Source organism: Apteryx mantelli, chromosome 6 (genome assembly GCF_036417845.1).
Source record: "Apteryx mantelli isolate bAptMan1 chromosome 6, bAptMan1.hap1, whole genome shotgun sequence".
In the NCBI taxonomy this organism is placed as follows: domain Eukaryota; kingdom Metazoa; phylum Chordata; class Aves; order Apterygiformes; family Apterygidae; genus Apteryx; species Apteryx mantelli.
In genome coordinates, this window is record NC_089983.1 from 9,571,903 (window position 1) to 9,635,768 (window position 63,866).

At 41.8% G+C, this 63,866-nt stretch overlaps 1 protein-coding gene and 1 long non-coding RNA gene across 5 annotated transcripts; both read left to right on the forward strand.

Annotated features, from left to right (window-relative positions):
- Positions 1-822: 822 nt before the first annotated feature.
- BARD1 (BRCA1 associated RING domain 1) lies at positions 823-47,193 on the forward strand. 4 transcript variants are annotated; one of them, XR_010884525.1, is made up of 12 exons: positions 823-974; positions 1,130-1,186; positions 4,641-4,786; positions 13,411-14,435; positions 22,165-22,245; positions 22,947-23,119; positions 30,897-31,005; positions 32,995-33,130; positions 34,363-34,455; positions 44,869-44,966; positions 45,645-46,423; positions 46,537-47,193. XR_010884525.1 is itself a non-coding variant. In XM_067298733.1 (11 exons), exons 1-11 carry the CDS (start codon positions 823-825, stop codon positions 45,972-45,974), a joined length of 2,400 nt encoding a protein of 799 aa, XP_067154834.1. In that variant the 3' UTR covers positions 45,975-47,193. The 4 variants fall into 4 exon arrangements, 1 of the variants encoding a protein (XP_067154834.1); XR_010884526.1 differs by having other exon boundaries at positions 45,645-46,225; positions 46,332-47,193; XR_010884527.1 differs by having other exon boundaries at positions 45,645-46,184; positions 46,332-47,193.
- A 3,210-nt stretch (positions 47,194-50,403) lies between these two features.
- Positions 50,404-56,451, forward strand: LOC106492394 (uncharacterized). The gene is made up of 4 exons (XR_001293974.2): positions 50,404-50,488; positions 50,916-51,054; positions 54,359-54,491; positions 56,104-56,451. It is a non-coding gene; the product is annotated as an uncharacterized lncRNA (long non-coding RNA).
- Positions 56,452-63,866: the final 7,415 nt, after the last annotated feature.

Genomic DNA, 63,866 nt, shown 5'->3' on the forward strand with positions numbered 1-63,866 from the left:
TCTGATGAAGTTCGCGTGAAGAATAACTCGCCGCCCTTAATCACGTTTGCGCTGAGATTTATGGCTTGGCGCTTGCTCGCCGGCGGGACTCCTCCACGCGAAATGTCAGCGAGCCCGTTATAAATTGCTGCTGGCATCCCTGCTCTAGCTGTTATTTGCCTGGGAGTATTTCCACCTGAAAGTGATAAATTCCGGCTATAACTGCTTTATGCGCTTCAGTAATTACAGCGCGCAGAGAAGGCGGCGGTGGCTCCTGCAGAGGTATCTTCCTTTCTAAGGGCAGCAGCGAGGGGCGGCTGCCGGGCCAGAGTGGCGCTAAGCCGCCACGGCGTGCCGGGGCCCTCGCGCTTCCCAGATTAAGATCTGGCCTGCTGAGAGCATCGGTTATCCCGCGGGAGAGAGTTACAGGGGCTCCGAAATGGCCCCGAACCGAGCGCTGTGTGGGCCCGTACTGAGCGACAAGGCCCCCTTGCTCGGGGAGGGATCAGCTTTCTCGGCTGCGGCCCAGGTTGTGGACTCCCCCCGCGCCGCCGAAATTGCCCTAAAATTGCCCTAAAATTGGCCTAAAATTCAGAGCGCAGCGCGGGCTGCAGCGGGTGGCTCCCAGGGAATGGCCCCGCCCCTCCGGGGTAGCCCCGCCCCCACTATGCCCCGCCCCTCCGGTGTAGCCCCGCCCCGACACGCCCCGCCCCCTCTGGTACAGCCCCACCCCCGCGCGGCGGGAAGCTCTCCGGGCCCGGCCGCGCATGCGCACGGGCGGGCGCGCCGTCCTCGGCGCTTGCGCAGTGGCGGCGAGCGGCGAATTTGGAGCGGCGGCGGGAGATGCGGGAAGCGCTGCGCGGCCGCTCGGGCAACCGGCCGCCCCGGGACGGCGGGGCCGACCCCGCGCCCGCCATGGCGCTGCCGGGCTGCGGCTGGGCCCGCACCCGCGCCGCCTTGGCGCGGCTGGAGGCGGCGCTGCGCTGCTCCCGCTGGTAATGCCCCCCCTTCCCCTCCCCTCCCCTCCCCTCCCCCCCCCCGGTGGCCGTTTGGCGCGAGCGGCCGTTAGGGCCGTTGGGGCGCTCGAGGCGGCGCGCGTTAACGCTGTGGTGTTTTCTTTCCCCCTCCTCCCCCCCCCCCCCGCCGACAGCGCCAGCGGCCTGCGGGAGCCGGTGTCTCTGGGGCGGTGCGAGCACGTCTTCTGCCTGTGAGTAGCGCGGGGGCCTGGCTTGCTCGGCCGAGGCCGCTTTGGGCGGCGGGTGCGGAGGGAGCTGTGGGTGGGGTGGAGGGGGTCTCCCCCTCCTAGTGGCGCGGGAACACAACTCCCTGGCCTTCCCGTCGCCTCCAACTCCTCCCTCTCCCTCCCTTCACAACAAAAAAGCCGCCTGGGAGGGTGCTGGCTGGTGCCAAGGGTTTTTCTTCTGCTTGAGAGGGTTGGGGTGCTGCTTGGTACTTGCCCTCGCCTCTGCCGGCGTAATCGTTCCCTTATCACACCTGTCAGAACACACTGGGGTGGCAAAGCTACATCTGTGTGTTGTTTGTCAAGTGATCCGAGTGTTTAAAAACCAGGGTTAGGATGGCAACGTCTGGCCAAGCCAGCAGGCCTGAGGAGGTGGTAGCCTCTCGGCCTAGCTTTGGGCGCTTCCCTGCCCTCCCGGTACAGGCAGAGGGGTGAGTGGTTCCTCGCCCCAGAGCCCCCTTTGGGGAGCGCAAGGGAGCGTTCTGGCTGTCCTGCGTGTCGGTGCTTTTCATGGCGTACGACAGCAAACGCAGAGCTATTAAAAAAAACAAAAACAAAAACAAAAAAAACAGTTATATACCTTAAACAGTCATCTGTTGGAATTCTTCAGAAGCTTCAGTGAAACACAGATGTGAGCTGTCCAGTAAAACAGTGTGCTTTTTATAAAGATGAGGGCGAACGTGTCCTTGTCTCCACTTTTAATCCAGTCTGGGCATTTGGTGTTGCCTCTTGTATATATGGTAGTCACTATGCCAGTGAAAGTGGAGAAGGGCCTGTCTTCTCTCCCTGTCTTCAGCTACGCGTTTCTAATGAGAGCTTAAGGTGCTAAAGGCCTGAAGAATAAAGTAGTCATGAAAGGTATTTTCTTACTTTTTAAGGAGTAACAGATTAAACGATATTAATGATGCTGCTGGCATCCTTGGCCCCAGGATGAATCTATTAAAAGACATGCAAGTGATTTATTTCTATCCAGATATTTAGGTTCTTTCCTAGGTTTGGTCATTAATTGCTGTGGAAGCTTCTGCCTTCTGAAGCAATTTTTTTGTTCCTTGTTCCTTTTGTACTTCCTGCACACAGAGTACTCTGTGAAATAACCCCCAGAAGCTTGTATAGGTTTTTATAAATGTGTTGATATCTATCTTATAAAATGCTTTTTGACAGGTGTGATGTGGATGGCTGAAGGTTAGTGTAAGGGTAGTTTAATAAATGTAACTTTGTAGTTGTCAGGCACCTAAAGCCTTGTGGTTTTATTTTGAATAACCCCTGTATAGTTTGGAAGATAGGTCTTCAAGAACACCCACTGTTGTTTGAAGTATTTTTAGAAAAGTTTTCAAGACATCAGAAGATGCGGTTTGTATGGATAAAGCTGGAAAGAATAGTGAAGAGGAGTCTTAAGCATTCACTGGCAGCTATTTCTTACTCCAGAAAAAGTTTATTTGCTGTTATCCAAGTTTTTTGGTATGCAGTGATCCTTTCCTCTTTGTGTGTCTGACCTTTTAGTCATCAATTTTAATGTCTCCTTTGATGGCAGGGTCTTGCATGATGGCTATTAATTTTTTTTTTAATTAAACCTAAGGAAATTTAGATTAATCTTTTCCCAAACAAGTTTGCTAGGGGGTGGGTTGAATCATCAGTGTTCTGACGTGAATTTATTCTGATCCATTGCTAAAGACAGACACTTATTAATATGCTTGGGAAAGAGTGGATGAATGGCCAGAGAAGGCTTCTGATGTATGAGCTGACATATGTGAAAGTAATGAACTGCAGTAATCAGGTCACACAATGTAAATGGTTCTCCCTCAGCATGGGTTTTATATGGACAAGGATGTTTATTAAGATCGGTTCCTGCAGCTTTGTCTGAGTAGTTCTACTTAGTTAGTTATAGTTAATGGATACTGACTGTAAAAACGCAACAGCTAGAAGTAATTAGGAAATGTGGTGGTATAAAAGTCATTCCTTATTTCCCTTACACTACCTTTTACAGACTTGGGAGATCTGAGGTGGATTTTTCTAGAGAACGAGAGCTGCTTGGTTCTCATCTTTGCTCTAAGTGATTTGTCCCTGTCATCCAGAATATGTCAAAGCCAAGTACTCTGCTTCAGTCCCTGTCATCACAGCCGTGCCTTAACCGCTACATCCTTTGCCCTCTCAGTGCAGGCTTCTTAAAGCACAAAACACAAACGTTTAGCAGCAGTTTTTATCTCGCGGGTTTCCCATCTTGAAATTAATTGAAGATGGGAGATTGTGTGGTGTTAGAGGCAGAGATTTTCTGAAGGGCTCTCTGCACTGGCATAACTCTCCTCTTAAGGAAGTCAGTAGAAGTCAGTCATAATATTTCTGATATTGTTAACTGATATGCTGTTAGTTGTTTTTTTGGGATGGATGACTGTCCATTAGCTTCCAAGCTGGTTATATGTTTGCAGTCTAGATGCACAGACTTTGATCTTCCTGTCCAGATAACAGGGCCATGATATCACCTACATGCTGCTGGTTCGCATGTTCAGCATGGTCTGCTAACGTTTAACTTCATAGCTTTGGCTGTTGTTGTGAGTGTTAGCTGGTGGTAAGGTAGCAAACAGGGAGTCTTTTGAAATTCAACCAGTCTTGGGTAAGTGAAGTCATAGCTTATATTTAATAGGATAGATGGGAGCTAAGAAATACCAGTGGGGTCTGCCTATGCAATTCAGACAGCAAATCTTAAGGTCCTCTTGTTGGGCTAATCAAATGAATAAAGATTTTAGGCTCATATGGGGAGGGTAGTATTACTAAGAAGCTGCAAGTATTAAATGACCTTTACTAAGTAAAGCTATGTTTTTCCCCTGGATCTTCTCCCGAGATAAATACTGTAAAAGAGAAAAGTCATGCAATACTCTGAATGCCTGCGGCTTCCTGTGGGACTTCTTATAGCAAAATGTTCAGACAGATGAAACTTCACAATATCAAGAAAGTTTTAAGTAGGAACAAGTGGAAGTGATAGTTCAGTATGGATTGGTTTTCTGTCACTCATTTAAAAACAGAAGGCAGTTGAAGAATAGCCCTAGCTTTAGCTGAGGTGTAAAAGAACATGGAGCTTTAACTGTTGGAGCATAACTGTCAACCACAGACAATGAACAGAAATGGATGTTTAGCGTATCTTGAAAATTTTGATCAGCTTGTGAGTGTATGAGAGTTGAAAGATGCAAAGTTTTTGGCGACAGTCTCCTAACAAGGTTCTGGACTTGGCTTGCTTTATCATGGCAAATCACAAGAAGAATTAATATATCCTCTCCTGCATTTATGACTAAGTTTTGTGTGCTTTGCAGTGCTAGTTTGTCAATGTTAAAATCGGAGGTTCTTGCTGAGCATTTGGCTGTGAAATGGTTGATAGCAAGTATAGCAGATAATTCATACTGGATGATGAATGCCTGTGTTTGACTTTCAGCTCTTGTGTGGGCGACTGCATTGGCAGAGAATGCCCGGTGTGCCACACGCCAGCCTGGGTGCAAGATGTGCAGATAAACCGGCAGCTAGATAACATGATCCAGCTTTGCAGCAACCTGCGGCATCTACTGGGTGAGGACACGTCAGGTAAGAGCAAATTTGGGTCTCTGACATCCACTGAATCCAGACTGCTCTGTTTCATTTCACATGCTTTTAGAGAACAAGCAGTGCAGCCCTGTTTAAGATTCTGAAAGGTTGTTCTGAGTCGTGTTTGGAAGATTTGATTTGAAGAGAACTGTCGGTATGGATTGCTCATTCTTCAAATCTGTTTTTACTAAGAAATCTGCATGAGCAGGTTCGTCCATAATTCATTAGAATCTGTCTTCCAAAATTAGATGAAATTAGGGTACGTTCCTAAGTCATGTGGCAGTTAGTTGCACAAACCAGACGGACACGAGTTATCTTATGTGCTCCTAGGGGGGTGCAAATGTGTAATGTTTTGCAGTGTAACCTTCTTTAAGGGGGGCTCCTGTTAAAGCGTTAATCCATTAATGCACCAAGATGCACACACAGTGTCCCAGTAATCTTTGGGTTAGGTTTTGCACGTGGTAACCTATCCATGCTCCCTGCCTAAAAGGGGAAGGAAGCAGGTCTTGGTTCACTTATGTCATTCTGATCCCAAACATCAGCTAGTTTCCTATGACAGAAGTTTGTCTCTGCTGACTGCTAGAATCCCACTCTAGGAAGATCATACTCTAGGAATTCAGCTCCTTACCAAATTTTAGGCTGATTGTCAAAGTAGAAAAAACACATTCACCTGCATTCATTTCACTTCATGCCTTTTCTGCGAGCACAGAGAGAAGCATTTTTTTGTAATACCAAGTTTGAGAAAACATTAATTTAGCTGTCAGATACAGAAATGGTAATTCTTCCTTTATTGTTATTTGCTAATATATTTGTCTGAATAAGAGGGTTTTTCTTGTCTAATCCCATCAGCGCCTTCACATTTATTTAAGCAATAGCTCTTCGTTGACATCGAAATGTGTAGATATTACTGAAGTGTTGAGGCTAGAAGCCTATGTCCAACTGCAAAGGAATAAATTATATATAGATATAAAATCCTATGGTGATTAAATGTTCTGGAGCATAGAAAATGTAGATGGTGGCTTAAATGGGATTTCAGGGAAACATTTTAAGAGGTGAAGGCTTTTCAGAGTACAGCTATAAGAGAATCTCTGAGAGGAGTTACTTGTAATGCTATAAATACAGTATTTCAAATACAATCTGTTACAATTACTGTTATTGTTTAGACATTTTGGAGAACTGTTATAAATGGAAAAACTTGCGTAAGTTACTTTTGGTCTGAGTTTTCGTTGTATAGAACTTTAAATAATGCATTTAACCCCATAGTGCTTCTGAAAAGGTTTGCACCGTGTGGTTAAACCAAAGACCAAAATAAGGCTGTCTTGTGTCCTTCCTTGTGTTTTAACTTAAACTTCAATTTCTGTGTCTGCCTCTGTGGAGATGGTTTTATTTAGAGCTAAAATTATGAGCTGATGTAGGAGATTACTTTATCACTTTTAGGTTTCATCCTGTATTAAGGATTAATGGTCTTTTGGATGCTTCGTACTTTAGTTATGGTAAAAAAATCTGAGAGGTGATAATAGTTCACTGTCATAAACGCTTTGGATGCAGTAAGTAAATGTCCGCACCTCTAATGACAATCAATCATGTGTCCCACTGTGACAAATCACAGCATGCTGTACCTCCAGAGACTTTTCAAGCTAATCCTTTAGGGTTTCTTGCCACTCTGAACTGCTCTGTTGCTCTCCGTGGAGAGCATAAATGTCCTGAAGTTAATATTTACGAAACGAAATAAATGTGTGTGTGAGTTTGGACAATCGGGGCCTTTCTTATTAAGGGGTGACTTTCATGTTTTTAAGAGCACTGTATTTTTACCAGATTCCTGCAGAATTTTTTTCTTCTTCCCTGAAAGGTCAGAAATTGTAATTTATGTTCCAGTAAAGGAAACAGACTGAAAATCAATCTTTCTGTTGAAGAAAGAAAGGGAAGCAGTTGCAATAGGGATGTTTTTATGTATTTGTTTTATATGCCTTTTGCATTTGTTTTGAGACAATTGTGGCTTGTCTTGAGGCTTCTGTTTGAGACCCTTGTTGTCAGTGAAGTTTCTAAGGAAAATGAGTCATACTACCCATCTTTTAATCTAAAAAGACAAATTCAGTCAGCCCAGCAAGGGATGTGTTTGTGTTGTCTTTAGAAACATGCAGAACTCTTGTGGTTTAAAAGGGCGGGGTTAAGTGCCCGTGTTGAATATTTCACGTATGAAAAGCCCTGTACCATCGTGTTCTACAGCTCACATGAGAGGGATCTCACTTGGTATCCCGTTGGGATGGGGTGGTTTTTTGCCAAACAGTGTGTTTGCTTTAAGAAGCGGCAGCAAATGATTTGGGAGAGACTGCAGAAAACAGCTAATACTTCTATTTTAAATTAAAGGGAAGAAGAACAAATGACATTATAGAATAATACCGGAGGGACTGCAGCGGAACTGGCAAATAGACTGAATGTAGAACTGGCTTGAAAATGCAAGCTACGGGTAGCAAAAGCTGCAGCTCGGAACTTGTTTGTTAGATGTTGTATCCTTAGGCTGTGGCGAGGGAAACTGTGGCCTCCTCACTGCTGGTGTCTGGCGTTGGGCCTTTACAAGGGTAGTTACCCATGGGAGCGAGAAGCTGGCTGGCTTCAAAGATGGCATGTTGGCAACATTAGAGCTAGAGATTTTGAGGAGCAAAGTGAGTCGAAGGTATCCCGCATGGTGGCTGATGCCACGTCAGGTGCCAATCTATCTGTAGGTGCCAGTTCAACAAAAGCCATTAATATGCTTGCGGATAGGCTAACGTAAAAAAAGGCAGCTCCTTCGAAAGGAATGAATTAGTATTGCCCTGAGCTCTAGCTGGTGGAATGACAGCTGAGAAAATGGAGGCCAGGAGGAGTCTTTCTCCTGTTACTCGAACTAGTGTACTTTTTCAGCTGAGCAAGAATGACACGCTGGCAAAGCTTTTGGTGCTGATAAACAACACAGAAGATGGGAGAAAAGGGAATGTTTCTTTTCTTCTGCCTGGAGCTGTGTATTTGAAGTATTGAGGAAGTTGCACGGACCAAGGTCTGTGGCAAGACATTTCTATTGGCTTCCTGGGTTTTGCCTTTTTTTTTTTTTTTTTTTTTTTTTTTTAATAGGACAAGCTTTCATTCCCTGTTCTAGGCCGCTACCTTTGGAAGCTGTTGTTAAGATATTTCTTTTATATTGAAAAAGCGTGTTTCAATCCAGGCTGGAGTTCTCTTCCTTTTGACTGAGGAAGAAAGGCTTAAGCCAAAGAACAGAAGAAATGCTGATGTGGATGTAGTTGGAGCAGTTTAAAATGTTTTCCCCTCTTTGTGTGAGACGTGTGGGGATGCTCCAAATTCACTTCAATGCTGGACAAGCTTAAACAGATTTTTATTACTTCATAGTGAAACAGATTTGGACATGCAAGCAATCAGCAACTGCATCTCAGCTTAAAATGATTTGATAAGTCTGCAAGAGCGTGCCTCTCTGGACAAACTTTTCTTCAACTTGCATACAGCTCTTTAAAAGAAGAAGGTCTCTCCTCAATTGCTAGGTAAAATGGTGTAAATCTAATAAGAAATAGGATCCAGATTTTTCTAAAGAGGTTTCATACCCTACATTAAATGTACTAAAATAAAATGAGTGTTGAAAGAAACATCCTGAAGGTAGCAATACGTGTTGTCAGTTTATCTCACCATGAGATGGGGGTATAACTTTTGATTCATGTGTATGTAATTAAGTTCAAAATTAAGTTGAAAATCTGAAGTTGTTCCATTTAGCCAGTAAAAGATCAGGAATGCTTTGTTTTACAAGATTAAGTACATCTTTGATGAAACCAGTGTATAATTACTCTGTGGCTAATCTTGAGCACTTACATGTTTTGAGGACGTCTACAAACGTTCTAGCAGAAAGACATTAAGCATCTTTGTCCTGAGAATATGGTAGTTGCTGCAGTAGCTAGTGACTAGTATTGAATGGTCTTGTCTCTCTTCCAGCCTTCTGTAGAATACAAATGTCCTCTCCTTTGGGAGGAGGAAAGGACCTATTAGCCCTTGGATTATTTTCATTTCCTGTCTGCCATCCCTCAGGATTGGATGATTCCCTTTCCAAGTGAGACTTATTACCTGTGTTTACCCTAAAATGTAAAATTACTGTAATTAAGGTGGGTAATTAGGAAGAACTTGTCGAATCATGGACATAGTATATAGCATACTAGTGAAAAAGAAGGTTGATTTACAGTAATGCTCTTCAGAATGAGTTTCTAAATACTTCAGCAGATTTTTCTCAGTTTGGTGCACTTTGTCAGAAAAATCTATGAGAATTTATTTTTAACCATTTATAGAGGATTTTACCTTATTCTTCATAACATAATCTGCCTCAGACTAACAGAGCCAAACTGAAAGTCTTCTATTTTCTTTTCCCCCTTTCTTGTAGAGAACTTGACCTTGCAGGTGTTGGTCAAATCTTCTTAAGCTCATGTTGATGCTGGTGGACAGTAAGACAAATCAACTTTGATTAGCCTTTCTAGCATCACAATTTAGTTTCTCATTTACTGATGTGGAGGGGAAGATGTTGAACTCCTGCTGTAACAGATTACACTGCATTTCATATATGCTATGACATTTTTCATAATAGCTAAAGATGAGTGTTTGAATAGCTGGAATTTCTTCCTTCCCCCCCCCCCCCCATGTTAAATACTTAACTTCCAAAATAATCATTCTTCAGTGAAGGCACTAATGTTGCACAGATGGTACTAAAGCACTTCCCTTTGATTTTTAATAAGGGACTAGTTTGTCAAAGAGATTTCTCAACTTCTGTTCTGAAACCCATAATAGAGAATAATTTGAAAGGCACACAATGTGCATCATTATATTCCTTTGATGCAGATTAATGATAGCTAAGCCACATTTTCTAATTGCTCTTTTTTTCCTGCTCTAGCCTGTTATTGCATCACAGCAGAACTTGGAAATATAGTTCTCCAGTTGCAAGGCACTGTGTAGCTCCTAATATTTTTGTCTATTCTGGACCCTTTTAACACTCAAGGAATTGAATTTTATTGAATGTCAGCATGAAGAAACTTGTGTTTGTTAGTGCAAAGAAGTAACTTAGTGAACAGAGAGACTTCAGTTAGCACATCATGTAAATGAATGTTACATTTAATACGTAGGTAATGCAGACTAAATTTGTTGCAATTATTATAGGCCAGTTCTAATACTAACCGCTCCTGCACATAGTCTTTACACTATTGCAAATGCATAAAGTAATCTAAACTTAATGAGGAAGGCTCTACTGATTTACCTTGTGTCTCAGTGCATCTCTAACATTTTGGAATGGGGGAGTGACTTGTAGTTGTGTATTAATAAGCAGAATTAAATCTTAATCACAGACAGTCAATTTTTTCATTCCTGTTGAGATGCAAGCTGTGTTGATTGGCTTTCAAGTTGGAGGCAGCAAAGAGTTTCTTTGGATCGATTTTTCTATGAGCAGTTTTCTCTGAAGGTAGTTCACCTGAATGCACTTATCAGATAATACCCTCTTTATATAAATGAATATTTACATATTAAACTGCAAGAACTTCCCTTCAAAGCTGTTCAAATAAAGTTGATATTAGGTACAGATTACTCTGAAAGATAGAGTTTTTGGAGAATGGTCCAGAAACAGCATCATGGTAGAAATGCCAGTAACCTCCCTAGTAGGCTGTGGAGATTCCCTAGGTTTGCATGGTTTACCTCTCAGTATGTGACAGGAGATCTTTCACAATATAGATGACTTTTTGATCAAATTGCACGAATGCCTCCCCTCCTTTAAAACATGCTGCCTCCCTTATATACCTAAAGAAGTTGTATATAAGAAAAATAATCCTAGGAGAGTATTTACTTGCTGTATTTTTAGCAGGTTTTTAATAACCTGACTAGTATGTCCCTGCTGAGCAACCAGTAATGAACAGCTCAGTTTAAGAACCCTTGTGATCGATATTTCACGAGCTCTCTTAATGCCAGAAGTGGTACATACATAGCTTCCAGTGTACATACTTAATTGTGCTATGCTACTTTAGATCCTGCTTCTGAAGGACAGTGCCTTTGATTGCATTTGTCACTTGGACTTTAAAGTCTTAATGTGCTATAAGCATCAAAACAAATTTTAGCCATAAAATTGTTGCACACATTGCTTTTGCAAGCTGATTTCATTCTTGCACTTGGAGATGACTGATGGTTCTAGCAAGGTAAATATTTTAGAAGGAAATCTGCTAGTTGTGTAAACAGTGAAGGCAAGACAAGTAAATAGTAACTGTGTTTTATATTTTGCATCTGTTTGCAATCAAGCTCTTCCTTTTTTTAGATGTTATTGTCGGAATGAAACTGGATGTGATATCTTTCTGGAGGCTAGCTAGTTATGAGACTTCAGTCTCAATTTCGATGCTTTTTTCCATTTGCACCAAGCCCTGCCCTAAAGGAAAACCAAATAGTTGCAGTTCTGTACATGACAACTGTCTTGCCTGTATGCTCTAGTTTTTATTGGATACCCAAATGACTGATTAGCTAGCCTCAAGCTGTATCCTTAAAGGCAGTTTTGGTCTGATGCCTTACATATCCTGCTAGCTGAGTCTCCCAATACCTTGCATATTTCAATTCAAGAGATAAGTAGAGTAATTTAAATCAAGATTGAGGAAACATTTAACCTTGAAATGTTTATTTTGGTGTTGAATGACTAGCTATGCAATTCTGCTTTGAGTGAAATAATTTCAGACTTGTTTTTTTGTGGGTTAGGGGTTGGGACTGTGTTTTGTCTGATACTGTGATTTATTACAGCCTGATATGGAAAACAGGTTGTAGTTACTAACACTAAAAATGGAAGAGAAGGTATGGAGAAGAAAAACTACATTACAGAGTTAGTTCACTGAAATGAAAATAATAAGGTTGCAGAGAGTCTGTCTTTCACTTTTAATACTCAAGGCTTTGCACAGGTTTTTATTTCAAGAATGTTAAAAAAAAAAAAAAAATCTTGGTTTTAGCGCTATTGAAAAAAGTAATAATACCCAACCTGCCTCACTAGGCAAAATGAATATTGGTTTTGTGATTCTGAACATTCCACATCACTAAGGAGACTTTTGTGAACGGTAGTTTAGTCCCTGTGGTTGGAGGCAACCAAAAGGATGAGATACCCTCACTGCTCAAATGTCCCAAGATCCAAAGTTTCACACAGTAATAAGCCTCCCATTTACTTCAGAAAACTTGTCCGAGTAACCTAAAGCAAGATAGGTTTCCAAGAAAGAATCTGTAAGGACTCGTTTTTAGCATTCATCAGCACTGAGAGAGATGCCGTCAAATTAAATTAGCTGTTAACTTAAAGGTCACTCTGTACTCCTTAATTTAGTCTTAAGCCATTGAGGAGACTGTTTATAGCTCCTGCTCTCAACAGTTACTTTATGCATAGGCACTACAGGATATTCCTCTGTCGTCTTAGTTACTGATTTATAATGTGCTGCATGCTTTGATTTACATGAAATTGCTCTGTTGCATCTATTTAAAGAAAAGTTTAAGATCATCACAAAGTGTAACTTTCTTGGAATTATTTACTACCAAGGGGTAAAGAATCAGATGATAAGACACAATTACTTAGAGATTTTGTATATTCCTCTGACTCATCCACTGAATCCGTGAAATTAGTCAAAATTTGTCAGGAAAGTATAACACTTTAAGGATGTTATGTTTGACTGTGTACTTACAGTTACTCTTCTTCTGTGTGTCTGTGTGTTTTTGATCGTTTTGTGTGTACTTTTTTTTTTAGTATTGAGACTTGGCTAGAACCGTGCGTCTCCAAATGGATAAATAATGTTAACTAAATCATTTGCTTTTCTGAAGTGTACTGAACTGATCTGATTGTTACTGACTTTTGAATTGTTAACACTTCATATGGACTCTAAAATCTTTTTTTTAGAAAAATGTAGCGCATCTGTGCTGTGCATGTGTATGCACAGCCTGATTTTTCCCTATTTCCAGGTAAAATCCAGTTAGAGGACCAGTTTCTCTCCTATCCGTAACCTGGTCAGACCTCTGGTGTGCCTGTGCTGCTTCGTGAACCCAAAGTGTTGAGGAGACTCTTCTCAGTGGCGCCGAGCGACAGGACGCGAGGCAGCGGGCACAAACTGAAACACAGACACTTCCATCTGAACATGAGGAAATACTTTTTCACTGTGAGGGTGACAGAGCACTGGAACAGGTTGCCCCGAGAGGTGGTGGAGTCTCCTTCTCTGGAGATATTCAAAACACACCTGGACGCAATCCTGTGCAATGTGCTCTAGGTGACCCTGCTTGAGCAGGGGGGTTGGACTAGATGATCTCCAGAGGTCCCTTCCAACCTCAGTGATTCTGTGAAACTTCCCTCCCAGGATGCTCACTTGCCTAGCGGGTAGCTTTAGCTGCATTTGGGATCCCTGAACTCTAGGTGCTGTGGGTTTTTTTCTTCCTTTATTGATCTTGCCAGCTTAGTTAAAGCTATTACATGTCTCTTCAGAAGAAATGAAGGCATCACAGGTTGTATTTAGTAACTCTTCGCCAGTTATTAGTTTCTGTTTTTTTTGTGTGTTTTATTTCTTCTGCTGAAGAATACTGTGCAAACTATTTTTCTTCTTTCCTGCCCCGCTTAGATTCAGCAGAAGATGTATCTGTACCAACAGACCCAGACTGTGAAACAAAGAGTAAGAAGGAACAGATAAAGATGTGGTTCAGCCCAAGAAGTAGGAAGATTAGGTGCATCCTGAACAAGAGTCAGCCAGTAACTAAAAGCAATAAAGTTTGTCAAGACCCATCTTCAATTTATGATTTCTTTCCTTCCCCTCCTCATGAAAAGCCTTCCAAACAGGCCAAAAAGCCTTCCAAACAGGCCAAAAAGCCAACACAGAAACTAAGTAAGAAGATGAAGAGAAAACGTTTAGCAGACATCAACAAAGTGTGGGGCTTAGAGAAGCTTGAGCAGAAAGGAGGAGTTGAGGAGGAGATCTCCAATAAGGAAAAGTGTGTGATTATTTGCAGTCAACCAGTAGTCCTATGTACCCCAGAACCAAATAACCCTGAGGAGACACTTCAGCAGGAATCCGTGAAGGAAACTGATTCCAGCAAAAATATGGAAGATACGGAAATATCCCCACAGGTGAGATCCTCGGAAAAGAAAGATATCAGTGAGGTTGCGTGTCCTGCACGAGGCAGTAAGGAAGAACTTTGTGCTCCAGAGAAACCACTGTCAATAGAAAATGAAGTTACGCCTTTAAAACGTGGAAGGGAGCAATTCAGATTTCCAGTTACTTCTCAGTCTAAAAGACCAAGAAGATCCGAGAGGAACATTAGGAATTCAGGCAGTCAAGAGGCTTGCTTAGAGGAGTTACCTCAGGGCTGTCCTATCTCCCCGGCGGCTGAAAACAAAAGTCCAGTTCATGTTTCTTCTTCTGTATCAAAACTCGCTGGTGACACCTTAATGAAGACAAGAAGCTCTGCAGTCTCTCAAGAAATAAATAGTCCTTCACTTTCAAAAGTTCCCTCTACTCCATCTACTTCTAAGACTTGTAATCAGATAGGAATACCACGCAGTCCTTCTGTGTTGAAGTCTCCTGGTAATAACACGATTGCCAGAAGAAATTACAAAGGAGAGACTTTGCTCCATGTTGCTTCCATCAAGGTAGGACTGTCATCTTTTATTTCAACTTAAAACAAAGGTTTAAAAAGACAATGCTGTGTTAAAAATATGTCAAACCGTTCATTTCAGCACATCCTACTTTTGGGGTGGGGGGTGGTGGTGGGGACTTTTTTTGTGGTCTTGCTCTTCTAGGTGGAGAGTTCCCAGCCTGATTATTATTTTTTGACTTCACAAAGAAGTGACTGTGGGAATGCTTGAAGATAATTATCCATGAATTTCAATGTATTTCAGTGTTGGTTATGCTTATGAGGTCTGGGAAATAATAAAATATTTTGGCCTTATATGCCAGAAGGTGGTCTTTGATTTGTTAAAATTTCTGAGTTTAGCTGGGTATTTCAGATCCTACCAGCTGATCCTGATGGGTTTCAACTTGACCTGATTAACACAGCCAGGACAGGATTTGAATTACTTGCATAATATCCACTAAGGTTGCACAGAGTTAACTTTAAGTATTCCAGAATCTTTGAGATCTTCCATCTGCTGCAAGTGTTCGCTCGAGAGGAACAAAATGCTGTGCCCTGGGATTCTTGTGCTGTAGCCTAGCCTGGACGCTGTCCCCACAGATAATATAGACAGAGCACGAAGAAGGAGTTAGGATGTTCTTTGTGGACTTTGCTTTTATGTAGCCTTCGTTTTATTCTTGCAATGACACCTCCACTTATCTTGCTGTTAAATTATTGTCTTAGCTAGTTTCTGCGGAGGTAGAATCTCATGGGCTTTGCAACGTTTCTTTCCCCTACTGCTATGTAAAAGCTGCACACAGATGAGGGAATTTGAATGCTTACAGTCAAACTCATCAAATGCACCGAACAAGCAAGTGAGGGCTTAAAATATGGCAGCTCTTTCCTGTGAGGTCATTTCAAAGAGTTGGTACTCTGGCAACTTAAATGTAATTTGTGCTAAATCATAATACAGAAATACTGTATTAATAAAATGCCTGCACTGGTAGAAATGATTCACCTGTAAGCATGCTGATATTTATGTAGCATTTTATTTGTGGAGACAAGGAGTTTTCTTGATAAATAACTATGTCCCCCCCTCAATATTATTTTAAGCTGCTCCTCTTGTTATTCTTACCTCCCTTCACGATTCCACTTTAGTTACTAAAGCACTGCTTGCAAATGGAAGAATAATTATGCTTGCATGTTTTACTGGGAATTTCTAAGCAGTGTTATCACGACTGGTTCTGAAAAATTGGGCTGCCTTGATAAGTTTTCACACAGGCGCGATTTCCAGCAGTGTCTCATATGTTTCTGTGAAGCAAGCGCTTCATCTAAGAAGAGAGAATGTCTGTGCAGCTTATTGGGAAATTTGGAGTAAATGCAGTGGTATGCCAAGCAGTTGGTTTTTGACTGCAAAGGATTTTGAAGACAAACAGGGAAAATTAAACAGGTGATGTTATAGCCATCACATGCTTGTTCTCTGTGTCTGTTCAAGGTTGGTAGTACAGCTGGCACTGCTTGTTGGCTTTGCTGCAGCACTGTCTGAGGGTGGGTGAAAAGCTGAACTCCAGCTGTAGCGAAGGTGATGGGGTGGGCTGACACCTGAACAAGAGGTGGGTTTTTTGGTGGGTCTGGTAGTTTTGGGGGTTTTTTTAATCCAGGTTATGAATTCTATCTGGTAGAGTGTTTTTGGCATTTTTTTCTGTTTATAATTATTGCACTAGAAGTGGGAAGTTGATTCTGCTCCTTGTTAGTGCTGCTGTGTTATTAATCCCTTAATGCCATTTGCATTAAGAGATGCTTGCTGATAAGGCATGGTTAACTAGCTAGGGCTTCAGGGTGATCCTAAAGCTACCACTGTCTTTTAAATATAGTAGTTAAAGTAAGGCAAGGAGAGTGGTATTCCAATTGTGGTCTTAGTTCAGTTACATGTATCTTCAAGTTCTAGGACTACTAAACTTCAGATTCAATCCAGAGAAAGTTGTTCTGCTGTCTCTGAACCTCAGCTCCTCATCTGTAGAAGGAGGTAATACGGGTTATCTCCTCTTATCTGTGTTCTTTGCTCTTGTTGCAAAGCTTCATTATTAGGGGGTATATTAGGGCATTCTTAAGAAATTGCTGTGTTACCTGACAGCCAGTAAATGTGTACACAGTTACTAGCCCATGACAGCAGGGATTAAGATCAGTTTGCTCAAGGCAGCTTGTATGTGAGGAGTTAGTCTTTCCAGACAAATGCTGGTGATGGTTTTGCAGGCTTCTTACTTTGCAAAGCCAAGGATCTGCTGGGGGGAGGTGGCAAATGTAAGGGGGGTGGAGGGGAAAAACAACAAACATTACTGCATGCAAGTATCTTCAGTATAACCTGTGTGTTTCCAGATCATCCTCCCAACCTGTAGAACCCCGCTAGTACACGTAACAGGCGATGGAACTGATAAATCTGTGTCTCTTGGAGGAGCTGGTCTTGAAAATATTAGGCTTTGTATGTGTGCTCGCACAGTGGTGGTTTTTTTTTTTTAATAACCCTGTCAGATCTCTGTTTCTGGAAGAAGTGTTTTTCTTCCTGATCTCTCTTATATAAGAAATCTCTTTTTGGTTTCCATAGCCAACCATGTTTTTCCATGTGTGTAATGGGAAGCAGTCTTGTAGCTGCTCTCCTCAAAATGGAATGAAGTCTAATTCTCTGGGACTTCATTAATTATAAAATGAATCTGTATTATGGTCTAATATCCTGAATTTAATGAAAGTTAAATGAGTTCTGTCTCTTTTTTTTTCTTATTTAAAAGAGATAATTATCATTATCAGGCATTAAAATTAAGTGTATTGTGCTGTTCCAAATGATTCTGAGGGATTGTCCCAGTTTACTACTTCTACTCTAATGATAAACTTACTGAAATTAAAATGGTTCTTGAAAAAAGATTCTAGTGTGGATGAGCTTAATGCTGAGTTACACTAATAAATTAAAGTAAATGCGTCTCTTCTCATAGTAAACAGCAGTCATGTCTATCTTCTTCCATAGTCATTAGACGTAAAACTTCCAATCCGTTAAAATACAAAATGTGACCTGTTGCGTTCCTGAGAGTCTGAACTGATGGGAAATTGCCCCATCAACACCCCTTCTCTATCTGATTTCTTTACAGCAAAATAATGAGCAGCTCACAGAGCTGGCTTGGCGCTCTCATGTATGAGATGATTACAAACTGCAGCAGTCTTTACGACTTAGCTTGTTAGTACAGAGCCTTAAATCTACTACGGAGACAAAAATCCTTTATACTTCTCTGGTAAAGTCTTTCAAGTTTTATTTGTGTCTGCATTTCTTCCGCCTTCTGCTGTGACAAGGGAGCTGACCGGGAGGTTCACAGCGTGGTGTTGCTGCGGTTATAAACGCTGTGAAGGAGAAGAAGAATAAACTGCAATGCAACAAGGTAATGGCTACGGTATTACAGAGAAGTGAATAGGACATAGCTGGGGGAAGGTTTTGATTTTTATGCCCTCGGTTAGATTCAATTAGGCAGAGTTGTCATCTTTCTGAGGAAAGAGGAAACTGCATCTGTCCAGAGCATCTGGTTAGTCCGAGTCCAGAGCAGAGGAATGCCAGCACTGCTTTTGGTTGTTCTCTTCTGCTCCAGCGACCTGTAGTTTTGACAGCTGACTAAGAGACTTCCTGAAGGCTTCATCCCCAGCTAGCCTGCTGTGCTGGACTCCTTGTGTTCATTATAGTTAGTGCTGTCATAACCGTTAGATAAGTTCTTCTGAGCCTGGGAGATCCTTCTGCCTTTATTGCTTTGCTGCCAGGTTGAGTGTATGACACACGAGAAAGGAGAGAGAAAGAGACTTTTGTGGGTTCTGTGAATATATGATGGCCAATGGCAGAATACGTTTTGGATCCTATTTCAGGGGCCTCTGACCTTGTCAGCTGTGCAGTCTGGTTCCTCCTTTTGGGTGCCAGGTGGGTGGTGCGAGTACCCTGGACGTAATGCCTCCCCTGCTGCCTTTTCTCTTGGGCTTTTCGGTAGTCAGCTGTGTGCAGGTACAAGGGGAGAGTTGTGCTGCTGCGTGGTCAGATGGTCCCAGCCTCTCCTGGGGGAGAAGGCAGGGGTGGACAGCCGCACTCCTGCCAGCTGGTTCGCAGTGAATTAATGCATCGCTTGGGCAGAGATCTTTCTTCCAGGCCTTGTTGTGACTTAGCTGTGTGCACATAACATCCATTCCTTGGGAGAGAAGAGGGCTGTTGGCAGAAAGTGACAGGATGACTCAGGTGCAGGTGTAATTCCTGAGGCGGATACGAAGTTGCAGTTTGACTCTAATATTAAATCCAAGCAGTGTAGGAGTGGTAAGCAGCCTCCTTGATCATGGGTACTGTCCAGTAGGTAGCTTAGGACAAAAACATAGTAGTGTCATGGTTTAACATGCAGACCTTAAGAATACAAAACCTGGCTGTGATCCAAGCAGTCAGTCTTCCCAAATACTGATGTGAAAGCTTAGAAACAAGTTGCTGTTTCTTATTTTATAGTGCTTAGTTGTTAGTTCTCTTGTTTCTGAGGTGGGTTAAACTTAACTTTAATGTTTTCCTTCTGTTACAAATGACTATGCTGAACCCTAGGCTTGTTAGTAAATGGACTGCTGGGTAGAAAATAAATTTAGAGAAGTTTGAGGTGAGAAACTCGCTGTTTCCTGGAAACAGTTGGTTGGAGCGTTCACAGTTACTACAAGGACTTGAATTCATTTCTGCCCTCTTTCACCACTTATCATGAATTGTAGAAAACCTAGTTTCCCTCCTCCTCCTGTGCCATAACTTAACAAGTGAATGTATTTGGGTTTTGAGTGGGTTTTTGTTCACTTTGCCTCACCTGAAGTTAGAAGGTATCCGGTTATTTTAGCGGATAAAGGGATGAGTGGTTGTTTGATATGGTACAGGTTTTCAGCTTCATCTTCCTGTACTGCCCCAATTCTTTAGGACTTTTTTGAACTGACAGAGTACACTTTCATTAATTTAAAGGTGACTTTTAGGTGGAAAACATCTATGGCTAACAGAAATAGTAACAAATATAATGGGAAAAACTTAAATAGGGCTGAAAGTATGCTTGCAGTTCTTGACATCTGTCTATGTTAGGCTCATGACCTAGTTGACACTAGGGTTTGGGTGGGGGGGGGGGGGGGGATGGAATGGTCCAAGCCAAGTGAGGGTGGTTTTCTGGGCATCAGCATCTGCAGGATTTGAATTCTCATTGGGAGGGAATTGTCTTTAATACCTGTGAAAATGCCCTTCTTGCTTCTCTTTTTCCACTCCCCCCCCCCCCCCACCGTGTGTTTTCTCTAGGGCTCCTCTAAGCTGTAGCAGAGGAAGAGCAAGCTAGTTAGATCATTTTGTCATCACTATACATAAGTATTTGGGATCAGTGTTTTTACGGTGGTGTTGCTGGAACAAGTCAACTCAAGAGACTCAGTGTACAAAATATCTATTTCAGTAGTAGTCAAAGCAACTTTTTGGAGCGTGTTTGAATTAGTAATCTCAAAACAATAGCTGGGTGTAGGTGTAGTCCCTTACGCTTTCTTAGTTTTGGGGAAGGGACTTGAAAAGATGGAAGGTATGTAGGTGTTTGTAGTTGGCACAAGTAGGGTTGGTGCCCTGCTCGGTGCTGAGCCTTTCTGGTTCAGAATCAAGCAAAACACTTAAGTGTGTGAGTAATCTTATCAACTTTAATAGACCTAGTCAATGTGTCAAGTGTGCACTCTTTTGGATCACTGTCGGATGTTACCACCTTGCAGGAGGGACTCTAACACGTGCCTGCTAAAGAGCTGCTGCTTCAGGTTTTTTTATTTATTTATTTACACCAAATTTTCACAATGTAGTAGTTGATTTTAAGAACCTCTTAGGGGATAAAAGGCATGTCTTCCTAGCATGCTCCATGGATTTGAATTGAGAACTTAATTTCTGGCTATATTTCTTCTTCCAATTTACAGGCTATGAACAATTTTCTTGACAAATCACTTGCAATCCTGACTGACAGCACCTACCTGGTCATTGTACAGAGTAACTGGAAGAATCACTTCCCTTTCCGTCACTCTTAGGGCTAGTTGCAAGTTGTAGGGAGCAAGTTCCGTTTATGACTGAGGTGACAGAGCACTGGAACAGGTTGCCCCGAGAGGTGGTGGAGTCTCCTTCTCTGGAGATATTCAAAAAGCCGCCTGGATGCAATCCTGTGCAATATGCTCTAGGTGACCCTGCTTGAGCAGGGGGGTTGGACTAGATGATCTCCAGAGGTCCCTTCCAACCTCAGTGATTCTGTGATTCTGTGATTCTGTGACAACATTTTGCTTTCTGTAATGCTTACTGCCCTGTGGGAGTACTGTTGAAATGTCAGACCCTTGCGGTAGATGTTTGCAAACTTAACTTTTAAAGATAAGCTCAGCTCTTGCTCATTGTCGGTAATTGTATCTCCTGTCCATAGAAAACGATATAATGATGATAGCTCTAAGCTGCCTCTGAATAACTGTTCGGATTTGGTATATGTGTGTTTCCTTGCAGCCATGAAGTATTCTGACAAAGCAGCATATTCTTTAGTTGCTTAAAACGTAATATTTTTCTGGGACACCTAGATTGTGAATATAACGCGTGGAACTCAACTCTGATATGTTAATTTGCTTGACTGCGGTAAAGCCAGCGAGTCTGAGCTTTGTGTGCGTGTGAATTCTGAGTTTACATTTGTTGCACGTTGGATTCATTTCTGCTGAGCAGAGTTTGACGTCTTAGTATTTTTTTTCTAACTGAAGAATAGAAGATTAAAGCTATCTCGTGTTTCAGAGATGGGGGGGGGGGTGCATTGGCTGCTTGGGGGACTGCTCCAAGAAGAAGGGAGAGAGGAGTTCGGAGTCCGTCTGCTTCCAGTCTCTTGGACTTCCTTTTTGCCTGCTTTTTACAAGACTCGCACTACAGAGACTTCCATGCCTCAGCTCCCATGGGAGGCTTCTCCTTGCCTGTTTACTGCAGTCTTATCAACTTTCTCCTATGCTTGACTTTAAGAGTATCAAAACTTTTGATTCAGAAATCCTGCCCAGTTGCTTTCTTCACCTTGTTTCTGCTCAGGCTCTTTCTTGTTCCCATAATCTCTGCATCAGTTTCCCCCTTTTCCTACGTACGTTTCCTCCCTTACAGTAAAACCTCAGAATAGTACTCCCCCCCCCCCCCAAGTACTTTTCTGCAAATGTAGACATGCAAATGAAAGCTACGGCAGTAAACTGCCAGACATAAAGGTTCATCCTGTTTCAGCATAGGTATAATTGCAGTGTTAAATAGAAACACTTCTATTTTTCCTTTTGACTTGAGGAGCTACAGTTTATAGCTTGTCAGACATGTTAATCTATTTTACCTAGGCATGTTTCTAGCCAGTTATTTAGAATAATTTGAAAAAATTCCAATTTGAAGGATGTTCAACTTCTGAATAAATGGCCCTGACTTTAATCCTTGCAGTCACTTCTAGTGAGTAGATTGTAATCAGCACAGACTTGTCCAGCTATGTATTTTGAATTAAGACTGTCATCTGCGCCTAACTCGCACTGCTCCTTGGTTAAGTAAAATGTGCAGGTACTTCTGCACATACAGTGTTGATAAATAGTGATGGTTTCCAAGCCAGTTTAATTTAGTTTCAAAACAAATGCAGTGATAAGTCTTCCATTCAGGAACTGTCAAGATAAAAATTTATCTGCATCTTTTTTATTTTTTTGTAGTATATCTTTACCTCTTAATGATAACTTTTTTTTTCCCTGTGTAGGGTGACTTAGCAGCTGTTGAACAGCTGCTGAAAAATGGAGCTGATCCTAATGTTAAAGACAATGCTGGCTGGACACCACTGGTGAGTGTTGTAGGTTTTTTGTCATCTTATCTTTTGATCAGCTTTCATTTCATCCCTTCTGTCCTCTTTTATATTTTAGTCCCCTTTCCATAATTCATTGTCACCTAAATGTGTGCAGAGTGAAGAAGTGATGATAAATAAGCGTAAAAGGATTTGTTATTAGCAACTACTGTCCTGCCCAAATCCAACTTTCCTTTGCTAGGGTAGGACAGGTCAACAAGTTTATCAGCTTGTGATCTTGCAAATGTCTGCAGTTTCACCCATGATCGTTTTCTACAATGTGTACGTTTTCTGGATTCTTAATGCCCTCAGCTGGTTTTACCATTTTGGAAGTATATCAAGTTGTTGAACGAAGTGTATTGCACACTTGAATTACAGCAAATAAATAAAAGGTTCTTTTCAGCCATAACTTCTTTTCTGAAGAGCACCCTTGACCGAGTCTAATCTGGGAGGCTTTGTTCCCTCTATAGTCTGATTTGTACACAATTGGTCTTTGTTCAGTTCCTTTTTATGCTTTTTTTATTAGTACCAGGTTCCAAAGTTAATTCATGTCAGGAATGTAATGCAGTGTCTTTGCATCATCTTCCCTGACCATCTACTGAGAGATGTTTAAAAAGTGTGTTAATTTGTGTGACAGAGATGCTTCCTCTTAATTCTGTTTCATTTGGGTTATAACACTACTTATGGATTCACTCAACTAGCACGAGGCCTGTAATCACGGGCACAAAGAGGTGGTGGAGCTGTTGCTGCAACACAGAGCACGGGTGAATACTACCGGCTATCAGAATGACTCCCCGCTTCACGACGCTGCCAGGAATGGGCACGTGAACATTGTCGAGCTGCTGCTTTTGCATGGTGCCTCCCGTGATGCAGTGTGAGTAGATGTGAAATGTTATTTTAACTGTAGCATTAGCTACACCTACAACTTCTGGAGTGTGTTAAATATGAACCAAAGCTATTAATACAATATATGCAGTTTACTATGCAGTATGTGTGTGTGTGTGTGTGGGGGGGGGGGTGTTAAACATCATATGCTCCACTATGCATATGTCCCCCTTTTCAAGGTGTTCTCTTTTGCATTTGGTTTGTCCTAAGCTTTTCTTTAAGACATCTGAGTCTCAAATAGCTGAGGTATGTAACTTGAACCAGATGAGCTTTGAATTGGTACAGCTGTTTGTCTTCTGCACTACTTGCTTTGAGTGTTTCAGACCTGTGTCTCCTACCTTCGCAAATGGTGTAGATAAAATGAAAATCCTCAAAACTCAGTCTGTTTCTACCCCCCCCCCCCTTCTGGTTCAAAGCACAAATCCTTGGTATGCTTTTTAATAAATAAAAACCCTCACCCATGTGTTTAAAAAAAAAAAGAAAAAGAAAAAAAAAAAAAAGAAAAAGCTTAATTCTCAGTGAATTCTCTGTATTGATAAGCTTTCCAAAGATTTTGGCCTTTATATATGTGAGGTGCTAAAGTATCTGTTAATCTGTGAATAGCCCTGCAAGCTACCAGTATTGCAGACACTAAATGTGGTTTTAGGTATTGTGGTATCACTGTGCAAGGAACTGCATAAAATTTATAATTGGGTCCAATGCGTGTTGTCATTAGATACTTATATGTATTAACATGATGGTAGGATGAAGTCTTGCATGACATGAATTTCCTTGCCAGCTGCATGAAGAGGGGTAAGCAAGTTCAGTTTAATCACTTCAGCTGCTTTCACAATACTTGCTCTAGAAACTTACAGAAATAAGGTATTCTACTGAAAAGCGTGATGTTTTCAAAAACAATCCTAGTCTTGAATATACTGGAGTAAAAAAACTTCAGCCTGAAAAAGTAAAACAAGGGTCAGTTGTTCATCTTCACTGTGTTCTTGAACGACAAAGACCAGCGCATTACACCTGGAAAAGCTGACAACTTCAGAGGCTAATTTTCAAGCCACTTGAGTATCCGTGACCGGTTGTGTGACACTTACTGCTTCTCTGTCTGGTATTTGAAGTATTGCACAGACAACAGCTTCGGTGCAACTCTTTGACAGGACTTGAGCACTGGGAGACTTGCACAGCAGAATCCCCGAATGCCGACACTAGGCTTCACAGGTCTCTTACTAGCCTTACAGACCCTGCTGCATGTGTTTTCCCAAACTGAGATAAAGCTGAACCTGTTTTAGCTTGCCTTGCATGAGCAAGCATGACCTTTTGTTGAAAAAGAAGCTTTTCAATCATTGAAGGAAAGATTTGTGTCAGTCTCATTTTGGCTTAGCTTTTCACTGAATACAGGCAATATTCAGCTGTATGTTAAAATGGTGTGACATGAGATATGTCACAACTCTGCTAATTTTGATACGTTTCAGGAAACTATCTACCTCTTGCAGTACCTCTAAGTATCCAAAATGGCTTCTTACGGTCTCTAAATGAGCAATGTTCTTGACTTAATCTCCAGGGTGTTCAGAATCTCTTGTGTGTGATTATTTTCTTAGGCACTCAAGTAGCTTTTCAGCTGAATGTCTAGTAAGAAACTTTAAATGTCTATAGCAAAAAGCTCTTATGTGATTGGTATCCACAAAAGCACTAAGAAGCTATAATTATGTTTAAACAGGTTTGTGTTGGGGGGGAGAGGGGAGGGGAGCGAGTTCCTCCTCAAAATCCATTCGGGAGCAAATTTAGTCTTCCTTGGTCTTTGCCTCCATTTCTCTTGCAAATGGAGCCCCAAAGGCTTTAGCAAAAATCCAGTTGCTCCCCCGACTTTAGGGGAAAAAAGAGGTTTCTGAATCTTCTGTAGCTCTCCATAACTCTGGCTGAAATGTTACTGTGCGTATTACTACTGCAGTAATGATGGAAAGGTTTTTCCGTTTTACAGAGAGCTTAAGAAACATCAGAAAGAAGGGGCATACAAGCAAAATGTTGAGGCTTGAGAAGTAAGACTTTACCCAGCTCTTCCAACCATTACCAAGAAACAGTGTAAACAAGAAGAAAGTGGCCAAGGCTTAAGACCGCCTGTTTCCTGGCTCGCTCCCTCCTTTTTTGTGCCCTGCTAGTTTTGTGACAGTGAGTTGTGCCGTGTACTTTCCCTGAATCATGACTTAGCAAATCTTTTTGTCCTGCTACTGTCTCTGGTAGTTGTCCTAATTGAAAGGAGTGGCTGGATTTGTCTAGGTAAGTGGATTTTCTTAATGTGGAAACCCCTTTTTAATATGGAAACTTTATTTTTTTTTTTCTTCCAGTGGATGCAGGCACCCTCATATAATGAAGTCATGTCTCTGACAAAATGCTCGCTTTGCTTCAGTGACTCTTTTTCCCCAAATCCCTGAGGCCTGCAGATCAGTTTTAAGAACAGGAGGCAAGAGCGGGTGCTCAGATGGTGCAGTTACAGTTGTTTTTATCAACATGACTGGTTGGACTTGACCTCCTTGTGCCTGAGAAGAGGATCTGCCCACCTCCGCATTATGACTCTAGGGTTTCTTAAGTAGAAATTGAGCAGTGATGAGTAGAAATCAGATCTCATCTAAAAGGTTTATTTACTTAGGAATATTTCTGAGGCATGCACAGCTTTAAAGCTATGCAGTGTGTAAGCTAGATCTATACCAAACCAGTATTGCCAAACTGGTTAATTTGTCTTTTTTCTTTTCTTTTGCATTATGATAGGAGATTCATTTTGGTCCCTGTATAGGCTCTTCAGGCTCGCAATGAGCTAACTTTCAGCCCAGGAGAGGGCCCTCTTTATCCTCATATATTAAAGTATTTCTTCATTACCTCAGGGGGGAAGAAAAATTTCATCAGTTGAGCGTGGTTACTCGGTCTGTTTTCTTTAGCATGTTCACAATTTATTCAGCTTAGCTAAAAGTATTCAAATTTTATTTGGGACCCTGTAAAATATGTAGCATGAACACTCTTCCCCCCCCCCCCCAAAAAAAAAAAAAAAAGGCAAATTGTCTTGCTCCTGTTTTGACTGTAGAATTAACTCCATTTCTCCAAAACTCCATTTTGTGTTTTAATGTCCCTTTGTGTTTTGGTGGGTTGACCTACTGGAATAAAAGCAGTGCTTGTGTTGAATAGCCTGCTTGGAGCAGTAGTTTTGAAATTTAGTATGACACTTGGTGTTTGTGCAGGAGGAATTATTTCATTTAAGATATACAGTATTTATAACTCCGCGAGCAAGTATAACCGCTTTCCAAGAGACCTCAGGTAACAAGATGTGCAGATAGGAGTGCAGCGTTAGCCGCCAGAGGGCTGAGACTTGGGGCTAGCTCAGGTTTAGACTGTCGGGTTTGGAGACCCATCAAGTACATCTCATTCCAAGTATATGTCAGATTAGTGGTCTTTTTCCCTCCCTTGCATGTTAGTGTGTAGGGTATAGGAAGTAACTGTATGTAGTATGAAGCAGCTGCATGTCCCTTGGAGAAAGGGAATGCAGATGTAAACTACCTGGTTTTCTAGAGAGCAATGCTGGGATTTCAGTATTTCTTAGCAAAATTATTTTTTTGGAAATCTGCAAGATTTAGTAGTTGTGGCACTTCATTTGCCATTCGAAGCTTTCACTGACTGGGGAAGATATGAACTGCAAGTGGAAAATATTATATGGACCAGTGGACCTATTAATTGTCCCGCTGGTCTAGTTAATTTTTTTAAGTTAATCTCCTACACATAGCTAATTTATATTTTTATAGTTTTTTTTTGTGTGCTCACCCTCTGAATTCTTTTTTCCTTGCTTCACAGCAAGCCAAGTGATTTGAAAAATGAGATCTGTGCATTTGCAATTTCACAGTACTTCATAAATGCTTTCACTCAAATAAGCTCTCTTGCCAGTTCTTCATGCACAATAAGTTTAGCATTAGTAAAAATTGTTTTGTTGCCTTATTTTTTTAGATGTGTTGTCTCTTTGTAGTTTAAGCCTGATTCTGAACGATTCCCGGTGAGTCAGACTCTGGTCATGAGTTATGAATGACATAGGGGCAAAAATCATCATAACCTGCAGGTGATTCCAGGAGGCGCCGGGCCCATGGCACTGACGCTATTTTGTCTGCTCTTTCTGAGTTGAAGTCAAGATAGCGCAAGGCTTCGCTATCTGAGTGCAAGACAGTATGCTTAACTTCCTGCTGGCAGCAGGGAAATTAGAAACCTGGCCCTATTTGGATGTCAAAGCTGGTGTTTCTGGCTACGTGGATTCAGTTTGCCTCCTCTCGGGTTTGGCACTCAAAATACGAGCGCTGACTGGCAAGTCCAAAGTTGGTCAGAGATTTCTACCTGAGAATTAGTTACAGTGCAGGATTAGGACCTGGTTGCAGGTCTTCTGCTGTGTGCTGAACTCTTCTGTGAGGTTGGGGAAAAACTTGCTTTATGCTTGGCTGTGGAACTGTAAGTAGCTTTGGGTGTGGAAATGGAGCAGCTGAGAACTCTTGATTGCAAAGTGTTTTACAGATATTGTTTGCCTGTATTGGGAACTTTGCAAGTTTGGGGCTTCCAAAGAATTGGCAGAGGTGTCTCCGTGTTTATCTTTTGTGCTCTGTTTGGTCACTTATTTCCTGAAAGTTTTGTGAAACATACAGAGAGTAGCTGCTAAGTTTCTCTTTGTCTGACCCCAGCAAGTGAACTCGGCTCTTCCTACCTGAGACTTCAGCAGTGTCGCACCATAAGCTGAATCCTTGTTCTAAAGCTTTTTCATAAGACATTCTTTGATCTGTCAGTCCTGAAGATATCACCTGTCATCTCCTGTAAAGTTGTACTCGGCAGATTATATTGCGTGGCTCTTCAGCGGGCTCGTCTTTGTTGTCAGCACAGCCAGCCTTCTGCTCTCTGATTGGGATTTCTTCTAGCTAGAAGAGCCCTCGACTGACTGTTCACTACCTTGATGACTGACTAATAGGAGACTGTTTGCTTCAAAGGATACATCTGACTCTTGAATGTTTAAATCAACTTGCAAAAAACCCACTTGTGCTCTGGTAGACAGAAGTATTTTTAGAGCCCTTGTATTCTGGCTTTAGCATCAGATATGCTTGCTTGTCTCTTGCAGAAGCAATTGCATCTGTCGTCTTTGAGTTTGGAGCTTGTTAAGCAGTCACACGCATTTAGACCCGTTCTGAACAAACCCAAGACCTATAGTAGGGGCAGGAAAACGTTGTCATAGATATTTCTGAAAATACTGCCTTTATGTGTCGGGGGACTTGATGCATATTTCCTGCTTAGTTTTGTTTGAGGAAACTGGATCAAAATTCACTTTTTTCATCCTGAACAAGGTGGGAGATGTCTCTTCTTCTTTAACTTGGTTGAATGAAGACAGAATTGAGCATGTCTCTTGTGCTTTTCATTTCTGCACCGTATCCTCAACTATGCTGGTACAGCTGTTCATGTGGCCCCATATATCTGCTCCTTGATCCTGTTCATAGGATTAAAAAACAACAGCCCTTTCTAGCGTACTGAAAATGGTTCCTCAAGTACCTGCACTAATAACTGTACCAGAACTACAGGGACTAGGACAAAGGCTTTTCCTGGTTTATGGTTATTTACTTCTTGGATAGTTAGTGGGTGCCTGTGGTTTAAAAAAAATATATATCTGTTTTGTCCTTATTCTTTGAGAAGTATGTGAAAACTAAAAAAAAAACTGTACTTGAACCTGTTGTCTGGGTGTGTTCCCTGTCTTGAGGTTTGTTTCTTTTTTCTTCCTGAGCCCTCCTCTCTCATGTCTCTCAGCTGCTTCTTCATATACACAACAGCCCCTGAGCTTTCAAATTTCTTGCCACAGTTTGCTTTAGCTGTTGCACCTTAACATAGTATCACAGGGTTAGTGGCCGTTCATAGGGCGTAATGACAAGACGGCGTTTGCAATACACTGGTAAGAATGCTCTTAAAAATGGGGAAAAAACCTTGCAATGAAGTGAATACAGAGGGTGGAGCCAGACTTCCTTTTAGTACGGTTCAGCTGGCAAAAGATACTATTCTGTATTTAACTGTGGTGGCCTGGACTGAAACATTCGTGAGTGTGGGTCCCCCCCACCCAGCAGCAGTCAAGGACGTTACTGTAGTTTTGATTATAGAGGAGAGGGAGGAAAACTCCCAAACCTCTCCAGCTGGTATAGTGGGGTTCTCCCCCCCCTCAGTCCTTCATACAGGGTCAGCCATCTATTTTGAAGATGATATTAGTGTACATGCTAATATGTGTTTCTCTGGATATGTTGTTCAAAGGAACTGTCCTGCAGCAGTTTGACAGATTTGGCCCTTATTTAAAGACAGGCCAAAAGCTCCCCTGATGGTGCAGGACAAGGCGGGAACTGCACGAGGACGTTTAATGGGCTGCGACCCCCAGGGCCGGGCTGAGATTTCCCCGCTTATCTCTTAGTGCCCAGAACGGGTATTGCACTAGCTGTTGGCTCATTAGGAGTGCGGCAGCGCTGGGGGGTGGCAACCTTGGGCCGTTGGCAATTGCAGCCGCGGCCCTCCCAGGAGGGTGCGCGTGATTTCTGTGGATCGTTGTTTTCCAAAGAGCGTATGTTAGCAAGCTGCGGTCAGTCAGGAGGATAGAGAGGTCCCATCCACCTTTCAGCTTCTCGCTGCCCACTGCTGTCCTGCAGCTGCAGAGTTGTGCAAAGAGGAGATAAGTCATGGCTGTGCTCGATGTTGCGTTTATAGCAAACCACGTCTGTCTGACTGGTGTTAAACCAATGGGGGAGGAAAGGGATCTCGAAGCATATCTAATAACTATAAATGCCTATGTTGGAAGATAGCTTCAGTGATACTGTGTAACATGAATGGCAGTCAACAAAATTTCCAAACCAACTAAAATTTGAATGAATTGGCTATGTGTGTTCTGTGGAATAATATTTTGAGAAGACACATGCGCAAATTCTGGAAGTGTGAGGAAGTCATGATTCCCGAGTAGGAAGCAGATAGTATTTCTGATAAAAGCATAACCATGGCAAGCTCAGATATTTAACGTAGTGGGTAGGAACTTCAGAGGTGTCTTTTAAGGTAGAAGGGTTAGCCATCAAGAGTTGCTGAATTACTGGGCCTTGCTGCTAGATCTGCAGTTGCCTGTGGTTCTGCGCTTGCCTTGCCCAATAAGACTAGCTGGAATGGGAGTAGGGCAGCAGGATTTTGGCAGTGTGGCTTCTGTGGTTGAGTTGATATATGCAAAGCTCAGGCACACGTGGAAGCTAATATGGACAAGGAGTATAGCGATAACGGTCGTAAAGGGTCGTGTTACCAAGGCTTAACTTGTTGTTTCGTGTGTGTTTTTGCTTTTAGCAACCATTTTCCTATGGCTGCTGCATGACACTACTTGGTAGGTTCAGATGCAGAATGTGTGTTTATTTTTGGAGTTGAAATGCTTTTTCTTCTTTCTGTGACTGCAGTGAAAGATTAGAGCTGAAATTTCTGGGTCTTGTGAGTGATATCAAAGTGCATCTCAAAACAGTTTAACAAGGGCTGTAGTTTATTTAACTTAACGTGCTGCTCTGAACATCTTTCTCCTCAGCTGAATGCAGCAGCTTGTAATTCAGTATCCATCTGTCTTGCATACAATTCTTACTTGAAGCTTTGTATGTTTTAGTTGAAATCGTATATTAGTAAGAAAGTGGGAGAGAAAAACTACCCAGCTAATGCACCCAGTTAGTTTAGAATCAAGTCACATTTTCTTTATTTAAACCCATCTATGCTTGTTTTGCCAGTAATATATTTGGTTTGCGGCCAGTGGACTGTGCGGAAAGTGAAAAGATGAAGTCTGTGCTAATGTTACCAATGAGGAATGCATCACTCTCACTTAACCAACTCTCTGAGGTAAGTGTGTTTATTAAAAACATAAGTTCATCCTGCAAGTGTTGAAGGCTTGGACCTAAGTAGAGTACATCACCTGTCTTACAGGGAGGTTTAAAATCGGTCGGGAAGCTAACTTGGATAAAATTTTGACGCTTAATGTTTCTAGAATGTATGCGGGACACTTGCATGCCATGGTGTTCTGTGTTATAATGGCTTTCTCTGGGAAGACAAAGGAAGCTTTTTGCAGTGCTGCTTTAATATAGGAGAATAACTACTCTGTGTTATCCAGAAGTATTATTAATTGGACTTTGGTGGTGGTGGTTGTTTCTCTGCATGCCTAAATCTTGTTCTGTTCACCAAACTGGCTGAAAGGTGTGACAGTCCTTGCTCCAGGTGCTTTTTGTGTGCCTTCACTGGGCTGTTCCAGTATCTTCCTTCATTCAACAATGAAGATATCAATTCAGTAGTTGAAAACAGCATATTTAATTTTTTGCCAAAGGCTTCTGAAGACTTGTAAGCAAAATCAGATTATCCAGACTCAACAAGTTACTGTATATCAAATGCTTTGTGCTTCCTAATGAATGATGATTAAACTGAGCTGGCTTATTTTAAACATCCTCGTCCCTTCAGGATATACAGCCTGTTACGATCCTTTCTCTTTGAGGTAATGAGATACCCATTGGCAAAAAAGCAAACTAGTGCAGCTAAATCAGCAAGAGTGTGTTTGACTGTTCCTCCCAACTGTAACAAATGCAAGGTAATGCAGCTCTTCTGTTGCAAGCAAGCAAAGTTAGATTTTGCATTTGCCATGGGATGATGTGTGTGTCCATGGTTGGTTACCAGCTCATATGGGTGACTTGCTCCTAAGTCAGAGGCTTTAGGATAACTGGGTCTCAAAGGTATGTCTGTTCTGTGGGGCCTGGGAGTACGTACCAAGACCCAGGAGCTGAAGTACCACATCCTTGTCGGGATAAAACTTGAGCGAGCAGCTCCTTTTACTTTGCATTAACACCATCTCTGCATAAGATGATTACAAAGATGCTACAAAGATGATTAGATGATTAGGGGACTGGAACATCTCTCTTATGAGGAAAGACTGAGAGAGCTGGGCCTGTTTAGCCTGGAGAAGAGAAGGCTGAGAGGAGATCTTATCAATGTGTACAAGTATGTGAAGGGAGGGTGTCGAGAGGATGGGGCCAGACTCTTTTCAGTGGTGCCCAGTGACAGGATACGAGGCAGCGGGCACAAACTGAAACACAGACACTTCCATCTGAACATGAGGAAAAACTTTTTCACTGTGAGGGTGACCGAGCACTGGAACAGGTTGCCCAGAGAGGTTGTGGAGTCTCCTTCTCTGGAGATATTCAAAACACGCCTGGACGCAATCCTGTGCAATGTGCTCTAGGTGACCCTGCTTGAGTGGGGGGGTTGGACTAGATGATCTCCTGAGGTCCCTTCCAACCTCAACCATTCTGTGATTCTGTGATAAAACTTTAGGCACTGATTACTTCCAGGCACTGATTACTTCCAGGGCAATGTATTAGACACCTTTTAGTAAAAGGAAATACAGGCCTTAATTCTACAGATTATTCAACATGTTGATAGTACAGCTGTTGGAGACTTTACTATATTGAGAAATCTTTCTCCTCCAACACTGCAGTCAGCATGGCTGTTTACAGAACAGTCAGCTCTTAAACCAGCTGAATATGTGCACACCAGTCTTTCCAGTCTGTCTGTCTCTCTCTCTTTAAAAACACTGATACACAAAAATTGTTTTGGTACCTCCCGTAAACTAAACAAAGTACCTATAATGTCAACTTTCACTCTAGAGCTAGTTTGTTATTTATAGATTTATTTATGAACCCTGTCCATTAAGCTTGCCATGAATTGTTTTTCAAAATGCTTATTCTATATTTATTAAAACTGTCAAACATTAGTTGCTTTCTTTATGTTCCTGAACATTCGGCTTATGTAGGACTAGGTTTTTTTTGTTTTTTTTTCTTCACTCAGCCGATGAGCCCTAGCCAGCCAAGGGAGGGGCCTCTTGGTATACTTGGGAGCAATCTTAGTTCAGAGCAACAGAAACTGCTGAACAAGCTAGCAACAGTTCTGAAGGCTCGAAGATGTACTGAATTTAACAGCGCAGGTATGTACTCTTGTTGAAACATCTCTGTCCAAACACCATAAGCAACTACACTTCTATACTTTATCTGTTAAGACATTAGCTGCAACAATTTTTATCATTCCTGATAACATCCCTGAATTATTTATAGCAATAGTAGAATGAAGGTGTGTAGTGTTGCATGTTAACTAGTAAAGTAAGACTCCTAGGCGCTTTTCTTGTGGAAAGGCACAGGAAAAAATGAGACTGACTGTTTGGTGGGACTTGCCCCATGGTCTCTATGAGCCTCTTGAACTTCTTTACAGGGACCAGAGAGGGGGAAAAAGCAAGCTGTATTTCAGTTGCCCGTTTCCTGCCCAAGTGTGAGGAAGCACTCTGCAGACCTGAACTTGGGCACCCTTTTGCCTGCCTGCTTACTGAGGCAGGAGACTTCCAGGGGAAACGAGCAGTTTGACAATGTATATATATTTTGGTCTTCTCAAAGACCTATACTCTTAACATTCCTTGAAAGGAGTGTTAAGACTTGACTTTAAAGTCTCTCTGCATATAAGACATCCTCTAAGCTTTTTATTCTCTACAAGTGAGTCTTACACAGGTGGTGGCTTAGAGTGTATCACTGATTCTAAGTTGACAACTTTCTTCTCACCTGCCACCTTCCTTCAAATTTTGTTGTTCTTTAGTAAGATGATGGAGCCCAATTTACAGGGATTGGGTGCGTTTTTCTCATTTGGTGTCATTGTCTTCATCCCATGTCTTAATGCTGTTAGTTTATTTCCTTGGAGTATTTATTTCTGGCTTAGGAAGGAAGGAAATACTGAGGTAATTTTTCCCCTCTTCCTTCCATACCCTGATTACTCCTCCAAAGTTCTGAGTTGAGTTCTGTTAGTCTTGTGGTAAAGCACTGAAATCAATAGTAAAAATTCCTGCCAGAGTTAAGTATAATTAAAAAAGGGTAGAAAAATATTACCCCATAAACCTGAGCCTACTTTGAAGACTTAAGTGTAAGCTTGGAACTGTGAAAATGTGACTTCCCTTTTTCACAGCATGTATATGTTAAAACCCACAAAACTTCTAATGGCACCTCTACAAACATGTTTCTTCTTCAAAAAAAAAGGCTCAAAAATCATATTTGTGCTGGAAAGCGATTGCTAAATCATTATGACCTGTTTATTTTAAGTGGTAATTGATGCTTTTCAGATAGGCATGGTTCTGATTTTTATGAGCTTTTAGTCCTTCTCATGTGATCTTTCTTCTAGTAACTCATCTTGTTATCCCTGATGTTCCAATGCCGAGCACTGTGAAATGCATGATGGCTGTTCTGACTGGATGTTGGGTTCTCAGGTTTGAATGTAAGTATTAAATACATTAAATTCTTCCCTCTCCTTGCGGTTGTGGATGGACTTCCTGAGAAAATTCTCTTTTTTTAACCAACTACCCTAATATTGATACTAGCTTAACATGAAGTGTGCATTTTAATCTTAGGAGTGACAAGAGTTTTGATTAAATATAATTACTTCTTCCCTGGCAAGCATGTGTATTGCATTATTAGGTGCATAGAGTAGGTCATACCCCATGTATCAGTGGAGAATGAATTTGTTCGTTGTTACATTAGTGTGATTTGGACGATTATGGTAAGTATCCTGGGAGAGGAGGAAGGAACATGTTAAGTTCTTGAATTTTGTGTGCATCTAGCTTCTATTGAAATTGTTAGGCAACACCTTACCTTCCTACAGGCACTGATCATATACCCCAGGCAAGCAAACATTTCCTGTCTACATATAAGCTGAGATCTGCTGGATGTTAGAAATTACAGCAAAAGTTAGTGTCAGCTGATCATAACCCCCATTTGCACTTTCTACATTTGCTTCCTGCTGCGAAAGCTGCCCAAGCTCTATGCTGTGACTGACTCTGAGCTATCACAGGTATGAGCTGCCAGGTATAGCTGTCTTGTTCATCCACCTAAAAGCATGGGCAGAACAAATGTGTAACTATCAGTACCTGTTTCTGTACGTGCAAGCTCTGCAGGTTGTATTTCTTCGAATAAAATAACCTCCAAGGGAAGATGACTTGTATAGCATCCCCCTAGCCTGTGAGTAGTTGCAAGTACGTTATCTGCTGTGCAGTCTGCCATCAGTGTTTTGTACAGTGTGTGCTTTGCTGCACAGTTGTTCTGTGAACTTCTGTCCCGAGTTCTGATTTTTATTAATCTTTCTAATGTATTTCTCTAGTATCTGCTTTCGCAGTAGTTGTAAAAGCCATCTTCTTCCCCTTGACCTTTATGGCTAAGTCCTTTTAGCTAATAAGTACGCTGCAAATGAGTTAATTATCGATGGAAGAATTCATAGGCAAATTCTTTCCAGTTTTCTACTGTCTGAATAAACACCAGAATATAATGGTCTTTAATGGCCTAGACTTTCTGCAGTTGCTAATGTTATGAAGGCATTGCTTAAAGCACCTAAGGGGTATAGCAGGTTTTCAAAGAAGGCATCTTCAGGATCTCTGAAAACTGGACTTTTTCAGAGTCGCTTGGCTTCCTGATAGCCAACAGTTTCGTTCCGTACTCCTTTTTTTAAAGGGCCTGTTGAATAAGCGTCCTCGGAGACGTGTTCTACCTCACCTATGATGGCTTCTGTTTGAGCTCTTACAAGCTTTTGGAAAAGGAAAACTGTGCATTGCCTTTGTACTGTGATCATTACAAATAAGAATAACTTCTTGCTGAATATCTAATAGTGAGAAATACATTTATGCTCATGCAAGCAAAGGGTTTAATAGCTTCAGATACTTGCTGAGAAGTAGAGGGGAGAAGAGAGAGTTTTCTGTTTGGAGGTGGGGATGCGGCAGCAAACTCGGACCTAAAACTGATGTTTAGGTTATGTAATAGGAAAGGGAGCGTTCAGGTGGTCCGGAATAATACCCGCTCGGTGAAGACTGAAACATCTGTTTCTGTGGTGAATCGTTTTGATGCAAGTTCTTGGCTTAAAGCTACTTACAACCTGTTCAGGAGGTCGGCATACCTTCCTTCATACGTGCTAGGGCTCTTTTACTTCATTTTATCTGTTTGCTAGTGAGATACCAGGAAAATTAATGCTGCCAGTAAAGGTATGTTGCTTTCTTCCATTGAGTGGTAGGGAGATTAAATTAGTGAGAGTTGAGTTTAAATCCTTGTGGAAGAATGTTGGTTTTAGAAGTGAGATTGGGGAAAAAATAGATTGGGGGGAGGGGCTGAGGGTTATTCAGAGAATACTTTCATATATTTTGTTTGCAGTTGAGTTCTATTTTGAGTTAGAGTACTGATTAGTACACTCCTGTCTGCTAATGCTCCCAGCTTAGTAAGCAACATACTACTTAAAAGCGAGTGATTTTCCTCCCTAGTGGGAAATGTTAGTAATAACTCATGGGGTCTGATGCAGCTAAGTGCCTATAATTAACAGCACCACTCCATCTGTTCCCACCAGTCTGTTATTAGTCTTCTTCAGAGTCATTACAAGTTAAAGATTGTTATAACAAATAATGGGACTCCTGCTGATGGAACATTTGTCTAGGAAAAGAGGTCTTTTCTTTTCCATACTCTCTCTGTTTATTTATCATGGCTTCTTGGCTTCTATTTGGAAAAGTCTGCTGAAATGTGACACAAGCTTCCAAAAGTACGTACGCACTCTGGCTTGCTGCTGTCAAAACCATTGCAAATAAGTTGAAAGAAGAGTTTCATATAGCTCAGTGTTCTAAACCGTTCACTCAAAATAAGTTCATGTTCAAAAACTTCACTGAATTATTTGGAAATACAAAGCCCAATTTAGCACTTAATGAAATGCTGACTATGCATACAAGTGAATATTTAATTCTTTTTCTTACAAAGTAAGCTGCATTTGACTATTCTTAAAGTTGTAGCCTGTGTAATTATTCCACTTCGTAAAAGATATCTCATGCTTGCAAAAAAGTTTCATTAAAGTCTGTATTTATCATTAACTCTTCCATTACAGTAGGCTTTCATGCTGTGTTTCTCTAGAAAGCAATCTCCTTCCTCTGCCTGCATTTTTATGTAGAATTCTGTGGTGCGACGGCTTATGTGTCTATAAATAGAAGTATAGCATCCTTTAATGTCAGTAAAGAGGTAATGAGGAATTTTCCAGCAAAATTTGAGCTGAGCATGAGGCCTCCAAATATTAGACAGGATTAAGAAATATTTTTTTTCATTTTTGGGGTTGCCTTTGTCTTGTGCTAGAAGTTTAGGATGAAAGGATGTTACCACTACGCAATGTTAGACTTTTACAGAAGAAAACTTTCACCTAACCAGTTGCTAGTTTCATATTTTCCATACATAATGCACTGTCAGCAATATATCCACTTTCACAGCAGCGCAGAATTCAATTGAGACACCATTGTCACTGTGCTCCTTGCCCTTGGCCATATCTTTCATTGCTTTCATTATTTTATTGCCTTCATTATTTCTGGGACTGTAATAGGGGCACAAAGTAGCATATCATTATCCTTTGGTGAGTAGGCTGAGACAGATTCAAGTTTTACTGTATTTCCTCTCTGCTTTTTATAGATCATAGAAGAACAGTGTAATTAAAACCGGCAGAAATCTTTAATAGCTTTTCAGCTTTGTTTTTTTCCTTAAACTCTGAATGTCATCTGCTAAAGCAGGGGAAGAAAAATTATTCCGGTGACAATATGCATTGAAACAAGCTTGTGCCAGGCTTTGCAGCCAAGTCCCTGGCAGAACTCTGAGTATCTGATTGCTCCAGGTAAGGGAAACTGATGCAGGAATAAGCAGCAGTGTTGGTTCAGCTCTGATCACTTACAGGAATGCAAAAAAAATCCTGCTTTTCCTTTATGGGCTTAAAACAACTGGGAGATTACTGGAAGGGCCAGCGGACTGCAAGTCTGACATTACATGGCAAAACCACCTTTCTGAATTTCTTGGAGCAATATACCCATCATTGTTTAGGTTGTTAGACAAGACGAGCAAAGCCAGTTTAAGCTGACAGCTTCTTAGACTGAGCTGTCTCTGCCATGCATAAACATCTTTTAGAGAAGAGTCTGATACTTAGTAAAGCCTTCGCTTCCTTAAAACAACTTAAAACTATTGATCAGTGGAATTTTACATTTGTTTTGCAGTTAGACTTATTTCAACTGCATCCTTCTAGAAAAGGACCCACAGATTTGTCAGAGTTGGTAGAAATATCTTGGGGGTGGGGATGTCTTTTACTGGCTCTACAGCGGAGAGGAATGTCTCACATCTGTAGTATTAAACTTTTGCACTCCCACTGTGGCTGCACCCTCTGGAGAGGAGGAGGGAGACTGCTTTGCTTTAAGTCAGCACAAGTCTAGACTGTGGAGCTCCTAGGATTTGCAGAGCGGAAAATGGGAGAGAGGATGTTTGCTGTGTGGTGTTTGTCTTGCTCTGCAGAGTGGGATGGATTGAAATAGGAGGAAAAGGAGACCACGTTGCCAAGACCTAGTGCTCCCTCATTTGGGGTTTGAAGAAAACCTCTCATTTAGGAAGCTCACTGTAGAGGAAAGGATGAGGAATGTGATCTTGTTAATTTAAAGGCATGTAACAGGATTAGGAGTGAGGATGAGCACTTCTAGTGAAGGTTAACCTAACCTTTGCACCTCAGGAATGGCTACCTCCAGGCATTTTGATGATCAGTCAAGAGAACAGCTATAGCCAATAGTGGCTTCTTAATGAAAAGATACTTTTCTTATTAAAGCGAAGTAATGATTTTCATATTACATACTGCTAGCTTCTGGCAATCAGTGTTTAAGGACTTCCTGAGCATCTGGGCTGTCATGTTTAATAACCATCACCTGAATTCACTTGTCAACTCCCTTTCTAAGGAGATTCATTTTAGTCTCTGCAGCATCTTGTAGCGGTTTCCTGTGTTGGAAAAGTGGACCATTTTTGTTTCACCCAATGAAATCTAAACCTCACTTCGCAAAACTCTGATTCTGACGTTACTTTATAAGCATACAAGAGAGAATATAAAAAATTTTTTGTTCTTAAGCTTTTTTGCACACTGTTGTAGAGACCAGTAATACTCTTAATGAAAGCAATTTGAAGCTAGTCTTGCCAAATTCCTCTAAGGCTTTCTCTCAGACCATTTTTCCTTTTTTTCTATGAAAATAATCTCATCAGGCTTTATTCGATCTGCATAAGCCCAGTGCAGAGTGAATCAAGGAAGTTTCAGTTGCAGTCTCTATTAGACCTTGGGTGTGTAGTATTTTATCTTCTTTGCTGTCATGTATTTCAAAATTACTCTTAGCTGTCCCAAAAGATTTTGGGGACTAACCCTTGCTCTTTGCTTTATTAATGCAAATCCAGCAAAACTCCAGTAAAGCTAATTGAGTTACTGAGAGCTACCCCTGGGTATCTGCGGGTGATTACAACTTGTTCTTGGCATCCTGTTCTTTCTGTACTTCACCTTGTTTAAGCTGTTTTTGCTGATGCGGTTAGTTTCATTATAAACCTTAAGACTTGCATGAATAAGGATTATAGGGCTCTGATCCTAATAAAATTTGCATATAATGATTTCTTTTTTCCAGTACTAGGAGGTCCAGTTTTGTCAAAGGTCAATTAATGATACTGCTAGAGTGGGCATCTGTTTAACCTGCTTGCTCCTTATGTTCTGGAAGGTGGTAAGGTAGGGGAAGTGGTTTAGTGAAATAATAAGGATCAGTATAAGTAGTGATGCTTTACTGATCTTGCCTGTGAGGAAAAAACAATATTCTTGGTGCCAAATGCAGTGGCATCAGTGCACTATGCTCAAAACTTCTGCCTGCAGTATTTTCTAGAAACCTTAACGCAGGCTCCATTTTTGCTAGAATTTGGTGCAAACAGTCGTCTTTACATCTGTACAATGTGCTAGCATGAAATCAGCTATTCAAGAGGCTTTTTAACTTCTAATGCTCCCTGTTTTTAGGAAGAACCTTACGTGGTGCTTCCACATCTGTGGTCTCATCCCCATGTGGCCTTTTGCTAGGCAAGCAGTAAGCTGTTATTAATGAGTGCTTGCACACCTGCACTGCATATTGCAGAACAGCTCTGGTCCATGTGAAATGGAAAAATGACCCTTGTCTTGGTATGAGTCTTACCCTTTTGCAGGTAACTGACCCAAATACTGTGAATAAACTAGAGGGCTTCTAAAGCATCGTTACAATAACCACCCTCTTCTCAGGGAAGAGAACGCGTTAAACGAATAAATTTGATCTTCCTCAAACCTATTGGGTCCGAGGCTCTTATTGACAATAGTATCAAGGAATAAATCAAGATTTTTTTTTTTTTGAGATCCTGACTAAAGAGTGGTCTCATTCTATTTTGTAGACTACAAATCTGCTCAGGTTTACCTGTGAAGAAAGCACAGACTGCTAGTTTGAGGAGTAAAATAATGGTCTCTATGCCCTGCTCAGTTTTAGCCGTACTCTCAAAAGAAAGTTTACTCTCCCCAAACTCTTCTGTTTTTCCTACTGTATCACTGTTACCATCTGACCTGTGAAAACTCCTTTAGGGATGTCCTTGTCCTTCCAGGGTTATCAGTCCTGTTCTGATTTTTTTTTTTTTTTTTTTTTTTTAAACATAAGTACTTCAGATGTCCATCTCAATACAGCATATTTAGAAGGGAGGTAGCATAGTATTGATGGAGTGATAATTGCTTGTTAGCAAGGCTAATAGCAAAATTCTTTTTGGTTAATTTATTTGACTGGTGTCTTGGCATCAGATTCTCACCGGTGGCTTTTCAGTACAGTGTTTAACAGATGATGGTCTATAATCTCAGGAGTGCTGGGAATCAGTTTAACATGGCTCCTATTTGGAGTCAAAGGGCGCTGTACCTCTGACTTAAGTAGGAGTAGCGTGAGGCCAACAGAGCTTCTGGAAATGTCCCTATAGAGGTAGTTGAGTGATACACCTCTGTGTACAGTATAGCATTTTATTTCCTTTTATTGATCCTCTTAATCAGGATGACACTAAGTCTAGTGGAGAGACTGTAAAAAGGGAACTGTCAAGTTATCCAGCCACTCCTACATATTAGCAGCTTTTAAAATTAATGGGATCTACTCGAGAAAAAGACCTGGGCTTTATTGAGTCCACTTAGTTTAGCACTCGGAAGTTGTCACAGAAGATAAAAGCCCTAATGTTATTTAAAAAAAAAATTGGAAGTTGGAAGGCCCTACAGTATGCTGTAATCATCTATCTGTATCGCTCCCATTTTAAATGTGAAACTGAGGGGAGGTTTTAGCGCAAGGATCTATGGTCTTTTTGTGGTGGTTGAACCATATCGTAGTAGCATGGTAGAGGGCTGGTACAGGCCTGATGCTTCCAAATGCTACCGCAATGCAACCAAAGCCAATCGTGCTGTCTGCAAACCTCATTTAGGCTGTTGTATCTAGTTGGAGTCTGAAAACAATAATTTGTGGTCTAGAAGAGAGTGACTTGATGGGAAGTTTTCTGTGGAGAAAGATGAGCAGGGAATAGGCAAATACGTGCATTCATTAGAGGTTTGCATAATTAATTAGAGGGCTCAAGTTGTGCTTCTATCTTTTTTTCCATATTATGACAACAGGAGACAATTTCCCTCTTGTTTTGCTGATATCTTTTTTATTATAATGTCTGAATCATTTAACTCTTGAAAATGCAAAATCTTACTAGTGTGCAGGAGTGAAGAGAAACAGGCAACGCAAAAGAAATCCATCTGAACCATGTCTATGCTTAATGGACAGCTTGCATACTGGTCTCTGCCACTTAAATTATTTTAACTTCTTGCTATGTTTTTGGTAGGAGACCTTCCCCCATGGATGGATTATTCCTTAATTGTTCACCTCAGGGTTGTAAGCACCTTTCTCAAACACCTGCTGTTAATTATAGCAATTAATTGAATGTATAGACAGACTGTGATTCTGATGACATGTGACATGCCATTTGCCTCACTTCCCTGTTCCTAATGCTCTCCTTCTGCTCCTATGCTGTCAGTACTGTCTCTTCCAGAGCGATACTCTCACCACCGAGTCATTGTGCTGTTGACAGTAAAATTGCCTTGAAGTGTTTCAAAGCCTGAAGCGCCACTGCAGAGCTCAAGGGTTCTAGCCATTTTCTTTCTTTTCCTTCCCTTTCTTTGCTACCTGCACACAAAGTGTTGGAGAAGAAACCGTTTGAAAAGTCCCTGAGCCCAATGGTTCCCAAAAGCATTTGTTCTTATCTCTCAAATGTGACAGGACCCATGAGTCATGGCAAGTTCTGTTTCTAAATCTTGCATGAATAATAGGTTCTGGAAGTGAAAATGTACCGTTTTTCCATCACCAAGAAACATATCAGGAGTCTGCTCCACAAGGAAGTGTGTAGGCCTACCAATGCCATCTCTTAACATACTTATCTTAGAAAACACCTGGGCACTGAAAACTTACATCCAGGACTTTTTATCCTGTCTGGAATGCACAGCATCTGTGTCTTAACAGCTTTGTGGCACGTACTTGTTCTGATTCGAGTTGGCTAAGAAAAGTTAAAATTAATGAGACTGCTGATCATGCAACCACTAGACAAACGGTCTGTTTGCATACTTCCAGTTTTTTTAAGAAAGCACATTTAATTGGTGGTTCTTATGGATAGTGTGAAAATAGGACAAATCTAGATGAGTCTCTCCTTTTGCTGTCTTGGAGGATTTTTATTACGTGTAATGATGAACTTTGCACACAAATTCCTTGGAGGACTTGGCAGTGGGAAATGGACAGACATACATATGCCAAACAGACTTAAAGTATTTTGCATTTTCTGCTAAAATAGACATTCCACTAACATTACAGTCACTTTCATGACTTAATTTTAGCTTTTTTTCAAGAAAGTAACTCTACAAAAAGACGACAGTGTTCTGTGTTCATTCAGCCTTTTATTACTTTCATATCAAATTTGCTCCATTTACTGATGCTGGCACTAGCTGCTCAATTTGTGATGTACCCAGCTTATAAAAACCTCAGCTCTGTAGCGGAAATCCTTGAAATTGAACTTTTGATGGCAGATTGAATTAAATCATGTTCTTTATAATGAATGAATGGTTCTGTTTTTAAGACTAGATGAGATGGCTTTGCCTTTATTGCAAGTTGTACCTATTAACATCTGCATTTTACTGGAAGGAAAGAATAGCCTTAGAATAAGTTAGAGGCAAATTGACAGAGGAAACCTTGTTGACTAGTGATGATGGTTTTTAAAAAAAAAAAAGGGGGGGGGGAGGAGGAGTTATTTCAATAACTTTGATTTTTTTTTGAGTTATGAGTACTTTGAGTACCTTATCAGTATTCAGTGCTGTTATCAAGAATGAATATGTAAGTGGCTTTTCCAGAAAATACATGACTAAGTTGCCCTTCTAGTTTTGTGTAAGTTCATGTTAATTTTCATTGAAGGAATTAACTATAACAAGTGTGGATACTCAACTTGATACTTGTACATGGAGGGAGGTGTGTATTTTAGTATGCAACTAGTCAGTGCTTTCTCTTACGTTTTTCAGCATGCATAACAAAGGAATATTTGCAATCACAGTTATAGTTTTCTGTATCAAATTATCTCTTTTCATGTAAATAAACTGAAAGAGCTAGAAACTAAAATAGTAATTCCTACTGTTTTTGTGAGTTTATATAAACTGCTGGTAAATCACTAACAGTTGGCTTTCAGGATCTCTCTAGATAAAGATTTAGTAGTGCTACTTAATGCCATGGTATCCAAGTACCTTTGTCAGTGACACTTCTCCTTGTAGTCTTAGGCTTTCTTCCTTTTTAGGACCAAACCCCTGCATTTTAGTTGTGGTTTTGTTCCATTAGTTGTATTTTGTTTGGGTATTGTGGGTTCTCTATTCGCAAGGTGGAAGTAGGTTGCCTAAATATGAAACATTATGCAAGGATACTCCTGAGATACTCCTGTAAAAGTCACAACCTTGACAACTTGTAATCCTCATGAGCTGTTTCCAGAATCAGCTTTGCAAACTTCCTTGGGTAATCTTTATTAATGAGCGCGTTGCATGTGCAGGCAAAATGTTTCATCCTTGGATGGGTGACGAAAGCAATTTCTCTTTCCAAAGTCAGGTCAGGTAGTGTGTTCTGCTAATGTTAGCGATACATTAGCATCAGCGCATTCTAGATTGAAAAAAATAACTAGCCTCAGAACAAGGCAAAACCATGCTGACTTTAGAAGGCAATCTCATTATGAGTGATAGTAACAAAAATGAATGCCACTGTTAAACCCTAGCATAAATCTCCAGTTTGTGCTGACCTTAGAGACCTTGAAATCCCATCTGATTGTTATTTGAGTCCATAGCTGTTCAGAAACAGCTTTGTACTTGCTTTGTAATTGCTCTTTATCAGGCAATTGCTCTCATTTTGTAACTGCAGAGTTGGTTCTACATGTTGGCTTTAAGCTTCCAAATGATCAGCAAATTTGACATTTGACATTAAGTGGTTGACCTTTAGCAGGTGAGAGGAAAAGCTGACAATTCCTAGTGTTTACAGCACTGATTTTTAGTGTGATATTTCTTCTCTCCATCTAACTTGCGTCTTTTAAAACTATTGTAAATTCTTTTCAAGTTTAAAAAAAAAAATTGCTAAAGCAGACAAGCTTTGATGCCATGTTTATACAATGTTTTGTGTTGCAATCCTTTTATCTTAGTATAATGGTTTAGTCCCTAAAAGGAAATGCAGCCTCTGTTAAACTATGGGGATTTCTCTCTTAAAAATAATCCTGGGAGTTTGAACTAATGCTTTCCCTACCGCTGCTGTTCAAGGGGTGCAAGCCTGTCTGCAAAGCAAGGTTCGAGAACAAGAAGAGAAGTATGAAATCCAAGGTGGCCCACAAAGAGGCCGGCTCAACAGGGAACAGCTGGTGAGTTTTATTGCTTGAGACAGATTGTCTTAATGACCTTTGGTTCATGTCTTTGCCCTTTGCCACATGTGCAGGTGCAATAGATGTAAAATTTTTATGTGTTCTTGTACAGAAATTTGATTATGTGCAAGGTGATTGAAAGAATTGTGAACATCCATCAAGCAGTCATTTTTCTGTATTAGGGGATATGTTGCCTTAACCTTGTTAGAGGGAACACCGTGTTATACTGGTGGTGAGGCTCTGGCACAGGCAGTGATGCCTCCTTGGGCTTCTCTGCTCTGCTTTAGAACCTAGTTGAAATGATCTGTAAGGACAGATGGATGTTTGAATCTCCTGTTTCATTACAGGACCACTTTATACTTAACTGGAAAATTGCTGGGTTACAATGGAGCAGTAAGTTCATTAAATGTTTTCTAACGGTAGCTAGGAATGGCTTGGATCAAAACCCTGCTGTGCTGGAAAATAAATAAACATGAAGTAAGTTTTACTGGGTAAGCATGGCTTTACTTGGCTGTGTAATTATATTGAGGATCTTATTTGCTAAGTTGCTGATCTAGCTTCTGATTTTGATTGGTTTTGGTTTTATTTTTTTGTAGATACTGATGTTCCTTTTCGTTTTTTTTCCTGTGTGGGCAGTTGTGAACATCTATATTTATACTTCTTTCTCTCTCCACTTAGCTGCCAAAGTTGTTTGATGGATGCTACTTCTATTTTTTGGGATCTTTCAACCGTCACCAGAAGAGTGATCTTGTGGAGTTGGTCAAAGCAGCAGGAGGACAAATTCTGGTTCGACAGCCAAAACCAGACAGTGATGTGACACAGACCATCAGCACGGTGGCGTACCATGCAGAACCTACTTCTGACCAGAGATTTTGCACGCAGTACGTCATCTATGATGTGTCTTCTAAATTCAAGCCAGAGAAAATTCGTCAGGGTAAGGTCTGGATGGCCCCCTCCAGCTGGCTTGTAAACTGTGTGATGTCATTTCAGCTGCTGCCGGTAAAGTGAATATCCCTTTATCATGAGCAAGATTTTACGTGGTGAATCTTGAGCAGTTGGAAAACGCTGGTAAACACTGGTCTGTGTTGGGGGGCAGGGAGAACTGAAGCTATGATTCATCTTTTGCACTTAGGAATACAGGAGAACTTTGATTACTTCAAATGATTTACGAAGATCACTGATACATTGGAATAAATGAACTTGCTATGGAGGAAGGAGGTAAAGATACTGCATTGAAAAAATGTGCCTTCAGTTACTTAGTAAGCTTTATTTTACATTTAACTTCACTATAATGGTCAGTGACATACTTTGTAACTAAGACTTTACAAAATAAAACCTCTTACAGCATTCTTGGTTTTAAACCAGCCCTTCATAGGCAATAGAGCGTGACCACATTCCTCTTGCATCTAACGTCCGTTGACAAGGATCTACTGTGTGTGTCAAGATCTCCCAACCAGGTGAAAATTCATATTTAAAAAAAAAAAAAATTATGCATTTGAATGTAGTCATTTGTCTATACAGACATATCTTCTATTGTCCAACACATTACATTCTTTATAATGTTTTACAGCTGAACATTGCAGGAAGTCCTTGTCAAAGTGTCATAGGATAAGCCCTGTGGAAATTAAGGTAGAACTAGTGGCCTGAAGTCATATGACAGTAGATGTTTTTGAAACCTGTATCTTTAAAAATCTTAATCTAAATTTCATTATTTGTAGCGAGAGTAATGCTTTATCCAAATCCATCCTCCTTCACATTTGTAAATGTATAATCTGTATAAGATTCTATTTGCTGGATGTTTTAAAGTATCATTTTCTATAGTGATCAAATGTTACTGTAAGTACAGGTGATTGATATCATGGTTACTTTGGGAAAAAAATGTAATGACCATAAAAATAACTATGCTTCACTTTTTGCACAATTGTACTAGCTTATCAGGCTACATTGGAGTGATGTTTGATTCTTGCATATCTGTAATTTTTAATTCTTTCGTAATTAATAAGTTATTGTCAGAATCTTGCTCTGTCTCTTTTTCATAAGAACTGTGTGTTCTTATGTCATGTAATGCCTTTATCTTGTGTGTTGCCCTAGTTTTGGAACTCATAACGTGAAGATGGGGTCTTGTAATGATGATTACGTAATGAGAATGATGGTTGTGGGATAAAACCAAGTTCTTGTGTACATGTTTTTGTATGTAGTCTTGTAATAAAACCTCTGGTTTCAGTCACTTTCCAGTATCTCATTGCTTGGGTTCAGCTGCAGAATAGTAGTCCATATGTACCTCACCAGGTAAATGAAAATGTAAGTACTTTTACATGAATTTGATACAGACGTGAAGATAGTGTATCCCATCTGCTAGAGTAGCTCTTCAGTGTAAGAGACGGTTGTTTTCTGTAACTGTTGTCATTGCAGATCCTACCCCAGTTTTGAGTATCCTTTGCGCAACTCTCAGCAATGTACTCTTCACATGTAATGGGTATAGTTCTCAACAGTATCAGCTAGACTTTTGGAGCTGGAGTGTCTTGATCTATCACTTAGGCTAGACTGAGTCATTACTCTTCACTAAATGCAGCTCTCAAGTACTTGCTTGTCTGTGTGAGCAAGCAAAAATGCAAGGCTCATTAATAAATGGAACAACTCACGGGATGAATGGATTTTTTTGTTGTTTGGCAGGGCAGGGGGTTGGTGCAGATAAACACTGGCAGAAAATAAGCTACTGAGTCGATAATGTGCGAACTTGGTCATTTATTTTGACAATTGTAGCTCATTTTAACTTGACGTTTCATAGTGCATCAATATACCTATTGCAGTGTTCTTTGCAGAAGTAGCAGTGAATCTCAGCAAAAGTCTTAAGAATGCAGCTTTTCTGCTCTGTGCCAGAAAGGAATTTGACCCCTCTGTAATCTCTGCCTATCCCCTGTAGAGGCTGGGGATTTACAGATTTTAGGAGCTATTTGTTCTTTCCTGGGAGTTGAAAAGAAACTGCTTTAGAGCATGGCTGTTAACTTTTAAGCCACATTTTTAATTTGTCCTAAGGTCTTGTTTTTAATTTTGCTTGCATGTGCTTTGATTCCTCTGAATCAAGTCATATTTTCAAGCAAAGTTGCTATCAAATCGCATTAAGAATCCCGTGGTACCATACTGAGGAGCAATTCTTGGTATTTTAAGTGAAATGTACTCAAGATTGACTATGATCCATCTCCTTCAGGTCTCTTCAGGGATTCAGAGTTTGAGTCCAATCAATTTAGGTAGACTTCTGGACTCACAAAGAGTGAAGTAACTTAGATTTTGATGCCAGAATTGAAGCGGATATGAAACTGCTCTTGAAGCAGTAGGTAAGTATAGAAAAACTAGAGTTCAATGACAGACCCTGCTTATTATTCACAACTGTTGCTGATCATTATAAGCAGGGGTAGCACTCAATAAAATGTGTCTAGAAAGAGACTTGTATTAAGGATAAATCAAGTTCCTTAATCCTTTGGATGAATTTTGACTCATAAAAGCAAGGTTATAAAATCATGAGTCATGTGGAGAAGGGTGTGTGGGGATCATTTTTCACTGTCTCTTCTAGTTCAAGGGTGCATTAAAGGAAGCTAGTAGGAGGCAGGCTCAAAATAGAAGAGATTTCATGCAATATGGGTAGACTTGTGGAACTGATAGCCATAGGCTGTTCTGGGTGCTGTATGTTTTGATATGGTCTGAAGCAGGGGCTAGGTGAGTTCACTGAAGAAAACCTGCTGAAGGTTGTTAAAAAGACAAAAACCATGACTAGCTCAGGAAACTCCTCTGAACTGAAACTAGCTGAAAGCTGGGAAAAGCATTATTTATGCTAATCTTCCCAGTCCCTCTGCTTTTGGCCCTGGCTGAAGACAGCGTATGGAGCTAGCTAGCTGGACCTTTGTTGGAACATCTGAATTTGTATCGGTGTTCTCCTGCTAAAATGCTTAAATGCCCCAGTCATTGATGCACATGGAATTTAAGAGGTATGAGTCCAAGATTTGCCTTCTGGATTACGGAAACTTTTATTAATCTTAAATTCCTACCTTGAAAACACTGTGGACCTCAGAAAGGCTAATGATTTTTCAGGCAGCATCCTTTGAAATTTATCTATGTATTTCAGACGGCATCCTATGAAATTTATCTAACCTTTTTGAATGGTTATGACCTCTAGTCTAAGGCAGACTATTGGGGGTTAACTGGAGGTGTGTGTGTGTATACATATATTTATTTTTTTAAGGGTGGCTGTGTGTATAAAAGTGGAACATATGTGAGAGTATGGAGGTTGCTTTCTAGCAATGTCTAGTGATGTTGGTTGTGTTGTAGATTCAAGGCAATATAATTATAGAATAACTCATACGTCTGCATGTTTCCATCTTAAACTGCTTGCTCATTTTCAAAAATCTTACAGGTTTTTCTTATCCCTGAAACATCTTTCCACTCTCTGAAGTAATTGAGATTAGATAATTATTGAGGGAGAGAAAGAGATTAATTTTCTTAAATATTTGTATGGTGGGCACATCAAAGGAAGTGTAATTATGGTGGAGATAACTTGGGAAATAGTTCTTAGGACTTTGTTCCTCCAGCTGCAAAATAAAGTCTTTTCTATGTTGCTGAGCCTTGAGGCTTCATTTGTTATTTGAGATGCTCAGAAGTGACTTTTCTGAGAAAGACATGTGTGGCCCATAAAAAGGACTTACCAGAGTAATGCAGGAGAGCTAGCTGTTGCATTATTTTTGCAAGTGTTTCAGGGAAACAAGAAGGAAGCAAGTAATGCCAAACAGCGATGGCTTCTTTTGGTCTCGAAGGAGAATTGGCACATCTGGGAGGTGCTTGTCATCTGTCTTATTCCTCTTTCTAATGAATAGCAAGCATGAAAAGGTCCAAAGACTTGCACCTCTCCTGTAACAGCAGTGCCAGCAAGTGCTTAATCCAGGGCTTCATTAGGCTTGAAGTAAAGCCCCTCATCTGCTCTGTTGCAAGAGTGAGGGGAGCTTGGCCCTCACTGACTGAGACACTGTCCAGTGTCTTAAGACCAAACTTTATCTGGAAGGATCAGTTTGTTTTATGCTATAATTTTCCAGTAGATCAGTTCTTTTGGCTAATGAAACTCTAGCAAATATCCCACTCAGGACAAAGATGTCTCTGTGGATGCCACAAACTATTGTAAAACTGTGGGGATTGTTTGGAAGAAAATGTAGAAATATAAAGAGCGTCTGGTCCTGCTGCCTGTGCTTTCTGTGCTGCTTCTGATTTATATTGGCCAGCTTTACTGTGAGGGGGGGTATAGGGAAGGGGGAAAGCTTATTACCGCCAGCTCGGCAGAGCCATAGAGCTGCTGCACAGCAAGCTGCCTTCTGGCCTGTCTTCTGAGTTGGCCAAACCGCCAGCAAAGCTTTTATCCTGGGATCTTCGTTGCTGGGGACCAGAGTATGAAACGCAGAACAAGGCTTTTCTCTTTTCCTTTTTAAGCTACTTGGTACTTCAGTGTTGGATGATGACCTATTTTTGCTCTTGGAAATGGGGTGAGTTTGATGTCAGATTAATGTCGTTAATCAGTTTGGCCTCCATGTCTCTTTTTCTGACTTTCTCCTGTACTGTGCAAGAAAAAGTAGTTTGGAAAGATTTGAATCTTCCTCTTTGATAACAAAGCAGACCACGCTGTCTTGCAAAAAGCAGCCATGCAGGCTTAGATATCAGTTTAAAAACTACAGAAAGATGTCTTTGGACAGCCAGATAATATCAGTCAGGAAATGGAAAATGTCTCTCATGGAACAAATGAAGATTCAGCTGTTTTTAATAGTACAGCATGTTCTGTCTTTCCAGACTTGCTTGATTTAAATTAACGGTAGTTTAACTAGTGCTAAATAACCCTTAAAAGCAGGAGAACGTTTTGTATGCGATCAGATGGGGGGAAGGGGAGGAAATTTCCCACTTTTCCTTTATTTCTAGGGAGAAGATGCTTTTTCTGTGCTTCAATCTAATTCCCAGCAGGAGGTGTAGTCTGATGAAGTAACAGAACCATCGGCTCCTGCTGTGTGTTTGAGAGACTGGTGTCATTCACGGAACGGAGACGCCGAAGCAGCGGCAGGTAACGGGACGGCTGGTGCCCATGGCTTTATTGTGCGGCAGGGGTTGCAATGCCTCGCGCTGCTGGATCTTGGAGGTGGTGTGCACTGCAGCGGCGAGAAGTTAACCGTGCAGTGCCACGGCTAGCTGCGTTACGCTCTCTGCCCTGGATGTCGAAGCGTGTTTAAGAAGCAGCGGAGAGGTTTCTTCCCTGATGTGCGTGCAGTTGTAAAGCAGGGCAGCCCCTTCTCAGGCCTGGCTTTATTTGGTGCTGTTTCCGTTCAGTCGCACGGAGCACGCTGGAGAGCGGCGCTGTGTGATGATGAGCGCTGCACAAACACGTGCAGCGCTTACCTTGACAAGCTCATAATCTAAACCCGCATGCTAATCCTCTGAAGTGTCAGGTAAGTACTTGGGGAGGGGGAGCGGGTGGGAGACTACCCCTTTTGTCAGCGGTCAGCCGTGACTCCGCTGCAATACGAAGGTGAGGCTTTCTGACTGCCCTACACACTACTCCATTCCCCTTTCCCCTTCCTACTGTGTGTGGGGGTTTGCTGGGGTGCTGCTGTCAGCCTGATGAGGGGAATGGTTCTCTCCTGCTCTCCTGGAAGGACAAAGCTGGAACAGCTGGTGTCTGATGAAACCCAGATCAGCTAAGACTGATACATATATAGCGCTGGTCCAGCTGGAATTCGTGGTCTGTAGCAAAATTCAACTTTTTTCTGCAACATAAAATCTGCAAGACATTTAAAAAAAAAAGAAAAAAGAGAAGAAAAAGAGGGGAAAAAAAAGCAAACTGGGAGCCTTTTAATTGAATTAAATATTAATATGGGTAATACGATCGATAGCGTATTGATTGTGTTAGCCACAATAATGTTTAATTCAATAAGTCTGCGGTGCTGAATCTTTTTCTTCCCCTGTTGTTTCTTTATTATTGTGCGGCAATGTAATGCCCATATGCTCTGCCTTGCTGCGTGCCCTGGGCTTTTGCTAGGACAGCGAAGAGGATGATAGTACCAGGAGAGGGCAAAGGAGCCAGGCCATGCTCCAGGTTGAAATCCTTCATGGGCCATCATGTTGGCTGTATAAGGCCAGGGTCACCCATGAAGCCACCTGGCTTCAAAGCAGCTGCCCTTAGGGGCATGCATATGGCCCCCGCACAAGCAGTGTTGATCATTCATGTAAATATTGCCCATGACCTCCACGTACTTAGCTTCTGGAGCCTGATGCAATGCTTCATTCCTGCTCTTAGCACTTGAGTCCCAGCAGCTCTGTGAAAATGGGAATATTTTCTGCCCTAAAGCTCTCTAAAGCAGTCATAACGTGCTGCTGAACAGGGGCCAGGTTTTGGGTTTAAACTCATCCAACCTTGAACAATTTTATTTGTGGTTGTAGACAAATGGTTTTTATTAAATTAAAATTCACAGTTTCGCTTAACTGAAAAATTGGAGACAGATGTTCTCCCCAGATCGGTCCCCTACAATACAAGTTTTCTGGTCCCTGGTTCTTTGCTCGCTCTGCACCTGTTGAACAAGGCATGGTGAAAAAGTCCATGAAACAACCTGGAATATATGTGGGGTTTTTTTCCGGCGATGTCCTTTTACAGACTTTTTCAAGACTTTGCATGGACTATTGGCTTGTGTTTTTAGAAAAACTGCTTCATGAAATCGACCTTGACTCAATAATGAGAAACAGAGAAACTGCATACCAAATTAGAAGGTCCTGTGCTGTGTGCAGCAGCATATGTCTGTGTGGCTTGGGAGTGGGCTGTAATTAGCTAGTTCAAGTCACGCTAGCTACAGAGCTGCTGTAGCGCACATGGGACACAAGACCTGCCCGAGGACCTGGGTAGCTGCTCAGGCACTTAGTCTACCCTGCATCCTGGGCTAGTATAGCACAAAACTGGTCCTGCCAGCAAGGCAACCTTTTAACCTGATGTCCCTGTGGATGTTGAGGATGCTCTCACCAAAAGACAGGGGAGGGAGGTGCAGGGGAAAAAAGGGCCAGGATTTGATCTGCAAAATGTTCTTGTTGCATTCCACGTACATTTTGCAAATCCAAGGAAAATCCCATAACCTTGCTTGTATTTTCTCCTCAGTTTGGCTACAGGCCCTGTGTGAAAGCATGAAGCCTTATTACTGTGGCTACTCCCACAACCAGGGAAGCAACTAGGTCCTAACAGCATCTGGGCGCAAGAGGGACAGGCCAGTGAGCTCATCTGTAGAAAGCTGTCAGCTCAGACCAGGTTTGCAGCTAGCCAGATGCTTTCAGTCGTTTTTGAGCACCTGCAGCCAGGTAGTTTGAACAGGAATTGAGTGGCAAAGACATTGTGAATGCAAAATGGAGCTCAAGGTTTTAAAACTGGAGCTCCCAAATTTATGCACAAAGGAATAAAAGATTGGATGTAGCAGCTCCTACATTAAGATGCGGTGGTTATGCAGATGCCATTCAAAGGGCAAGTTTTGTGATATCTGCAGATCAGAAGCAAATGCAGTTCCAGTGCAAGGCCAGGCAGGTAGTACTGGCTCTGGATCAATCTCTGGATTGCAGCCTTGACACCACAATCATCTGTCAAATTTGAGGTGGCATTTTCAGTATGGATTTGAGCAAAGAAGTGACAGAGTAGGAACAGAGCAAGAGGGAAAAGTCTTCAAAAGACACAAAGGCACAAATTCATCAGTCACGTTCTCCCCGCAAACAGCATGCTGCGCTCCTGAAGAGTGGAGACAAAAACGCGCCCCCCAGGTGAAGCAGGAGGAGGAAGACTGGCTCCATGCTTAAGCAGGCAACCCTCTGGATAGCAAAAGAGCAATCTAGATAGACGATAACTGCTTAGCTCATGCTAACCTCTAGATACTATGCTGTCTGGCACCCCGGAGAAAGCCGCAAGGCCAGGAGGTTGCAAGGGTATTGTAAAAAATCCTGTTTTGATTACATTCAGGGTGCTAGTCTCCTTCAGGGTTTTGTTGAATGCACAGTAGTAGTCCCCACGCTTTGTGAAGGACTTTACATTTGCAAAAAGCCTGAGGGTAGGCCAGAGAGAGAATTGTGATTCCTTTTGGCAGATGGCAACTGGAGGCCTAGAGGGGTTTCGTCAGGAGTTGAGGCGAACGAAATACTGAGCTCCAGCATCCAGAGAACTGGTTTTCATCCATGTCCATGGTCCTGTGCTGGCACCGCTAGGGAGTCCCAGATTCACTCTGCAGCTTTCTAAAGTGGCTCCAGAGGGCGAGTGAAGCTAGACTGGGCTCCTCTGCTTTAGGAAGCTGGCTTTTAGCTGTGACTGCTGAGGAGGCTAACTTTTAATTTCTTTCTATGTCCTACAGGTGACGAATCTTTGTACATTTTTAAGTATTTGATTGTGGTAGTGAAACACGTCTGAGTGCAGCAGGGAAAGCAGGCTGTAACCAGCCCTTGGGATGTGTTGCCTATTCCCACACCTGATTAGTGCACATTAAGGTAACTATTGAAACTGCCTCTGTGTATTAAGTGATAATATTCACTTCTCCTGGTCTCATTGTTTCCCCTCTCTTCCCCTCCCCCAAAGAAAAACACTTTTAAGCATTACACTTTCAAAGCTAAGTGTCCAGCAAGTGAAGAAATCCTCAAATGAAGAAATTAGAGGCAGTTTTGTGTCAGCGTGTTGTTACCAACTTAAATGCCATGGTCACCCCCACCTGTTAGCTCCTGCTTCATACAGTGCCCAGGCTGCTCCTGGTATTTCTCTTATCTTCAGGGCAAGTGTGGGTCCCCAGGCTTTGGGCTGGCTGTTTGAGCAGGCAAAGTTGCCTTGTCTCTCCCATGATAGCCTCCATCGGCGCAGCACGCTGGTCGTGTGCTTGCATGCTGGTGCAGGCAGACCAGTGGAGGAACAGATATGGCAAGGAGAAGGGTTTGTGTGGCAGTGAAAGAGGTTTATGCAGGCATTTGAAAGCTCTGCCCTCAGGGCGAGTGACAAAATTGCCCTGTAAAAGGAGCAGCAACACTCAATTTCCAAATCTTAACCTCTCAAGGCCCTTTTGTCAGGGTTTCTCTGCAGTAGCACTGCCCCAAGCAGAAGCAGGCAGCCTTCTTTAATCATCTTGCACTTGCAACCACCTTTGCATGGGTCTCTGCCCCTGCCATGCTTTCTTCAGATTTTTTACACTCTTATTTGCAGCATTATAACATTTGCACACCCTGGTTCCCAGACATTTCCTACTAATTGATTTTGTGTTAGTAGCTCCTATCGGGAAATCTAGTACCAAAAGGTTAATGTACATCCATTAGTCTTTTTCCCCCGCCTCTTCTTTATGTGCTAGTAGAAGACGACCAATTTCTCTAAATATGTTAGGTCTGGAAAGGGTATGGAAGCACTTGCAATTCTGTATGTGCAAAGCTGTGGGACTATTACTATTGCCCTGTTTAAGCACTGTGGGCAAAGTAGGATTTGCAGATGTTGAATGATATTTTTCAGGTGTTTTTCAGCCTCCACAACCTTTTTTTTTTTTTTTTTTTTTTCCTTTCCTTCTTCTTTTTCCCTTCCCCCAAAAAATCACTGGGATTTTTGAGATCTACTCTTTCCATCAGGTGGACTACTTACTCTGGATCTCCTATGTTGCAAATGAAGCTATGCATTCACCCATGTGTCAGCTATAGGCAAGCCAAGGAAGAATGGTGTCAGGGTAGTTTAGACTACTGACTACCATGCAGACATCTGAGCTAGCTTTGAAAGTTAGGTTATTTCAGAACCTTCATCAAATGTTTTTTCCCCTCCTCCCCAAAGCCAGCATGACAATTTCTGTCCTGATAATTGGAGGGAGGCTGAACTCTAAGTGTATATCATTGTGGTCTCTGGCCTGAAATTTAAACAAGGTCAAGTTTAACTTAAGAATCTATTGCTCTAATGATCACAAGTAACAAAGCTTCTAAGAGGATGAGGCTGTCAGGGTATGCAACCTGATGCAAGCTTGTACACTTCACAGAGGGCTGGGAAGGGGTAGGGAAGGCTGTCTGGTTGTTTTTCTTCTTGATGTATTTATGATTTACAGACCTCGACACGCTGCTTAACTAAAACTTTTTGTTTTAACAGCACAGACCTTTGAAAGTTAAGAATTTGGATCCTAATTCTTCTTTGCTGGCTGTCTTCATGTTTGGCACTCAGCATGGACTGAACCTCCTCGCCTTTGGCACCGCCTATAGGAATCTTCATGGAGAACCACACCGTTGCATGTCTAGCTCACCATACTCCAAAGTTACCTGCTTTCATCCTTGATGCAGCTGAGGGGCTGTGGAGCAGGCAGCAGAGCAGACACATGGTTAACTTGCTGCCATGTGAAGCAGCAGTTCCTGTTTCCTGAATCTTCACTGTTACTTCCAGGTGCCATTTTGTTCTTTGGACGGAGCATTCATGTCTAGGTGACTGCATTAAAATCTGTGGTCTCTGGAGAAAATCTATGCTTGTCTTATTTGAGCACCAGCGTGGGCACCTCCATGATGAACATTGCAGGTTGAGGTCCTGCAGTGTGGTCTTTAGCTGAAGTGAGGGGAGTTGGGTACACAAACAAATCTGGGTATGAGAGTGCAGGATTTTGCAGAATCAAGGCCAAAAGAAAAAAAAAAAACCCATGTACTTCAATTTCACTTGATGAGGAACCATCCATATCTTTCCATTTCTATTCTAATGATAATTACTGTAGCAGTTTATTAACAAAGAAATCATTTGATAGCTTTCACATATTCTCATACTTCAAGTATCTAACAACCTATTGATTCAATAGCTTGGCAGTGTTCCTGATTGAGGAGCTAGAGTGTTTTTTTTTTTTTTTTCCAAAGCACTTTGATCATTTCAAATGCAAAGGATAATTATTTTTTTGTGGTTGAAACAGGGATGGATTGCAGATCGATGGAGTCTACAGCATGTTCTTGTATGTGATCTCTACCACATCCATGCTCAGAGGAAGCAGCATCTGCATTTTCTCATAGAAAGACCTTAAAACATTGTCTTCGGGTTAGATTTCTGTTCCCTGCACTACTACGGTCAGCATGCGGGATACTGAAAAGGTATGCAACACACATGCAGAGAGGTAATGTGCCCAAAGGCAATAACAGTATTTGACACTGTTGATCATAGTTTTACTAAGGTTTTTCCTATTAGCAGCTGTATGCTCTGCTTTTCGTTGGCCCCTAGCTAGACGCTGCTTGGGAAATGCTTTATAATGGCAATGCATTTTCATGGCAGAGCTAAAAGGCATTACAACACAGCAGCACAGAAGGCCCAGGCACTGCAAGAGCTGCCAGAAGCCTACGCAGCATGAGATGAGTGAGCCTGCAATGGCACACAAGTCCAGGCATGGTCCACACGTGGTCCAGACCCTCAGAACTAGCCAGGTCGCCAGTCTGCTGCTTGCACTTGGATCGCGTGTGTACGTGAGGCATGAAGCAGGCTCACAGGAAGGAAAAATAAGGCAGTGTTTCTAGAAACAGCACATGGCATAAATGGCTTGTGCACATTGCTGTTGTGCTTTCTGTGGTTTTCTAGTGAAATGATCCCAATTGTATCAGAAGCCTACGTGGGAATTGTATTTGTGCTATTAAAAAGCAGGGAATTCTGCCTAGAAAGAGGTCCCAGCTAATTTAATAAGTATCAGAATGCCTTTGATCACATCATGACCTCTTCTACGATGAATGAGGAGAGGGGAACAAAATGGATGGAGGCAATTTGCTGTAAGTTTTCTCATACAGCTTTGGAAAGAATAGAAACATTTGACCTCTATGAGGAGATCCTGCTATCTGTGTCCTCATGGGGCTTTTTATGCACATGACCCTAATGGGCTTCATAACTGGTTTGTTAATAATTCATATGCTTCTGAAACAGCCCAGTTTGGTCATGCAATGCTTAGGTGACCCTAGAACCTATAGGGAATAAGGCACTGGGAGAACTTGAATTACAGGTTCGTCATTTTCCCATCCAATATATCACAGATTGAAAGCTTTATGACTTCAGAGCTTACTGTATTAATTTTATGTATGAGTGCTTTATTTTTGCCATATGAGATATATCACTGGCTTACTAGAGCAAAATATCATTAGACCTGGAAAGGGATTTGGTCACTTACACTTTGTCACTAAGGATCATTGCACATAGATTATGTAGGGCTGTACCGTGCCATTTCTCATGTGTTTATTAAGTGATTATAAATATCGAACAGCGTGCCTTCAGGGGACGCTTGAGATCTGTTATTGTAGCGGCATTTCATTTAGAAAGATGGCACACCTGCGGTGATGTGTGTGATGCCTTGGGAGTCTGTTGATGGGTTTGTCTGAGAAGACAAGAGGTAGCCTGTTCTCCTGGTCTAAGCAGCTCTTCTGTTTTTAGTCTCATCCATTATCGTTGTGTATCTTCTCTCTTATCCTCATGTCCACACTGAGGTGGCACAGCCCAGGGGCTGGAGTCCAGGATAGGAGCCCAAGACACCTGGATACCAGTCCTGGCTATGCTACAGTCCTTGACTAAATCGCACCCCACTCCTTGGGGTCCTTTGGCTTTATCTATCTCAGTTTTGGATGCCAATTTTGAAAACACCATGAACATGACTCTTCAGAACTGCTAAACCCTTCGAGTCTTGATTGTTTCAGTGGTAATGAATGTTTTATATATATGAACCTATAAAATATAGCCATTTTCTATACAAGCCAGAGGAAAAGAGCCTGTGGATGTACTGATGGCTAGAAGGCACCTGCGTCCCCTCTGCTTGCATCCATGGTGCCATTTGCTGTTAGCTATGAACTGCTAAGGTGCAGTATTCGCTATAGGCTCTGAATCAAAGCCAAGATACTTCCTCATGGCCAAGAGTGCCATAAGTACTGGTTCTGTATATGTGTTCTGGCCTTAAGGCAGTGGGATCCCTCACAGGTTCGCTCACAGTATTGCTGTTAGCTTGTAGATTAGCTGCTGCTAGAGAAAAGTTGTTGGTGAAAAAGGGTGTGAATGGTCAGACAGTTCAGAAAAGGCAGAAACGGAAGGGTAACGTGTTATGAACCCCTGAGCTGACCTTGAAAGAATCTGGAGGCCCTGTGCTGAAGACACAGTGAGATTAACTCTACGGTAACTCTCCTCATTGCAGAGATGTTAGTATGCAGAGAAACACATGAATGATACAGCGAGAGGCTGAAGGCTGTGCAGGAGTCCACTTCCGAGCTCTTAGACTCCTCTACCGCAGAGACCAAGTAGCAGTCCCCGTCTACAGACTCTGCTTTTGATTTGCTACCACGACTTCTGGTGAACTGGCTTGGCCTTCTTGAGTCAGGTTTTCAGAAGAGCTCTGTTCTTGTTCAGTCACCACAGTTGGTTTGATGGATTTTCAGAAAAGAATCACTTGGAAAGCCAGTTGCGTGAGAGTCACTGAAGGCTGGTCCTCTTCTGGAAACGGATCCTTCTTTATGTCCCTTTTTGTTTCAAACTGGTTCCTGCTGGGCATGTGGAGAACAGCTAGATTTTCAAGCTGTGCTTTATTTCTGTATTTCCGCTTGTAACTTAACAGCACTGGCCCACCTTTGATAAAGCGATTCAAAGAAGAAAAAATTGCTATCTGCCTCTTAAATGTTAATTATGCTTCTCTGATTCATTAACGAAAAAGACAGAGATGAGAAAGAGTAGGTAAGTTGCAAAGAGCTGCATAAATTGACAAACAAAACTGATACAAGTCTGTAATTCTGTTCTGAGGTTGAATAGTCTGTACAGAGAGAAATGGGGTAAAAATTGTTGGTGACCAGGAACTTGAAGAAACAGGAATTTCCTTGTGTTACAGGATTGCATGCTTTTATTAGTTCAGTGATGTACAGTGGGACTATTTCTCTTGGAAATGGCCTTTTGGTTAACATTTCATTTTCCTTCCCAAAGTTAGCTCTTGCTCTCAGTGATATGAAACACAGCTCCCTGCAATTGGCTATCCCGAACTTTGTTAATACCACTTGTTGTTGTTGTAAACGATCTGTTTCAGAACAAGTAATAAAGCTCTTGTTTTGCAGGTAAGTATGCCCTCACCCTTTATCTCAGGGGGTTTCCATAGCAGAGGAGGAATGAAAAATTTCTTAATAAAAAATAATAAGAATAAAACTCATAATATGTTGCATCAATAGTTATAGCATTTTTATACCAGCTGCTTCTCTTTAGGAATTTGAGGCCACACACTAATTTAATATAACTAAATTGGCCCATATTTTGATGTGATCTATCATACTGATATTGAATTTTCAGCCATTGTCACTTTGATATTACACAGTGCATCCCAATAACAGTCTTTGGAAAGCTACCAAGTTCACTTGTGCGGAAGGTACACGTTTTTCAGGGACAGAGGTGGTACAGACTAGCTGGTCTTGGATTAACATACACTCATCACCAAATGAGTATGAGAAAATTAGATTGAGGGTCCTGTTACTCCTACCCATGCCTATGGGTAAGAGTAACAGGACCCTCAATCCAGTTTTCTGGGAATGGGTGCCACCCATAGGGTGCTGAATGAAGCTATTAATATCAGGGCTGGAGAACTGTGGGAGATGGCTTGTGTTGCTGGTGCTGAAGGTAACACCTCTGCGTGAAGCCAAAGTTTTCTCAGCACCTTCACTAGGAGCAGACTCTGGCCCAAATTCATGCTTCTTTGAAGTGAATGCAGCTCAGTCGTTTTCCTGTTTCTTTCTTGTTTTCGTGTTTTCTGACCTGCTCAGTTTCTTTTTTTCTTGCCGGAACAAACTCCGGGGTGCTGGCTGCTTTGTAACGGAGCCTGCACCAGCCTTTAATGATAGCAGAAAGGCTGTGACGCCTCAAGGTTTCTCTGTGCCTATTGTCTGCCCTGGCTCATGAATGAAAGTAATTTCCCCTTTTTTGTGTTTCTGTGCCGCGTGCAGGTGGTAGAATGTTTGCTGGTATATTTGTTGCCTTGCTGTGGGTGTTTCTATCCCCTCTCAAAAAGTCCAATGGCAAATCCCAAGGCCCCCTGTTAGGCTATGTCTGTTTAAAATGACAGAACCATTAACAAATTTGTGATGCGTGTGGATTTCTCTAAATCTCCCGAGGTGGAAAATATGAAATGATGAAGCAGAGGAGCCCGGCCTGAGGCTGGGCCTAGCTGTGAAACTTTTTTTGCTGGGGTCACTTGTTCAAAGGCATAAGGAGCTGTGTCAGCTTCGTTGGATAGAAATTCAAATGAGCCTTCATTTACATTTCTACACTGATCTTAGGATCTCGTTTCCCATTCAGTGACTTTTTTTGTCCTGAACCTCGTTTCCCAGGATGACAATTCCTGCAGTTCCGCTACATGACATTACATGGCAGCATATAAATGTTGGGCAATTTTTGGCCTGGGAAATGACTGGTTTTAGTTTGTGATCCATGGGCTCAGATTCCAGAGGAATGGAGCCCAGGTTGGCACTAATGATTTTGGAGAGAGATGGGACTGCAGGGCATGCATCCATCCCCAAACTTCAGCTAGATGTGGAGCAGCTGTGTATCTTCTTAGACGCACCTAAGAGAAGCAGGCAGGAAAAAACATCCTCTTACAGGGTTTATGTTATCTCCACTTTTCCTGCTTTGTCCCCTAGTCCTTTCAACGTGATGTGATTTTGCTGTTACTCACAGCCGCTGATGTTGTCTAGGTAAAGCCTTCTACTTCCCGGTGACTCCCCTTGGAAACCTTACTCTCCTCAGGCCATGCAGGTCCACCCTCAGAGCCGTGCAGTAGTTCTCGGTGCTCATCTGAAGGCATGCCAGCCCCACCGCAAAAGCGTCCACCAAACGCCAGACTGCTCAGGGATGCCAAGGTTTTCGAAAGTGATGCTTTATTTTTTCAAGCACATCTCCATTTGTTTCCTTTTAATGCGGGCGGGGAGGGGCAGACTTTACTATTTGTTTAGATATACAATTAGCCAAAGCGCACAGGACTCTGACAGGCCGGGAAAGTAACCTTGAATCTAGTGAAAGTTAGGGAAAATTTAAAGCCAGCTGCAGCTGAAATGGGTCCCTGTGCACCCCTTTTGCTCACAGCTCCTATTCATGCCGATAAAGTACCAGAAGATATGCAATACAATGGAAAATTGCTTCTGGGGGTATCATAGCATCTTGACTTAGAAGTGCTTTAACCTTGGCCTCATGCTTCCTGCGGGGCCTGTTGTCTTTGCTGCATAAGTACTGACACTAGCAAGGAGCACGTAGAGTATTTCATTTGAGTAAAATTAAAACCCGAAACCTTTACTATTCTTTCAATTCCAGACATGTTCTAGCTGCATTAAATTGAACTTAATGGACTGAAAAACGAGCATTTCGTCACGTATGGGAGTGGATTATTTGTGAGAGAGTAAGTTCCTTGCATTTTTATATATTTCCTTTCTCACCCCAGCCCACCTTCCCCTGGAAACGCACACATCCATCTGTGTGGGTGAACAGAATGAAGACAGTCTATTAACACAGCATGACTCCAGAATTGCTCTGTTTCAAAACATTAAAGACAAATTTTCCCCGAAAGCCTGTTGCCGCCCCCTCAAAAACAACAACAAAAAAAAAAATTAACAAAGCTTTTGTTATTTAAAACAGCAAAATAACTAATCCAGCCAAACTGTAGGAACACAGCCGGGCTCGAGGAAGTCCAGAAAAACCGTTAGCGCAAGGCGGAGGTCGCATCCATCAAGCCAGCCAAGTAATGAATAGAGCAAAGATCACTGTTGCCTATTTATTGATCTGGAATGGTTTTTATTAACCAAGTGCTTGATGGTAGTGTTGAGAATGATGTAAATACTTAAGACGACACCTTTCAGCAGTCCAGCTGAACAGCTAACCATGGGTTTATTACGGTCTCTTCTCAATCCCTTCAAGGTAGAAGGTAGAAAACGAGGCACCGAAACCAGAGCGGGCTGGCCTGAGCCCGCGAAGCCATGCCCGGCTCCTGGCGTATTCGTTGCACAAATGGGGGCCGGATGCTCCGCTTTCGCAGACTGCCCTGGAGCATAGGCAGCCGTCTCTAAGGCAAAGCAGTCCCACTTCTCTCGTCAAGCTAACTATTGCGCCTCATTCAGACGGACGAAGCAAAGCCTGGAAAGCCCCACCTTTTTGCTTGCTTGCTTAGTTTTGCTTTCCAAATTTACATAATTTTCCAAAACTGCATGCGTGTGACTTGGCTGTTTCTCAAAGCACAAAGCCAAGCTACCGTGGGAGAGTGGCACAGTGGTTTCACTTCGAGCTTTCATGGGCACCTTTATAAACGGAAAACAGCATGAAACATTTTGTGTGTATGCATGTGTTGTAATGATCAAAAATACCTTGACTATGTCCTTTCTCCTACCAGATGCCTTATAATCTAAATGAGCATCTTTAATAGTGGCATTAATTATTATTGAAATTCTGCTGTGTCCCACTGAAACAAGTCTAATAGCTCCTGCTCTCTCTTTCTCCCTCCCTTTGCCAGACCATGGTTGCCTTTGTCCAGAGGACAGTCATATGGAAAAGGGACCGTGTGCCTGGCTGGGCGGGCCACCAACGTGGAGAGATCCTGGGACAGCTGACTCTCCTGAGCCCAGTGCAGGTCAGGCGATCGGAAAGCACTCTAAATTCCATTTAGCAGCATGTCTCTGAGCATACAGATCATACACAGACCCCCACATTGCATGAGCCATGGATCAGAAAAAGTCCATTTTTTTCCAGCCTTACCCTCATTCTGAGTGAGTGCCTCCTGCAGGCTGTGCCCCCTGACTGCAGGTGGTACAGAGCCGTGCATGGGAGATAACCTCACATTGGGGTAACGGTGTATTAATGAGGACCAGGAAAAGGCAAGCTTTTCCACTGCGTGGGGAGAAAGAGGCTGTATT

Excerpts from the sequence above, each read along its gene's own strand:
- BARD1 (XM_067298733.1), top strand. The coding sequence starts at position 823 with ATGCGGGAAGCGCTGCGCGGCCGCTCGGGCAACCGGCCGCCCCGGGAC. Across the intron at positions 975-1,129 it reads GCGCTGCGCTGCTCCCGCTG|CGCCAGCGGCCTGCGGGAGC; the intron begins GTAATGCCCCCC and ends CCCCGCCGACAG. Across the intron at positions 4,787-13,410 it reads ACTGGGTGAGGACACGTCAG|ATTCAGCAGAAGATGTATCT; the intron begins GTAAGAGCAAAT and ends TGCCCCGCTTAG.